The 72,089-nt window shown below is 38.3% G+C and overlaps 1 long non-coding RNA gene across 1 annotated transcript; it reads left to right on the top strand.

The window, feature by feature from the left end:
* Nucleotides 1-31,291: 31,291 nt before the first annotated feature.
* LOC309841463 lies at nucleotides 31,292-51,610 on the top strand. Its single transcript, XR_014299144.1, has 2 exons — nucleotides 31,292-31,474; nucleotides 51,125-51,610. It is a non-coding gene; the product is annotated as an uncharacterized lncRNA (long non-coding RNA).
* Nucleotides 51,611-72,089: the final 20,479 nt, after the last annotated feature.

Raw genomic sequence — 72,089 nt, 5'->3', positions numbered from 1 at the left:
AAAAAGCATCACCTGTCTTTGCCACTTTCATCCCAATCCTCTTTCCAAAAAGACCCTGGTATGTGTTTCACGTATGTCCTATGCCCCTAAACCAATACCTCTCTAATCAGGCCTCATGATGGTATGAAAGCAGTTTGCCAACCAATACAAAGAGAGAAGGGCTCTGGTGGAAACCAAATCTTCAATAGGACTCATTCAGCAACCCCAAGCAATTTTTAGTGACAGACGTGTGCCAGAAGTCTTTGAGAAAATTTCATCTCCCTCAGCATCTGCTAGAGTTTGAGGAGGTTGAGTCAAAACGTGGTGGTTTAAGCTGACTGAGCACTGGAAGCACGAGAAGTAGAAAGGATTCTATTCTATGTGTCCAAAGGACATGGATCTACTCACTGGCAGCTTTCTGACCAGATATAAATCACCTTCATCTATGAGATGACAGCACTGAATTCAAGGAAATAATAGTGTGTATGCATGGCTCTGGATAAGTGTTTCACATTCAGTATATTTCCTCTGCACCACAGTCCCATGTGGTATGCACACTATCTCCATTCTATAGATGAGTCCTAAAATCCCACTTACACTAATATATTTAGACTCTAGATAATTGTGTCATATCCATCTGGATTCTTATTTTCTTTTGCAAAGTTACTTGAATTTATTTTCGAAAGGGTTTATTATTGGCATTTCTAAAATGAAAAGAAGTAATTACCCCCATGGATTCAGGAAATAAGATTGCTAATTTGGATGTTTGAACGGTTTCTGATTATGCTGATGAGCCCTGTAATCTTCCTAAATTCAACAGTAATTCATTTCTCTGCTTTTCTCTTGCTATAGAGACTTGATTCACTGGCACCCTTGACAGAGACCATTTTAGATCTCATTACACTACATTCCACAGATGCATCTCAGGATCATTTCAGACAGGGGAGTTCGCAGTGATGACATCTAAGCAGGAGATGATGGGAAGGGGCTTCTTCCCACCTCTGAAGTCCCACTCAACACAGGTATTTATGTTGGCCTTTCCCAGAATTGTGGAAGGCTTACTTCTGAGTCAAGTGCAGCTGACCGGAATCTTTAATTGGGAGTTGGTCTTGGCTGGCCTGCTCTGATCCTGTGGAATTTCCAATAGGTGTGATGTGGGGAATAAACAGTCTGAACAAAATGAGAAAAGCCCAGGGATGAAATTGTCTTTGCTCAAAGTTTAAGAGATTTATTTTGAAGTACCTGCAGTTTAGAAAAATGAGAAACACTTCAGCCTCAGACTCCTTTCCAGCCCAGGTCAGTAGAAATCCTGGGGATTCCACTTGAAAGGTGATAAAGATTCTCAGAAACTTATCCTTGGGAAAGTCATAGAAAAAAACAACCACAAAACTTCCAGTCATCTCTATCTGTGAGTCCACTGAAAATCCCCAGGTAAGTAAGTATATGACCATTTAACTTCCCAGATTAAACAACAACTATGACAATCTCTACAAGACACTGGGGCAGTGAGGTAAAAGGGGAAAAATAGGGCCAACCAACCCTTTTGTTTTGTCTTTATGATGCCAATAAATGTTTCATTTATCCAAGGTTTGCCTTTGTTTGAGGAACTGAGAGCCTTGACTTCCAGCCACAGCTCTGCCACTTACTAGCTGTTAGATTTGGGGAATATCAATCACCTATTTCTCTGGCTTCAGTTTCTATACCTATAAATAGGTTGAAATCCTAACAGTTGTAGCAAAACCAATTCTATAAAATACACAGTTTGTTGTGTTTGGATTATTTTTGTTTGTTTGCTTGTTTTTTTATCATGGAGATAGCCTGCTGCTCAATTACCCTTAGCAATTTTCCCTAAGGATTTACACTGAGGGCCAGTTTCCCTTCTTCAAATGTTCTGGGAAGAGAATCTGTGTGGGAAATTATAATGCAGTCTGTGGGTTTCAGGGCATCTTCACCTTGGAACATTCTTGGAGCTAAAATCTCAGGTTCTGAAAGCTTGGAGGAGAGCTGAATGAATTGTAAACAAGAGTCACTTAAATTGGTATTCTTTGGACAAAGAAACATGAAATGGTTTCCAGGCATTGACAGTTTTAAGGAAATTAATCTTCAGATTCTCAAGCTACAGATGAATTCTGATCTGTATTCTTTCTGCCTACGAATATACCTACCTTCTGTAATTCTCATTTCTCAACTGTTCATTTTTCCAACCACACTTTTCATCCTTTTAGAAAATCCATGTGCCTCTCACTCATCCTGAAGCTTACTAGGGTGTGTTGCTTGCTAGGTGTGACAATCTCCCGAGCACCACACAGAGACAGTTCTAGAATACATATCTCCTGGAGAGTCCACCAACTCAGAAATAAAGGAAATGTCCTTAGACATTCCTGGAGTTGAGGCATCTTACTTCTTCCAGGCAACAAGGTCAGGCAAAGGCTATTTATGCCTATGTAAGAATCAGACTCATAAGTAAGATGATTGTCATACTGTTGCAGGAAAATTTATTTGAGTTCAAAAATGAAGCCAGAATTTTTCTGACAGAAATAGTCTGATATAGCTATTGCTCTGATGAGGGTTGGCCACAAGGCTATGTGCTGGATATTGTCCACACGGAGCTAAGGCTGTTCAGATAGGAAATTTTGATGAACATATCTTAGAGCACATGATAAAATAATAGCCTACATTAAAAAAATTTGTATTTTCAAAGGTCTATTGAAATTATTAATACTTCCTCTTTTGAATCCTTCTCAGAAAATATATAGGTAAACAAGAAGCCAAAGTGAAAGAGGAACATGAATAACTAATTGACATCCTAAGGAGCCTTGATAATAACCTTTCTGGGATTCTACCCCCAAATTAAAAGGAAAACAAATCCTTTGCAAAGGCAATCAGCTTTCTACTGTGTTGCTATCATCAACATAATACCAAAAGCTTTGATTATAGATCAATATTATTTTTGCAAACAATCCAGATAGAATTCAAAGAATTGAGTGACACTGATACCTAAAACTCTTTCCATTCTTATCTATGCATTTATATGAACAAGATTTCTCAAAACTTACATCTATGATGAAAGCCATATTGGCTTAAAAAAACTTTAAAAACAATTTTTAATTTATGTACTTATTTTTGCTTAGGTATATGATAGGATGGTTTTAAAAGACTTTTAGGCCAAAAAAATATATTTGAATAAAACTACATTGGGAAGTGGAGTAGAAACAAAAGTTCAAGGAGAAAACAGAAGTTTGTAAAATTCCCAACTGTTAAAGAAGAGTTTGTGATATCATGAAAAATCTTAAATGCAAACTTAAAAGTGTGGGATATTTAAAAATTTTACAGATTAAGAATGATCTTCAAAAAATGATCTTAAGAGGGAGGAGTCAAGATGATGGAGAAGTAGCAGGCTGAGACTACTTCAGCTAGCAGGAGATCAGCTAGATAGCTTATCTAAAGATTGCAAACACCTACAAATCCATCGGCAGATCGAAGAGAAGAAGAACAGCAATTCTGGAAACAGAAAAACAACCACTTTCTGAAAGGTAGGACTAGCAGAGAAGTGAATCCAAAGCGACGGGAAGATAGATCCCTGGGGGAGGGGCCAGCTCCCGGCAAACGGCAGAGCAAGGGAGCACAAAATCAGGACTTTTAAAAGTCTGTCCACTGAGGGACATTGTTCCAGAGGCTAAACCGGGGCGAAGCCCACACGGGGTCAGCGTGGCCTCAGGTCCTGCAGGGTCACAGAAGGATCGTGGGTGTCTGAGTGTTGCAGAGCTTACAGGTCTTAGAACAGGGAAGCCAGCTAGAGACAGAACCGACAGTGAGCTCACAGCTCGGTGTTACCTTGAACTGGTCGCAGGCTCGGTGAGCTCAGAGCGCGGCTGGAGGTCAGGCAGATGGGAGTTACTGGGCGCTGTTCTCTGAGGGTACACTGAGGAGTGAGGCCCTGGGCTCTGAGCTCCTCTGGGCCAGAGACCAGGAGGCTGCTATTTTCATTCCCATCCTCTGGAACTCTATGGAAAGTGCTTGGGGAACAAAAGCTCCTGAAAGCAAACCCGAAGGGATTTCTCAGCCCAGCCCCTGGTAAGGGCGGTGCAATTCCTCCTGGGGCAAAGACACTTGAGAATCACTACACCAGGCCCCTCCCCCCAGAAGATCAACAAGAAATCCAGCCAAGACCAAGTTCACCTACCAAGGAGTGCGGTTTCAATACCAAGGAGAGCAGCAGAATTCCAGAGGAGGAGAAAGCAAAGCACAGAACTCATGGCTTTCTCCCTATGATTCTTTAGTCTTGCAGTTAATTTAATTCTTTTTTTCTTTTTCATTTTTTTCTCTTCTTCTGCTAAATTTTTTTTAACTTTCACCCTTTTCTTTTTTAACGTTTTTTAACTAGTTTATCTAATATATATATATTTTTCTTTTTTATACTTTTCTTTATTCGTTTTCTTTTTTTAATTCTTTTCTTTCTTTTTTTTCTTTTTTCTCTTTCATTCTGAACCTCTTTTTATCCCTTTCTCACCCCTCACAATTTGGGATCTCTTCTGATTTGGTTAAAGCATATTTTCCCGGGGTTGTTGCCACCCTTTTAGTATTTTACTTGCCCCTTCATTTACTCTTATCTGGACAAAAGGACAAGATGGAAAAATTAACCACAAAAAAAAGAACAAGAGACAGTACTGAAGGCTAGGGACCTAATCAATACAGACATTGGTAATATGTCAGATCTAGAGTTCAGAATGACAATTCTCATGGTCATAGCCAGGCTCGAAAAAGGCATGGAAGATATTAGAGAAACCCTCTCGGGAGATATAAAAGCCCTTTCTGGGGAAATATAAGAACTAAAATCTAACCAAGTTGAAATCAAAAAGCTATTAATGAGGTGCAATCAAAAATGGAGGCTCTCACTGCTAGGATAAATGAGGCAGAAGAAAGAATTAGTGATATAGAAGAGCAAATGACAGAGAATAAAGAAGCTGAGCAAAAGAGGGACAAACAGCTACTGGACCACGAGGGGAGAATTCGAGAGATAAGTGACACCATAAGACGAAACAACATTAGAATAATTGAGATTCCAGAAGAAGAAGAAAAAGAGGGGAGCAGAAGGTTTACTGGAGAAAATTATTGGGGAGAATTTCCCCAATATGGCAAAGGGAACGAGCATAAAAATTCAGGAGGTGCAGAGAACGCCCCTCAAAATCAATAAGAATAGGCCTACAACCCGTCACCTAATAGTAAAATTTAAAAGTCTTAGTGACAAAGAGAAAATCCTGAAAGCAGCCCGGGAAAAGAAGTCTATAACATACAATGGTAAAAATATTAGATTGGCAGCTGACTTATCCACAGAGACCTGGCAGGCCAGAAAGAGCTGGCATGATATTTTCAGAGCACTAAACGAGAAAAAAATGCAGCCAAGTATACTATATCCAGCTAGACTATCATTAAAAATAGAAGGAAAGATTAAAAGCTTCCAGGACAAACAAAAACTGAAAGAATTTGCAAACACCAAACCAGCTCTACAGGAAATATTGAAAGGGGTCCTCTAAGCAAAGAGAGAGCCTACAAGTGGTAGATCAAAAAGGAACAGAGACCATATACAGTAACAGTCACCTTACAGGCAATACAATGGCACTAAATTCATATCTCTCAATAGTTACCCTGAATGTTAATGGGCTAAATGCCCCAATCAAAACACACAGGGTATCAGAATGGATAAAAAACCAAAACCCATCTATATGTTGCCTCGAAGAAACTCATTTTAAGCCTGAAGACACCTCCAGATTTAAAGTGATGGGGTGGAAAAGAATTTACCATGCTAATGGACATCAGAAGAAAGCAGGAGTGGCAAACCTTATATCAGATTAATTAGATTTTAAGCCAAAGACTATAATAAGAGATGAGGAAGGACACTATATCATACTCAAAGGGTCTGTCCAACAAGAAGATCTAACAATTTTAAATATCTATGCCCCCAACGTAGGGGCAGCCAACTATATAAACCAATTAATAACAAAATCAAAGAAACACATCAACAATAATACAATAATAGTAGGGGACTTTAACACTCCCCTCACTAAAATGGACAGATCTTCCAAGCAAAAGATCAACAAGGAAATAAAGGCCTTAAATGACACACTGGACCAGACAGACATCACAGATATTTTCAGAACATTTCATCCCAAAGCAACAGAATACACATTCTTCTCTAGTGCACATGAAACATTCTCCAGAATAGATCACATCCTCGGTCCTAAATCAGGACTCAACCGGTATCAAAAGATTGGGATCATTCCCTGCATATTTTCAGACCACAATGCTCTGAAGCTAGAACTCAACCACAAGAGGAAGTTTGGAAAGAACCCAAATACATGGAGACTAAACAGCATCCTTCTAAAGAATGAATGGGTCAACCGGGAAATTAAAGGAGAATTGAAAAAAATCATGGAAACAAATGGTAACGAAAACACAATTATTCAAAATCTGTAGGACACAACAAAGGCAGTCCTGAGAAGAAAATATATAGCGGTACAAGCCTTTCTCAAAAAATCAAGAAAGGTCTCAGGTACACAACCTAACCCTCACCTAAAGGAGCTGGAGAAAGAACAAGAAAGAAACCCTAAACCCAGCAGGAGAAGAGAAATCACAAAGATCAGAGCAGAAATCCATGAAATAGAAACCAAAAAAACAATAGAACAAATCAAAGAAACTAGGAGCCGGTTCTTTGAAAGAATTAATAAAATTGATAAACCCCTGGCCCAACTTATCAAAAAGAAAAGAGAAAGGACCCAAATAAATAAAATCCTGAATGAAAGGGGAGAGATCACAACTAACACCAAAGAAATACAAACTATTATAAGAACATACTATGAGCAACTCTACACCAACAAATTTGACAATATGGAAGAAATGGATGCATTCCTAGAAACATATAAACTACCACAACTGAACCAGGAAGAAATAGAAAGCCTGAACAGACCCATAACCAGTAAGGAGATTGAAACAGTCACTAAAAATCTCCAAACAAACAAAAGCCCAGGGCCAGATGGCTTCTCGGGGGAATTCTACCAAACATTTAAAGAAGAACTAATTCTTATTCTCCTGAAACTGTTTCAAAAAATAGAAATGGAAGGAAAACTTCCAAACTCATTTTATGAGACCAGCATCACCTTGATCCCAAAACCAGACAAGGATCCCATCAAAAAAGAGAGCTATAGACCAATATCCTTGATGAACACAGATGTGAAAATTCTCACCAAAATATTAGCCAATAGGATTCAACAGTACAGTAAAAGGATCATTCACCACGACCAAGTGGGATTTATTCCAGGGCTGCAAGGTTGGTTCAACATCCGCAAATCAATGTGATAGAACACATCAATAAAAGAAAGAACAAGAACCATATGATACTCTCAATAGATGCTGAGAAAGCATTTGACAAAGTACAGCATGCCTTCCTGATCAAAATTCTTCAAAGTGTAGGGATAGAGGGCACATACCTCAATATTATCAAAGCCATTTATGAAAAACCCACCGCAAATATCATTCTCAATGGAGAAAAACTGAAAGCTTTTCCGCTAAGGTCAGCAACACGGCGGGATGTCCATTATCACCACTGCTATTCAACACAGTACTAGAAGTCCTAGCCTCAGCAATCAGACAACAAAAGGAAATTAAAGGAATCCAAATCAGCAAAGAAGAACTCTATCACTCTTCGTAGATGATATGATACTATATGTGGAAAACCCAAAAGACTCCACTCCAAAACTGCTAGAACTTGTACAGGAATTCAGTAAAGTGTCAGGATATAAAATCAATGCACAGAAATCAGTTGCATTTCTCTACACCAACAACAAGACAGAAGAAAGAGAAATTAAGGAGTCAATCCCATTTACAATTGCACGTAAAAAATGATCTTAAGTATATGAACTGATATATTTGAAGATCACTCTATTGTTCATCTATTATTGAGTGTTCGTTCAGTCAGTTTGAAAATATAGACTTGTTACTCAAACTGTTAAGTTCCAGATGGGAAAGTTGAATCCCAGAGAAACTATGTGACTTGCCTAAGGACACACAGCAACACCAGCAGGTCCTATCAGGGCGCTCTTCAGACATTCTCTCACGCCAGGGTCTTGAAACATGTTATCCCCATGCCACTACTCATCCTTCAGCTCACTTCTTCGACCCATTCATCTCCATCAGCCCCCAAGACTGGGTGAAATGCTGTCCCAACACGTTCTTACTGTCTGTGCTTCTCCATAGCAAACTCCTCCAACTACCCTGTCATGACATATTTACTTGTTTACAGCCCTCTAGACTGTAAGCCTTATGAAGCAGTGCTTACACACTGCTTACCATTGTGATTGTGTGCCTACTGCAGAGTTGGCCTCTTGAAGCACTCAAAATATTTGTTAAATGAATGAACCAATCAAATCATGGATTTTTTTTTTTTTTTTTTTTTTTTTTTTTTTTTGGTCCAAATGAAGATCTTACCTGAGCCTCCTATGGAGGACAACTGTTTTGGAATTACAAGATTCATTTCCATTATCCAGAGAGGGTAATTACTTTATTCTTGTGATGGTTTCAGATTCTTTCATGAATGCTTCATGAACAGGCCAACAAAGGTTAAGAAAGATGCACAGAAGCTTTAAGGAGGCAACTCTTCTCCTCTCCCAGCAACCCAAGCATGTTTCAGGTTTGTCCTCAGCTGGCCAGACCCTGAGGGCTCTCCTTCCACGAGGAGTCTGCTGGTAAAGCCCATGCCAGAGCACTGGGCCTTCTGGAAGTCACAGAGCACATGTGTCCAAATGGGCCTGTGTCCACAACAGTGGGGCATCCTTACACTCTTTCAGGTAAAAGGTCCCAACAAGTTTTAAGCCTATTTACTCTGAGTCTTACTGGGCTTATGGCCTAAGAAGAATCAGTAGGAATCTGAAAGAGAGGAAAATTCTAGAATTAGAAAAAACAATCAATATCCTTATTATTTGTTTTGCTTTCATTTTAATTGCACTTTTTTTTTTATTAGTTACATTTCCTTCCACACAGGCTCCTAGCTTAAATATCTTCACCCAAGTCACCTCATTGGTGATTTGGCTACATCTTAGAACCCAGGTCTCTTTTTGTATAATTAGCTAACGTCAGAGGCCCTGGAAATGTGATCACATCAGAGAGAAATGCACACCTAGGAATATTAGAATCTCAGAGAGACAGAATCTCCTCCCTTGGCCTGCTGCAGGGCCTTTGCACACATGAATTCCTCTGTTCTGAATGCTCTCCACAACCTGTAACTTATTCTGGTCTCATCTTGGAGAATTCAGCTCATGTTTACTTTGGACCAAGTCAGGTCCCCATTACTTTCTCTCAGAACAGATTCCACTTCTTCCTCAGACCTCAGGATTGTCGTTAAATAGTTAATTAGGTATTTATTCTTGAGGATCTGCCTCCCTCCTTTGGAATGTCAATTCCAGAAAAACAGAGACTACTAATTCTACAGGCTGACCATGGCATCTCAAGCATACTGCTCCATTCTATACATAGTAGATGCTCAAAAAATATTTATGGCATAAATGCAGTTTACTTCCTTTTCAGTTCACCTTTTGAAATATTTTCAAAATCTTATTCTCCCTTTAAGGCCAAAGTCAAATATCATCTCCTCACTAAAGACTTTTTGACACACATTTAAATTAATCACTTGCTCCTTTCTTTTCCTGTAGCATATTATATTTAAGACATAATAGCATTTAATTGAGTCATATGAAATCGCTGTTTTTTAAAAGACCAAAACTGTTGAATATCTGCAATTTCATGTGATTAAGTATGTTTGTGCTTTCAACTCTCTTGCTAATATGTGAATTCCTTGAAAACAAGAATTGTAGTTGCTTACCCCCAATATCTGAAATATCTAACATGGGCCCCAGTACACAGCAGATGCTTAATAAATGTTGGTTATAAGAATGCCTGAGTTACTGACTAATCATTCCTTTGGTTCCATGCTGATTTCCAAACTGACCTTTATGCACTGGACCCTTCTAAATATTGGGCACTCCCTGATGACAAAATGTCTTTATGAACTTTTATTAATTTTTATGAAAAAAATCTTTTTTTTAATCTTTCCAATTGGACACCTTCACTCAGAGTCAAGGAATTCATTCCCTGCTTACAGAAACCACAAGCCATGGAAAGCTGAGATTATTGCTTGTTGAGAGAAATAACATCAAGATGGATGAGATCAGTCTAATGACTCAGGTTATGCCTGCCAAGGGGACTGTGAAATTCCATGAAACACCCCCACCTTCCTCCACCCACCCAAACAGCCAGACCCCTCTAGTTCCCATCCATCCCTTCCATGGACATGTGTTCAAAGGGGAGCTAGAATAATTACACACACTAATGATTTTGCACTGCTTAATTGGTCTTGCCCACCTACCTGTGACGACAGTTAAGGTCTCAACACCTGTTGCTGGCACAGGCTCACTGCAAACAGCTCTAAATCACAGAAGAGATGACAGGTGTTGCTGAACTAGCCCTAGTGTTTTAGTTCTTCAAGAACTTAAAACTAGTTGTCTGGCAACTAAACTTGCCCTAAGGCATTTAACATATTAACCACTCACTGTTGCTCCAAAACTCCAGGAGCCTCTTCCAATCAGTCTCAACTTTATTCTTAAAGTTAAGTAGTTGCATAAAACTTGCAGATAGATGAGAACCACAGAAATAGGGAACTGAAATTGTTCTCTTTGTCAGCCCTTTAGGCTGAGAAAACAACCAACAACAAAAATAAGAGAAGTCTGATTGATTCCCTAAGAACCAGAAGGGGTTCAAGGCTTTTAAGTTCAACCCTTCACTTTTCAGCTTGATTACAATAAAAATCACACACTATGTTAGTTGGAGAGTCAAAACTAATATATTGATCTTTTCATTGTCACTTTATCTCTGCAGCTTGGCTGATGTTTGAAGATGATTCCTTTTGTATTCCTCTCAGAATTCATTGCATTAGTCCTGTGTCTTGGTCTGCTTGACCTGCTATAACAAATTATCACAGACTGGGTGGCTTAAGCAAACAAGACTTCTCATAGTTTTGGAGACTTAACGTCCAAGATCAAGGAGCTGGTTCAGGTCTTGGTGAGAGTTCTATTCCTGACTTGCTGATGACTACCCTCTTGCTGTGTTCTCACATGACAGAGAGAGAAAGAGAGGAAGCTCTCTGGAATCTCTTCTTAAAAGGGTAATAAGCCCATCATAAGGCCCACACCCTCATGATCTAATTACCCCCCCCCCAATATTCCACCTCTAATACCATCACATTGGGAATTAAGGCTTCAGCAAATGAATTTAGACAGGGGATACACAAATATCTACATATGTGTTATAATCGAGATATAATTGAGGTATTATGTGTGTATTGTCCCAAAGTGAGTAATTTCATCCTACATCTTTGGAATTACCCATGGTAGGTATGCATTCATAATCTGAGTGATAATTACCCTATGATTTCAGTCTTCACAAAATTTTCTTCCTAAGGTATCATTTATCATTTTCAGGGAAATTCCAAGAAACACTGATTGAACCTCCCTTCCATCCTCCCAGTCTGTCTCCATCATCATACATAGTAGAAACCATCTAAGATTCAGTGTATACACAGATACTGAAGATGACGAATTACTAAATAGAAGTAAATGAGAATGAGACCCCCGACCAGCCTTCCTGAGTCAGCCTCATTCATCAAGGTCTTAGGCCTTGAGGTTGTTATATCTCCACCCACTTCTCCTAAGACCTACCAGAATTATGTATTTTTAGGCTTAAATTATCATTTTATCATTTAGAATCCTTGAGAGCATAACCTGGCTTCCTTCTTTCCTTCCTTCCTTCCTTCTATCCTTTTCTTATCCCTATCCTTTTATCCTTAATTTCATTTTGATCTATTTTTGCTGATTCTCCCTTGTCCATCAAGGACAAGGGAGAGAGGGAGAGAAACCCTTGACAAATGCATATACTTGCAAGATAAAGTTTGGCTCCTGAGCTTGACATTCAAGGCTCTGCTTCTGTCCCCAAGCTCATTTATGCTCATGTCTGTCTTCTTACTTTGCTTTCCCCTATATTAAGCCCTATAAGAAAATGGCTAAGAACTCAAAGTTCTGCTTATAGGGATTACAGCAAGTTATTTAACATCTCTAACTTCATTTTCCTTGTCTATAAAAAAGAGATAGTAATACCACCTATGTGTTAAAAGAAATGCCATATAAAGACTCAGGATGCTGCCTGGAACATAGTAAGTACCTTATAAATATTAGTGATTATTATCTCACTCAACAGTTAACACCATGAAGGTATGATCTGTGTCTGCTTTATTGTTATTGTTGTTTGGGGGCATGTACAACTTCATTGAGGTGTAGTTGATAGGCAATAAACTGACATATTTAAGGTTGTACAATTTGATGATTTTTGAGATATTTGAAATCATTGCTACAATCAAGATGATAAAAATATTCATCACTTCCAAAAGTTTTCTCATGCTCCTTTTGAACTTCCATACCCACTCCTATCTGAAGACAACCACTGAAGTGCTTTCTGACCCTATAGATACTCTTACATCTTCTAGATTGCTTTATAAAAGAAATTATGCAATAAGATACTCTTTTTACTGACTTCTTTCATTCAATATATTTATTTGAGATTCATCACTTTGCTGTATGTATTAATAGTTCTTCCTTCTTGTTAAATATGACTTCATTATATGGATATACTATAATTTATCGATACCCTTATTAATGATCATTTTGGGGTGTTTCCACTTTGGAGCCATTAGAAATAAAGATGCTATAAGCACCCATGTATAAATCCTTGTATGGACTTAATGCTTTCTTTTTCTTAGGTAAATGGAATGGCTAAGACATGTGAAAAGTGGATGTTTAATTTTTTCACAAATAACCAAACTGTTTCCCAAAAACAAACAAACAAAAAGTGTTAGTCAGACTTCTCTAGAGAAACAGAACCAACAGGATGTGTGTATATGAAGAGGTTTATTTATTTATTTATTTATAATTAATTATTATTTATTTATAAAGAGTAGGCTCACATGATTATTGAAGATAGCAAGTCCAAAATTATCAAGGCAGACCAGAAAACTGAACAGTCAAATTAGAACAAATGTTGTGGTTCAAGTCTCGAGGCCATCTTCTGGCAGAATTCATTTTTGCTCAGGGGAGTTCAGTGTTTTATTCTAGTTAAGTGTCTTTTCTTGGGCTGTTGTAACAAAATACTTAATAAAGAAACAAACATTATTTCTCACAGTTCTAGAAGCCAGCAAGTACCACCATCATGGTAGGGTTCTGGTAAGGACCCTCTTCCTTGCAAATAACCATTTTCTTACTGTATCCCCACTTGTGTGAGACACAAAGTTTTAGGGTCTCTTTTACTTCTTATAAATGCAGTAATCTCATCATGGGATTATTTAAACCTAATTACCTCCCAAAGGCCCCACATCCTAATACCATCACATTGGGGGTTAGAGTTTCAACATATGCATTTTGAGGGCTACAGACATTCAGTGCATAACATCAGGTCTTCATCTAATTGGATGAGGCCCACCACATTATGGAGAGCAATCTATTTTAGTCAAAGTTTACAAACATTCATTTCATCCAGAAACAAACTCATAAAAACATCCATATAACGTTTGACCAAATACTTAGGTACTGTGACCTAGCCAAGTTTACATATAATATTACCCATCACGAGTCCACTCCTTGTCAATTTGACCCTATACACATCTCTTTGAATCATAATTAATGTCCAAATGAAGGCAATAACATGTCATACTTCCATCTAACATGATACAACTAACCTGCAAGCAACTGAAAATGCACTAACCCTTCCCCCAAAATAAGATGCAAAGTTTTGAGGTAATGTTTACTTTTTTTTTTTAATTTAATAAAGTTTAATTTACTAATTTTTTTTTCAGCATAACAGTGTTCATTATTTTTTTTTTTAGATTTTATTTATTTATTTGACAGAGAGAGATCACAAGCAGGCAGAGAGGCAGGTAGAGAGAGCGAGAGAAGGAAGCAGGCTCCCCGCTGAGCAGAGAGCCCCATACGGGACTCGATCCCAGAACCCTGAGATCATGACCTGAGCCAAAGGCAGCGGCTTAACCCACTGAGCCACCCAGGTGCCCCTGTTCATTATTTTTATACCACACCCAGTGCTCCATGCAATCCGTGCCCTCTCTAATACCCACCACCTGGTTCCCTCAACATCCCACCCCCCTGCCACTTCAAACCCCCCAGATTGTTTTTCAGAGTCCATAGTCTCTCCTGGTTCATCTCCCCTTCCAATTTCCCTCAACTCCCTTCTCCTATCCATCTCCCCATATCCTCCATGCTATTTGTTATGCTCCACAAATAAATGAAACCGTATGATAATTGACTCTCTCTGCTTGACTTATTTCACTCAGCATAATCTCTTCCAGTCCCATCCATGTTGATACAAAAGTTGGGTATTCATCCTTTCTGATGGAGGCATAATACTCCATAGTGTATATGGAACACATCTTCCTTATCCATTTGTCTGTTGAAGGGCATCTTGGTTCTTTCCACAGTTTGGTGACCGTCGCCATTGATGCTATAAACATTGGGGTACAGCTGGCCCTTCTTTTCACTACATCTGTATCTTTGGGGTAAATACCCAGTAATGCAATTGCAGGGTCCTAGGGAAGCTCTATTTTTAATTTCTTGAGGGATCTCCACACTGTTCTCCAAACAGGCTGCACCAACTTGCATTCCCACCAACAGTATAAGAGGGTTCCCCTTTCTCCACATCCCCTCAAACACATGTTGTTTCCTGTCTTGCTAATTTTGGCCATTCTAACAGATGTAAGGTGGTATCTCAATGTGGTTTTAATTAGAATCTCCCTGATTGCTAGTGATGATGAACATTTTTTCATGTGTCTGATCACCATTTGTATGTCTTCATTGGAGAAGTGTCTGTTCATATCTTCTACCCATTTTTTTATATGATTATCTGTTTTGTGTGTGTTGAGTTTGAATTCTTTTTAGATCCTGGATATCAACCTTTTGTCTATACTGTCATTTGCAAATATCTTCTCCCATTCTGTGGGTTGCCTCTTTGTTATCTTGACTGTTTCCTTTGCTGTGCAGAAGCTTTTGATTTTAATGAAGTCCCAAAAGTTCATCTTCACTTTTTTTTCCTTTGTCTTTGGAGACATATCTTGAAAAAAGTTGCTGTGGCTGATATCGAAGAGGTTACTGCCTATGTTCTCCTCTAGGATTCTGATGGATTCCTGTCTCACATTGAGGTCTTTTATCCATTTTGAGTTTATCTTTGCTTATTGATATCCTATAGCTTAATCATTATGGTATAACTTTAATAATACTTAAATATTATGACATAGTCAATATATCTTACCATTACATGATAAGAGTACATACAAATACACATGCACATATTCGCAACAAAATAAAGAAGAAATATTCATGACAACTCAATGACTGCAGTTCCCACCAGGAGGTCTGGCCCACAAAGAAAAATGATCACAGAGTCTTTCACAGATGTCAGGATTTCCCTCACAAATTTATTTCTACAGTAGTGGTGAAAGGAGTGTTTTCTAGATCTTCCCAGTGTGGATGAGTAGGTTTTAAATGACAAGTCTTGTCTAACATTCCCATCTACCTAAGCCATTGAATCCTTTCCTCTGCATTAAACTAAGGCAAGTCTAACATTTCCAATTCACTCACTGAGGGTCACCTTTCAATCCATGTTTCAGCCAATCAATCAAACAAACTTAGAGTTCTTCCTAATTCCTTAACATCAAATGCAGAATCTTGGCTTTGTGAACATTCTCCAATGGGAATAATTGAATCCAACTTCCACTATTACTCGACATCCTTAATATCCATTCACATATGTGTCTTATGGATTTCTATCTGTATAAATTAGAAACACGAATAGTTCTTTTGGAATATACTATACCTCCTCATGGGTCATGTGTTGTACCTTCCCTCTAGGAGCCTGCTGGGACTAGTCTAGTTATAGGTCTAGAAGCAAAGAGGGGTGGGAAGGGTGGGCTCTAAGGATAATCAGTATTTTCTTTCATGGCAACTTTTTCAGGGGAGACCACTACAGCTTCCTTATGCAATGCAAGGTTAACCCCCTCAATGGATGTATAGATACTATTACCATGGATAGGAAAACTGCAACCACTGGTAGTGGGAAAACCACTTTCACTGAGGATGGGATGGGACACCACTTCTACTGAGAATGGAGAGACCTCTTTTTTAAGAGCAAAGAAGACTCACCAGAATTTAGGGACTCAATATCTTCAACTTTGTCTGGATCTTCCTATATATCTCCATTTCAACTTACAGGATTCCATTTTTTTCCTAATTAATTCTCTTGCTTTAAGAGTAGCTCTTAGAGGCTGTTCATTTTACTTTCATTGAGAGAAAGACAGGGTTTTTTTAAAATAAGAAATTGTATCACATGATTGTGGAGGCTGAGAAATCCCATGATCTGCAGTCCAAAGACCTGAGAACTAAGAGAGCCAGCAGTATAAGTTCCAGTCCATGTCCAAAGGCAGGAAAAGACTGATGTCCCAGCTCAAGATAGTCAGCAGAGAGAGTGAGTTCTCTTTTGCTATGCTTTTTGCTCTATTAGGCTTTCAGTGGATTCGCTAAAACCCACCCCCACTGGAAAGGCAATCTGCTTTACTCAATCTATCAATTCAAATGTTAATCTCCTCTATAAACACCCTTACAGACACAACCAAAATAATGTTGAACCAAACATCTGGGCATCCCATGACCCAGTCAAGTTGACACATAAAGCTAAACATCACACCAGGGAAGAGCTGATATTGCATTTCAAGTCTGAACCCCATCAGGCTAGAAACCAAGAAAGACACTAAGTTTCAGTTAAGTTTGGAAAGTCATTGGGCTGGAGACCCTAGGAAGGGCTGATGCTGTGGTTCAAGTTCAAAAGCCAACTGCTGTAAGAATTCCTTCTGCTCAAGGGAGGTCAGTCTTTTGTTCTAGTCAGGACTTCTACTAACTGGAAGATCACCTACATTATAGAGGCCAGTCTTTAAATCCACTGATTTAAATGTAATTCATCCAAAATACTCTCACAGAAACATACAGAATAATATTTAAACAAATATCTGTGAACCATGACCCAGCCAAGTTAACAGATAAAACTAAACATTGTACTAACTGTATCATTTGAATTTCCATCAGAAATGTATGTCCGTTCCAATTAATCCATATCTTCACCAGCGCTTGGTGTGATCAATCTTGACTCTTAGCCATTCTAGTGGACATGTATTTCTATTTTATTATGATTATACTTGTATTTTCCTTATGTCTAATGATATTGGGTATATTTTCATTTGCCTATATACCATCTTTTTTGTGAAGTGTCTCTTAAAATTTTTGCCTATATGCTATTGGGTTCTTTGCTTTATTATGTTTTAAGGAATGTTTACATGTTCTAGATACATTGAATATACGTATTGCAAATATTTTCTCCCTGTCTGTGGTTTGCTTTTACGTTCCACATAATGACAGTGTGTTTCAAACAGCAAAAGTTAATTTTCATGAAGACTAATTTTGATAGAAATGTATGGTTATTGTGTTTTATTAAAGAAATCTTTGCTGGGTTCAGAGTTGAGGTGGTAAGGAACAAGATGGCAGAAGAGTAGGAGACCTAAATTTTGTCTGGTCCCAGGAATTCAGCTAGTTATCAAAACTCAAAAGGAGATCAAAGAAGAGAATAGCAACAATTCTATGAACAGAAAAGCAACCACTTTCTGGAAGGTAGGATGTGCAGAGAAGTGAATCTGAGGTGATATTTGCAAAGATAGACCTCGGGGGGAGGGATCCTCTGCCAGCCAGCTACCAACAAGAGATAGAGCAGCAGAGCACAAAATCAGAACTTTTAGAAGTCTGCCCCACTGAGGGACATTGCCCCAGTGGCTAAGTGGAGGTAGGCGGACAGAACCCTCGCTGGCACAGTGCGGTCTCAGGACCTTCGAGGTCACAGAAGCACCAGGGGTGTCTGAGTGTGACAGAACTCCCAGATATTGCAACAGGGAAGCCAGCTGCAAAGACGGAGCTGAGGAGTGGGCTCTCAGCTTGGGGTTGCCATAAACCAAGATCTGAGGCACAGTTGAACCACTATTCTTTGAGCAGGGACCTCACAAGTGGTAGATCCAGGGAGAGCCCCCTTCCTCCACCGGGAGGAGCAGTGCAGGAGCACACTGCAGAAATCTGCTGAGTTTGGAGACTCCAAACAGGGCCATGGGCCAGAGATAGAAATGCTCCGTCACAAGCTGGCTGAGCATGAAGCACAGCCCGAGACCAGGGAGATAGGCATGACTGACTGCTTTTCACTGAGGGCTTGCTGAAGTGGGGGTCCCAGAGCTCTCAGCTCCTCTGGGGCCAGAGATTGGGAGGCTGATATTTTCATTCTAGTCCTTCAAAGCTGTATGGAAGGCTTTCAGGGAACAAAAGCTATTAAGAGAAAATATGAGCAGATCACTTAGCCTGGCCCCTGGTAAGGGTAGTGCAGTTTGGCATCAAGCAAAGACATTTGAGAATCACTGCAAAACTCCCCTTCCCAAGAAGATCAGCAAGAACATCCAGCCCAAAGGGAAGAAAGGGCAAAAGTGAACTATTGGGATTTCATCGAGATCAAAAGCTTTTGCACAGCAAAGGAAACAGTTAACAAAATCAAAAGACAACTGACAGAATGGGAGAAGATATTTGCAAACGACATATCAGATAAAGGGCTAGTGTCCAAAATCTATAAAGAACTTAGCAAACTCACACACAAAGAACAAATAATCCAATCAAGAAATGGGCAGAGGACATGAACAGACATTTCTGCAAAGAAGACATCCAGATGGCCAACAGACACATGAAAAAGTGCTCCATATCACTTGGCATCAGGGAAATACAAATCAAAACCACAATGAGATATCACCTCACACCAGTCAGAAGAAATAAAATTAACAAGTCAGGAAATGACAGATGCTGGCGAGGATGCGAAGAAAGGGGAACCCTCCTACACTGTTGGTGGGAATGCAAGCTGGTGCAACCATTCTGGAAAACAGAATGGAGGTTCCTCAAAATGTTGAAAATAGAACTGCCCTATGACCCAGCAATCACACTACTGGGTATTTACCCTAAAGATACAAACGTAGTGATCTGAAGGGGCACATGCACCCGAATGTTTATAGCAGCAATGTCCACGATAGCCAAACTATGGAAAGAACCTAGATGTCCATCAACAGATGAATGGATAAATAAGAGTGGTATATATACACAATGGAATACTATGCAGCCATCAAAAGAAATGAAATCTTGCCATTCGCAATGACGTGGATGGAACTAGAGGGTATCATGCTTAGCGAAATAAGTCAAGCGGAGAAAGACAACTATCATATGATCTCCCTGATGTGAGGAAGTAGAGATGCAACATGGGGAGTTAAGGGGGTAGGAGAAGAATAAATGAAACAAGATGGGATTGGGAGGGAGACAACCCATAAGTGACTCTTAATCTCACAAAACAAACTGAGGGTTGCTGGGGGGAGTGGGGTTGGGAGAAGGGTGGTTGGACATTGGGAAGGGTATGTGCTATGGTGAGTGCTGTGAAGTGTGTAAACCTGGCGATTCACAGACCTGTACCCCTGGGAATAAAAATATTTTATATGTTTATAAACAATAAAAAATTAAAAATTAAAAAAAAAGTTTAAAAAAAAAATCCAGCCAAGACCAAGTCTACCAATCAATGAGAACTGCAAAACACCAGACCTAGGGGAAAAAAGCAAATAGATTTCATGGCTTTTTTCCCATGATTCTTCAGTCATTCAAAGTTAATTTTTTTAATTTTCTTTCTTTTTTCTTTTTTTTGAATTTTTCTTCCTTTTTAAAAATAATCTCTTTTATCAATTCCTTTTAAAAAATCTTTTCTAATTTTCATTTTTACAGTCATATTCTATCCCTTCATTATACTTACCCTTATTTTGTGTGTGTGTGTATATATATATATTTTTTTTCTTTCTTTAAAATTTGGGATACAGTTTCTTCTAACAGACCAAAATATACCCTAAATCTAGTGTATGGCTTTGTTCTAGTCTCCTGTCTGATCACATTCTCTCCTTTTTAAAACTTTTCTTCTTTCTTTTTTCAACCAATATCTTATCAATTCCTTTTTAAAATTTTCATCTTTACAGTCATATTCCATCCCTTCTATGTATTTACCCTTATTTTTGTATATATATGTAAGGTTTTTTTCCTTTGAAATTTTGGTATGCAATTTCTTCTAACAGACCAAGATACACCCAAATTCTAGTATGTGGCTCTCTTCTATTCACCAGCCTGATAATATTCTTTTTCTTTTTCTTTCTTTCTTTTTCTTCTGGTTTCAGGTCTCTTCTGATTTTTTAGTATTTATTTTTCTGGTCATTGTTACCCTTTTAGCATTTTGCTCTCTCATTCATCTATTCTTCTATGAACAAAATGGCAAAATGGAAAAACTCTCCTCAAAAAAAAAAGAACAGGACGCAGTACCTAATAAATATTGACATTAATAAGATGTCAGAATTAGAGTTCAGAATGATGATTATAAAGACACTAGCTGGGCTTTAAAAAATCATAGATGATTATAGAGAATTCCCTTCTGGAGAAAGAAAGGAAATAAAATCTAACCAAGTTGAAATAAAAAAGGCTATTAATGAGGTGCAATTAAAAATGGAGGCTCTAACATCTAGGATAAATGAGGCAGAAGACAGAATTCATGATATAGAAGACCAAAGGATGGAGAATAAAGAAGCTGAGAAAAGGAGAGATAAACAACTACTGGATCACAAAAGGAGAATTTGAGAGATAACAATATTAGAATATTTGGGAGCCAGGAAGAAGAAGTAAGACAGAAAGGGGCAGAAGGTATATTAGGGCAAATTATAGCAGAGAATTTCCCTATTTTGGAGAAGGAAACAGGCATCAAAACCCAGGAGGCACAGAGAATGCCCCCCACTAAAGATAGGTCAGCATCCTGTCATCTAATAGTAAAACTTAGAAGTCCCAAAGACAAAGAGAAAATTCTGAAACCAGCTCATGACAAGAGGTATGTAACCTACAATGTGAGAAACACTAGACCCACAGCAGACCTATCCACAGAGACCTGGTGGGCCAGAAAGAACTAGTATGATATATTCAGAGCACTAAATGAGAAAAATATGCAGCCAAGAATACTATATCCAGCTAGACTTTCATTGAAAATAGAGGAGAGAAGGTTCCAGGACAAATAAAAACTAGAAGAATTTTTGGAACCAAACCAGCCCTACAGAAAATATTGAAAGGGGTTCTTTAAGCAAAGAGAGGGCCTAAAAGTAACATAGACCAGAAAGGAACAGAGACAATATACAGCAACAATCACCTTACAGGCAATACAATGGCACTAAATTCATATCTTTCTATTCTTACCCTGAATACAAATGGGCTAAATTCCCCAATAAAAAGACACTGGGTATCAGAATGGATAAAAAAAAAATAAGACCCATTGATACACTGTCTGCAAGAGACTCATTTTAGACCCAAAGACACCTCCAGATTTAAAGTGAGGGGATGGAAAACAATTTACCATTCTAATGGATGTCAAAAGAAAGCTGGAGTGGCAACCCTTATATCAAACAAGTTAGATTTTAAACCAGAGACTATAGTAAGAGATAAGAAGGACACTATATCATACTTAAAGAGTCTGCCCAACAAGAAGATCTAACAATTTTAAATATCTATAGCCATAACATGAGAATGGCCAATTATATAAGCCAATTAATAACAAAATCAAAGAAACACATCAAAAATACAGTAATAGTAGGAGACTTTTATATCCCCCTCATTGAAACGGACAGATCATCTAAGCAAAAGATCAACAAAGAAATAAAGGCTTTAAATATCACACTGGACCAGATGGACTTCAAAGATATATTCAGAACATTCCATCCCAAAGCAACAGAGTACACATTCTTCTCTAGTGCACATGGAACATTCTCCAGAATAGATCACATCCTGGGTCACAAATCAGGTCTGAACCAGTATCAAAAGACTAGAATCATTCCCTACATATTTTCATTCTCCACAATGCCATGAAACAAGAACTCAACCACAAGAGGAAATTTAGAAATAACTCAAATACATGGAGGCTAAATAGCATTCTACTAGATAATGAATGGGTCAACCAGGAAATTAAAGAATTTTAAAAGTTCATGGAAACAAGTGAAAATGAAAACACAACTGTTCAAATTCTTGGGGGCATGGCAAAGGAAGTCCCAAGAGGAAAGTATATAGCAATGCAAACCTTTTTCAAGAAACAAGAAAGGTCTCAAATTCACAACCTAACCTTACACCTAAAGGAGCTGGAGAAAGAACAGTAAATAAAGCCTAAGCCAGCAGGAGAAGAGAATAATAAAGATCAGGACAGAAATCAATGAAATAGAAATGAAAAGAACAGTAGAACAGATTAACAAAACTAGGAGCTGGTTCTTTGAAAGAATTAATAAGATTGATAAACCCCTGGCCAGACTTTCCAAAGAGAAAAGAGAAAGGACCCAAATTAATAAAAGCATGAATGAAAGCGGAGAGATCACAAACAACACCAAAGAAATACAAATTATTATAAGAACATATTGTTAGCAACTATATGCCAGCAAATTTGACAATCTGGAAGAAATGGATGCATTTAAGAGACATATTAACTTCCAAAACTGAACCAGGAAGAAATAGAAAACATGAACAGACCCATAACCAGTAAAGAAATTGAAGCAGTAATCAAAAATCCTCCAAAAACAAGAGCCAAGGGCCAGATGGCTTCCCAGGGGAATTCTACCAAACATTTAAGGAAAAATTAATACCTATTCTCCTGAAACTGTTCCAAAAAATAGAAATGGAAGAAAACTTCCAAACTCATTTTATGAGGTCAGCATTACCTTGATCCCAAAATCAGAAAATGACCCCACAAAAAGAAGAATTACAGACCAATATCCCTGATGAACATGGATGCAAAAATTCTCACCAAAATACTAGCCAGTAAGATCTAATAGTATATTAAAAGGGTTATTCCTCATAACCAAGAGGTTATAAGTGTGACTTATTCCTGGTTTGCAAGTTAGTTCAACATACACAAATAAATCAATGTGATACATGCATTAATAAAAGAAAAAACAAGAACCATATGATACTCTCAAGAGATGCTGAAAAAGCATTTTACAAAGTACAGCATTCTTTCTTGATCAGAACTGTTCACAGTGTAGGGATAGGGATACATACCTCAATATCATCAAAGCCATCTATGACAAACCCACAGAGAATGTCATTCTCAATGGGGAAAAAAATGAGAGCTTTTCCCCTAATGTCAGAAACACAGCAGGGATGTCCACTATCACCACTGCTGATCAATAAAGTACTAGAAGTCCTAGCCACAGTAATCAGACAACAAAAAGAACTAAAAGGCATTCAAATTGGCAAAGAAGAAGTCAAACTCTCACTATTTGCAGATGATATGAAACTTTGTGTGGAAAACCCAAAAGACTCCACCCCCAAACTAGTAGAACTCATACAGGAATTCAGTAAAATGTCAGGATATAAAATCAATGCACAGAAATCAGTTGCACTGCTATACACCAACAACAAGACAGAAGAAAAATAAATTAAGAAGTCAAACCTATTTACAACTGCACATAAAACCATAACATATCTAGGAATAAACCTAACAAAGAGTCAAAGAATCTGTACTCAGAAAACTATAGAATACTCATGAAAGAAATTGAGAAAGACACAAAGAAATGGAAAAGTGTTTTATGCCCATGGATTGGAAGAACAAATATTGTGAAAATGTCTATGCTACCTAAAGCAATCTACATATTTAATGCAAGACTTATCAAAATACCATCAACTTTTTCAAAGAAATAAAACAAATAATCCTAAAGTTTCTATGGAACCAGAAAAGACCCCCAAATAGCCAGAGGAATGTTAAAAAAGAAAACCAAAGCTGGTGGCATCACAATTCCGGACTTCAAGCTCTATTACAAATCTGTAATCTTCAAGACAGTATGATACCGGCTCAAAAACAGACACATAGATCAATGGAACAGAATAGAGAGCCCAGAAATGGACCCTTAACTCTGTGGTCAACTAATCTTCAACAAAGCAGGAAAGAATGTCCAATGGAAAAAAAAGACAGTCTCTTCAACAAATGGTGTGGGAAACTTGGACAGCCACATGCAGAAGAATGAAACTGGACTGTTTCCTTACACCACACACAAAAAAGTAGACTCAAAATGGATGAAAGACCTCATCCTCATTCCTGTGAAACAGGAATCCATTGAAGTCCTTGAGGAGAACACAGGCAACAACCTCTTCCACCTCAGTCTCAGCAACTTCTGCCTAGAAACATTGCCAAAGGCAAGGGAAGCAAGGCCAAAAATGAACTATTGGGACTTCATCAAGATAAAAATCTTTTTTACAGCAAAGGAAACAGTCAACAAAAGCAAAAGACAAGTGACAAAATGGGAGAAGATATTTGCAAATGACATATCTGATAAAGGGCTTCATATCCAAAATCTACAAAGAACTTACCAAACGTAACACCCAAAAACAAATAATCCAATCAAGAAATGGGCAGAAGACATGAACAGACATTTCTGCAAAGAAAATATCCAAATGGCCAACAGACAGATGAAAAAGTGCTTAATATCATGCAGCATCAGGAAAGTACAAATCAAAGCCTCAATGAGATACCATCTCACACCAGTCTAAATGGCTAAAATTAAAAAGTCAGAAAATGACAAATGTTGACAAGGATGTGGAGAAAGGGGAACCCTCCTACACTGTTGGTGGGAATGCAAGCTAGTGCAGCCACTCTTGAAAACAGCAATTGCACTACTGGGTATTTACCCCGAAGATACAAATGTAGTGATCCAAAGGGACATATGCACCTCAATGTTTATAACAGCAATGTCCACAATACCCAAACTATGGAATGAATCTAGATGTCCATCACAGATGAATGGATAGAGAAGATGTTGTGTGTGTATATATATATATATATATATATATATATATATATATACACACAATGGAATATTATACATTATATTATATATTATATAATATATAATATATATAAGAAAAATGATATCTTGCCATTTGCAGTGATGCGGCTAGAACTTGAGGGTATTATGCTAAGCAAAAGAAGTCTATCAGGGAAAGACAATTATCATATGATCTCACTGATATGGAGCAATTTGAGAAACAAGACAGAGGGGACGCCTGAGTGGCTCAGTGGTTAAAGCCTCTGCCTTCGGCTCAGGTCATGATCCCAGAGTTCTGGGATCAAGCCCCGCATTAGGCTCTGCTTGGCGGGGAGCCTGCTTCCTCCTCTCTCTCTGCCTGCCTCTCTGCCTACTTGTGATCTCTGTCAAATAAATAAATTTTCAAAATCTAAAAAAAAAAAAGAAAGAAAGAAAGAAACAAACAAACAAGACAGAGGACCATAGGGGAATGGAGGTAAAAATGAAACAAGAGGGAGACAAACCATAAGAGACTCTTAAACTCAGGGAAAAAAAAAAAACTGAGGGTTGCTGGAGTGGAGGGGGCTGGGAAGGAAGGGTGGCTGGGTGACAGACATTGAGGTGGGTCTGTGTTATGGTGAGCACTGCGAATTGTTTAAGAGTGATGACCTGTACCCCTGAAACAAATAATACATTATATTTTAACAATAAAATCTTTACTAACTCCAAAGTCAAATTGTTTCTTTTAGAAGTTTAAAATTTTAGCTTTTCCATTTGGGTCTATGATCCATTTTGAGTTAGTGTTCGCAAACAACATGAGGTTAGGATCAAGGTTCAATTTTTTTGCATCAGTTTAATTGCTGCTATAACAAAATACTATAAACTTCAACATTATTTATTATCTCACAATTTTCATTGGTCAGAGCCTTGGTATAGCTTGGATTAGTTGGTTCTCTGCTTATAAATTCAGAAAGCCAAAATCAAGGACAAGGTTCAAGGGAAGAATCTATTTCCAGGATCATTCAGATTGTTGAAAAAAATTAGTTCCAGTTGTTGTAGGAGTGGAGTCTTTGGGTTGTTTGTTTGTTTTATTTTGTTTTGCTGTTCTTGGTTTCCTGAGGTCACCTGAATGTCCTGAGTCATGGCAGACTTGAAAACATGCAACAGGTGTGCCTGGGTGGTTCAGCCAGTTAAGTGTCTTCCTTCAACTCAGGTCATGATCCCAGAACCCTGGGATTGAGCCTTTCATTGGACCCTCTGCTCAGTGGGGAACCTGCTTCTCCCTGTCCCTTTGCCTGCCACTTTGCCTGCTTGAGTACTTTCTCTTTCTTTCTCTCTCTATGAAAGAGAGAGAAATAAAGAAGGAAGGAAAGAAAGAAAGAAAGAAAGAAAGAAAGAAAGAAAGAAAGAAAGAAAGAAAGAAAGAAAGAAAGAAAGAAGAAAGAAAAGAAAGAGAGAGAGAGAGAAAGAAAGAAAGAGGGAGAGAGAGAGAGAGAGGAAGGAAGGAGGGAAGGAAGGAAGGAAAAGAAAGGAAAGGAAAGGGTGGATGTTGGCAACAGTGCGTGAAGTCCTTCTTACACTCTAAATTTCTTTGACCTCTCATTTCTGCCTTCTTCACCCACCCATCTTTCTTATTCCAGCCAGAGAAATCTCTCTGCTTTTAAGGATTCAACTGACTATATTGGGCCTGTGTGGGCAGTCCTAGATAATCGTCTTCTCTTAAATTCTGTAACCTTAATTATATCTGCAAAATCCTTCAGTAGTTATACCTACACTACTGTTTGAATAATAAGAATACAGAATCTGGGGGATATATCTTTAGAATTTTGCCTACCACAAATGACCATTTCTCCCAGCCCTACCTGTTAAAAATATTAACCTGTCTCCATTGAATTGCCCAGGCCCCTTTGTCAAATATCAATTAACAATATACATATAGGACAATTTTGAACCCTTATAGAAATGAGGATTCCATTAATCTAATTTTCTATTTTTATTCCAATCCTACATTATTTTGATTACTAGGTTTTATAATGACTCTTGATTTCACACAGTATAAGTCTTAAACTTTGCGTGTTTTTTTTAAAGATGTTTTAGTTATACTAGGTTTTCACATTCCCATAAATTTTAGAATCAGCTTGTCAATTTCTAAACAAAGCCTCTAGGATTTTCAATGGGATTACATTGAGCCTATAGTCTATAGATCAAAGTAAGAGGAATTGACATCTTAAAGAGATTGAGTTTTGACCATAAGCACTATATATATAATATATATAGTATATATAATTATAGTATATATAATGTAATTATATATTATATTATATGTAATTATATAATATATAATGTGTATATTATATATACATTGTATATATACATATATTATATATAATATCATATATACTATGTATTAAATATATAAAGAATATATTTATAAACTTAAAAAGAATATATATATATATTTTTTAATTTCCCATAGTGATGTTTTATAGTTTCAATATGCAGACTTGGGCATCTTTGATTATTTTGAAGCTTTTTATATATTTGATGATGATATTTGATATTGTAAATGCTATTGTTTCTTCAACATCAATGTCTGATTGTTTGTTGTCAGCAAGAGGATATAGCATTGACTTTGCATGCTAACCTTGTGTTCAGTCTTGCTTAACTCTCTTAGTAGACCTAGTAGCATTTTGTAAATTCTTTAGGACTTTCTATGTGTATGATCATGTCATCTATGATTAAAGACAAGTTGGCTTCTTCCTAACTTCCCAATATGAATGGCTTTTAATTATTTTTCTTGTTTATTGCACTGGCTAGAACCATCAGTACAATGTTGAACAGTAAGATCAGACATCCTTTCTTCATTATTCATCTTAGGGAGAAAGCGTAGAGTCTTTCATTAATAAGAAATTATGTTGGCTGCAGGCTTTTTGTAGATACCCTTTCTCAGGCTGAGAAAGTTCTATTCTATCCCTCATTTATTATTTCTATTTCTAACTGAAACTTTTCTTTTTTTTTTTTAATTAAGAATAGATGTTGGGTTTTTCATATGATTTTTTGTATATTGTATAGAGATTATCATATGGAGTTTTTTCTGCTTGTTAATATGGCAAATTACATCATCACTTTGAGAAATAAGAAAGAATAAACTATATTGATACATGTAACAACCAAAATGAATCTCAAAGTGAAAGAAACCAATCTCTAAAGGTTACATACTGCATAATTCCATATACATGACATTCTATATGTTTTTAATAGCTTCTGACATCACCAACAGTACAAAACTTGGTGAAAGGATTTGCCCCTGATTCTGAGTGTTGGGGTAGAGAGGTTGAATTTTTTTGCTCGTGCATTTTTCCCTTTTTCATTGTTTATTTATTTTTATATTTTTGCTTTATATTTTTCCCATCTCTGTATATAGGGGTTGGTTCTGTAACACTTTCAGATATTCCCACTGCAGAATCTCCAAGGAGAGTGTGAAAGCATCATTCTTCTAATGCCTTGGATTCTGGCCCCAGTTCTGCCTTGGTAATAGTGGGTGCCTATTCCACATGTTACTAGCAGCTGTGAGGGAGACATCAGTTGAAGAAAACTTGGCATTAGGACATGGAAGACTGGGCATTACCTCTCTGTGCCACCTAGAAAGCTTTACTCATAGGTAAGGAATGTGGCAGTCTGCCCTTTGAGGAAATGTACCACCCAAACATTTTCACGCAGATCATTCAATATATTGCATGGGATTTTCTGAGTATGTCTAAGAAAAACATCTACATTTTCCTGGAAGGCATTAAAATTCTCACATTTGAAATGTAATCATTCAAGAATCTTGAGGGACTCTGATGATGTGTTATAAAACAGGTTACAACATCCAGTGTACATATCATAGTAAAAAGTCTAACCTGGATTCTGGGAAAGATTTTATGTGAAAACTTTCATAGTGCTGAACATCACAAAGAGACCCACATTGGATTTGAAACAGACTTCATCAGTGATGTCACCAGTAGCAAAATAGCTTCTTCAATGATAGATTTTAGTGAACATTAATTGCAGCCTGCCAGTAAGTACTGCTGATAATTTTAAAAAATTAAAGGCTTGGTAGGGTCCCTGGGTGGCTCAATCAGTTAAGCATCTGACTCTTGGTTTCAGCTCAGGTCATGATCTCAGGGTCATGGGATCAAGTCCTACATGGGACTCTGTGCTCATTTCAGAGTCCACTGGAGATTTCCCTTCCTGCTTTCTGCCCCTTCCCCCACCCTCCTTCTTGCACACACATACACATACACATACACACTCCCTTTCTCATAAATAAACAAAATATTTTTTTAAAAAATTTAAAGCCTGGTTTAATTCTTAAACCTGAAAAAGACTCATACTGAGATTTTCAGCAAATTGCCTCCATGTTCCCTTTTCTCCTCTTTATTTGGATACATGGATGAGAAGTGCTGCTACTCAACTGAGGTGCTTTGAGAATTGGAAACACAGAGCCCCAAGGGCTTGGAGTGAAACCTGGAGTGATTGTGGAAGAATCTATCCTGTATCCCTGGATTCAATGACAGGTGTCTCCTTCTCATGTGGAAATATTGAAAGATGAGAGATAGGCTGGTACATCATTATGATGGGAAGACAAAGAGTTGGAATTGCTGAGGGAGCAAGCTGCATTTCCACCAAATAGTGAGGCAATAGGACTAAGTTTTCCCTTTGGCTGAGGGGTAAGCATTGAGATAACAGGGCTCAAGTTAAAGGAAGGCTGTTTGCTGTGGTGAGGTGGCCCCAGTGGAAAGGGTATGTGGGTGGACTGCCATCTCAAGAGAAGGTCAGCATTGGGATAACTCCCCACTCAGAAGATACTAACCCCAAGTATGAACCACACCAGCCATTTGTGCCTAATCACCACCTCTTCTTTTTCCCTTCTACCCAAATTCAGGAGGTGCCCTCAGCAGCAGAAAGAGAAAGCCCCACCCCTCCTGCCACAGGTTTCTGAACCAACTGTGGGGAAGGAGAAAAGCATTGAAATAGATAATAAATTACATTTTGATTTAAATTTCATGGAAAATTAGACTATGGTGGGGCAAGCAAAGAGATTTTCTAAGACTTCCTATAGATTTGGAGAAGGGAAATTGGATAGAGAAGGTTTAATGTACAATGGTATAGATAAAAAATTAAGTTACTCCTGCTGGAAACCTCATGCTGTGCTTCTGTACTCTTGGGCCTGAGCAGGATTTATGAAAGATGTACTGAGATGATAATTTCCTCGGCTCTCAGGACAACTGTGAGGGATCCAGAGAAGGCAAAGCCTCAGGGGGTAACATATCTGGATGTCTTTGGCCATAATACAATTCCTTATATGATGCCATCAACTGAACAATATTGGGAGCCTTGCCTATTGCTCTTTCAACAAACTGGTTACAACTGGCAGCAAGTAATTGATTGGCATTACCTAACACAAAGACATTTCCTATCCATCACCTCAGCAATTATAGAATGAGTAAATAAATCACCTTTCTTGTTTAACCAAATGTTTGACCAAGCCATAAGGAATGAGCCTCATATCCTTTAGGTTGAAATGATGTCTTTTTCCATTTGCTATATGTGAAAATTACAGTATGTGCATAATATGTTTGATTCTGTGAACTGATGTCAGAATTCTGGAAGATTCTTAAGGCCTCCAGAGGAATGAGTCAAAAAAGGGAATTTGAGGAAGTGGGTCATGTTAAAAAAAAAAAAAAAGAACTGAAGCAGAAGAGATTTGATCAGTCATTGAGCAAAGGGACTGTCAATCATTTCTCTTGAGCAAATCTGGTCCCAGCATATTAGCTCACAACAAATTACATACAGGAAAGGAGAACACAATGGGTGGTCCTAAAGGGAACTCACAGTTTGAAAAGAGGTGGTGTAAGGCAGGCTGACCTTGGACAAAGATGTGGCTATCATAGAGGCCAGACCCAACTGCCATGTTAGGATGCTGGATAAAGATCAGAAACTTTAGAGAAGGGTAGAACCAGCATTTATTTCTGGCTGGTATACATGCCTCAGACAAACAAAAACTGCACAGAGAGAGGACAGGCAGAGAGAAAAAACATCAAAATCTAAAGTAGAATCTGGAACCATGGAAGGCTCCAGGAGAGAGGTACAGGGAGAAGCTGGCTCAAAGCCCAGAGATAGACACAAAGCGTTCCACTCACTTAAGGGACCAGAACAGTGTGGGTCTGAGAGACAGGGTCCAGAGGAGATGGATGCCAGCTCTCAGCTGGAAAAGGGCCACAGAGAAGTTTCTGGGAGGAACTGAATTCTTACCCATCTTGTCAGCTGGACCAACCCAAACCTGTTATGTGTTAGAAGTTGTTGACTGTGATTTATCCAGGTTATATCAAGGACAACAATGTAAGGATGGAGTATTTTTTAAATCCTGGTAACCAGTAACTGGTGAGTATACTCTGAGAAAATTGAACTACTTTTGGTCAATTATTTCTCTGTGTGTGTGTGGGTGTGTGTGTGTTTTCCTTTTGCAATGTTAATGGAGGTCTTGGCTAAACTTACATTTATGAAAGATCAAGAGAAGAATCTCTCTACACATTGATATGGATGAGAGAAGAAATCGGGTGCTCTTAGTACTTAGGTAAGGAAAAGCAATATTCTCAACATACCTGCCTGGCCCCTTTCTTGCACACAAAATTGAAATTGCAACTAATTAAAAGTTTGTAAAATTGTTTCTAACAATTTGAAATCTAGAGAAGAGCCAAAGTTCTTAAAGATAAAAATATATAAGACAGGGGGCACCCGGGTGGCTCAGTTGGTTGTGTCTGCCTTCAACTCAGGTCATGATCCTGGAGTCCCAGGATGGAGCCCCAGATCCAGTTCTCTGCTCAGTGGGGAGTCTGCTTCTCCCTCTGCCCTCACTTATGCTCTCTTTCTCTCACTTTCTCTCTCAAATAAATAAATAAAATCTTGAAAAAGAATGAATCAGACTGTTGGCAAAAATTTAATATCCTCATTTTTTCCCTATAGTTTCCAGTTCAATAGTCATTGAAATGATAGTTAACATCTACTCTGTGACTCCCACTCTCCTAAAACCCCTTAAATCAATTACCTCATTAAATTTTCACTTACCCTTCCTCATCCTTGAGGTAGGTACTATTTTGAACTTGTTTTGAAGATGAGGAAACTGAAGCCTAAAGAAGGTAATTTACTCACAGGGAGAGTCCAGAGGCAACAACATTCTTTACTGTCTGTGTAGAAGATACAGATGTGATCTTCAAGTGCTACTGAAGCAGAACCGTTCAGTGTGTGGACAGCAGGGTGATAGTCCACTTGTTTAAGGGGAGTCACTTGTGGTACATATTAAACAACCAATAATTGACATAATTTTATACTTTTCAGTCTATGGAGTATTTTTGGTTTGTTTTTAGAGAGAGAGTGCATACAAGAGCGAGGATGCAGGGGGCAGAGGGAGAGTGGGAGAGAGAATCTTAAGCAGGCTTCTCACTCAGTTTGGAGCCCAATGTGGGGCTCAATCTAATGACCCAGAGATCATGACCTGAACTGACCAAATTAAGAGTCTAATGCTCAACAACTGAGCCACCAATTAGCCTATGGTTTTGTCATCACATGGACAGTTCCTCTCTGAAGAGGAGGAGAGAGGAGTATGGAAAGGCAATGTGCTCACAGGGAAACAGAGTGGGTAGTTTCAGAATTAGTGTGGCCAATAGACAACTCCCTCCATAGGAAACTGTAGTGGCTTTTATTTTTTTATTTAAAAAATTGCAAGGCTGAGTTAAAGGAACTTCGATAATTTCGCTACGGACCAATAAAGCTAACAAATTGTGACAGATTGCCAAAAATAAGGAATCTTTTTCATGTTCTTTCTAAAATAATGTATTTTGGATTTCCCACTTCAAGGAGAGGACTACACAGGATCATATAGTGAATGGAGTACTGACCTAGAAGATGGGAGAACAGATTCAAACTGTCATGAGGGAATAATTTTGAACTCCCTGCCTCAGTTTCTCTTCTGTAAAATAAGCCTGTTGGGTGATCTCTAAAGTCCTTTTGGTGGTAAAATCCTAGGGCTCTCTAACAAATTTGTTGCAATGAACAAATAAAATAAGTACTTTAAAGTAGTAAAAGCTGTATAAAATGACTTTTTTCAAGTTCATCTTTTTGTTGCCTGTGGGTGCTGTCTCCACGTCTCACTAGCTGCTGCTGCCACCTACAGATGCTCCAAGCAGAAACCCACCTTCCCAATTAAGCAGTAAATGGAACAGCTTCCCTTAAACGGAGGCAATGGGTAGCTGTCTAACTAGGAGATGTTCCCTCCCAGCTTTAACAGCTTAAAAGAACATTGGGAGAGTGGCACTTTGATAAGAAAGGAACATTTTGGAGGAATATTTATTGGAAAGCACATCTCCCCCTGCACACGAAGTCTTAACTAGTGCATAAAGGTGTACAGGAATTCCTATATTCTGGCAAGTGGGAAATGCAGCCTAGGTTTTTCTGTTTCCTGTGTTTGTTTCATTGACAGGCCAGTTACCAGATCTGAAAGCTTCAAGATTCTGCCCCATTCCAATCCTGCCTGTCATTTCTATAAACTATTACTCTTTAATGAAACTGAGTCCAACTTGACCCTGGTTATACACTAAGTCCTGAAGTTTACAATACGTTGCTTAGCTTCCTAGGCAAAACGAGGTTCTTTATTTTTCTCACACGTCAGTTGCTTTGGGGGGCTCCCAGGATTGAATGTTTTGTATCTGCCTTTTCTCTGCAGCTTCTCTATTCCCTGCTGTTATCTTTGGCTCTGTTGCTATGGGCGGGAATATTTTTTTGTCCTTGCTTAATAACTGCCTCGCTGCCAGAGGAGCTCATTTCTCATTGTATTGGTGGAGGATTAGCTGAGATGTTTGGGAGATATTTCCTGTATTAAGCAGCAGGGGAGAGCTTGCTGGGCCTGTGCCTTCTTTTGACATAGCGTCATACTTTTTTTTTTTTTTTTTTTTTTTTTTTTTTTTAGCTTTCTCCCTTGGAATGTGCTGAGGCAGTTTTTTGCATCCAGAGCAACAACTCCTCCCTGACACTTTGCAAATCTGCATCCTTTTTCCAGGTGCTCTTGTATAAATACTTCTTGGGGAGGCTGCAGTGAATCGCAGGCAATCATCTCAGTTGAGTTTTTGATATTTGGGGCTCAAGCGTGCACTGCATCAACAACCTACTTTCCAGGCTTAATCCCCTTTAAACATATTTCATACTTCAGATTCTTTGACAATTAACTCAGTGGTCATCTATTGGTGCTACCAGCTCATTGACAATTAATTTGAAGCAGGTACTTGGTGTTGCCTAGAAGCAATAGGATATCCAGTTAACAGTTCTGTCTGGACCTCTAAATCTAACTGCTCATAGATCTTTGATATTCATGTGCCTGCTTGTGACAATTCTCAAAAGACTGAGAAATACTATCCAGAAAAGTTTCCAAAGGAGAACAAAAACCTACAAACTTTTAGTTCTAGATTAGATCAAGATAAAGAATAATTGTTCAAAATCTGACCAGAAGACCTTATTAAAAGTTTGTTGGTGTTGCAGCGGAAATGGTATGGGCTGGCCTCTGAGTGGGAGGCTCTCGGTTTGAAGTCTGAGGTCACTCCTTCAAAGCTCTGGGAACTGCGTGAGTCATCGCATCGCTGTTTTCCACAATTTTCTCATCTGTAATATGGGGATAATTGTGACTCACAAAGTTGTTGTTGAGAATAGTGTGAGAACACCTTATAAACTATACACATAAGATTCTTTTTTCTTTTTTTGGATTCTTTTTTTAAAAATATTTTTTATTATGTTATATTAGTCACCATACAGTATATCATTAGTTTCTGAGGTAGTGTTCAATGATTCATTGTTTGCATATGACACCCAGTGCTCCATGCAATATGTGCCCTCCTTAATACTCATTATCAGGCTCACCCTTCCCCCACCCCCACCCCTCTAAAATGCTCAGTTTGATTCCCAGAGTCCATAGTCTTTCGTGGTTCATCTCTCCCTTTGATTTCCCCCCTTCATTTTCCCCTTCCTTCTCCTAATGTCCTCCATGCTACTCCTTATGTTCCACAAATAAGTGAAACCATATGATAATTCTTTCTCTATTTGACTTATTTCACTTAGGATAATCTCCTCCAGTTCCATTCGTGTTGATGCAAGTGTTGGATATTCATCCTTTCTGATGGCTGAGTAATATTCCATTGTATATATGGACCACATCTTCTTTATCCATTTGTCTTTTGAAGGGCATCTTGGCTTCCTCCACAGTTTGGCTGTTGTGGACATTGCCACTATGAACACTGGGGGACATATGCCCCTTCTTTTCACTACATCTGTATGTTTGGGATAAATACCCAGTAGTGCAATTGCTGGGTCATAGGGTAGATAGCTCTATTTAAAATTTTTGAGGAATCCCCACACTGTTTTCCAAAGCAGCTGTACCAACTTGCATTCCCACCAACAGTATAAGAGGGTTCACCTTTCTCCATAACCTCCCCAACATTTGTTGTTTCTTGCCTTGTGAATTTTTGCCATTCTAACTTGTGTAAGGGGGTATCTCAAAGTGGTTTCGTTTTGAATTTCCCTGATGGCTAATGATGTTAAACATTTTTTCATGTGTCTGTTGGCCATTTGTATGTCTTCGTTAGAGAAGTGTCTGTTCATGTCCTCTGCCTATTTTTTGACTTGATTATTTGTTTTTTGGATGTTGGGTTTGAGAAGTTCTTTATAGATCATAAGATTCTTAGAAATATATGACAATGAATGTGAAAACATTTCCAAACTGCAAAGAACTACATGAGTGTCAATTAACTCTAGAGACTACCATGGAACCCAATAAATCTAAAGACCCAATAAAGATTAAACATTTCCAGGTGTTGGGAGAACATTTTCTCCTTGTAGTGGATATTTATCATTCTTTTTAAATGTAATCTGGATCCCCTTCCTGAACTGGAAGAATCCCCCACAGTAGGAGGCACAGCCCACCTCCCACCAGAGAAGAGCAACCACTAGGGCAGGGACCTAGCACCTGATGACCTAGGCTCAGCCAAATCACATGTTCCTGCCCCACACCTTGCCCTTAAATTCAGTATCTAAAGACAATTCATTCTGGTTTCTGGACACTACAATAGAAGGGAATCCAGAGGTGGCAACTATTTATCACCCTGGTGACTTATGAACCCTGGGTAGTAATCATGATTTCAATTTTGTGGTGGACTTTGTTATTCTTAGTTGCCTTACCTCCCAGCCAGATTTTGTAGACAATTCACAGATTCTCTAAGCTTCCCAGTATCCCTTTATATAAAACTTTATAATGGAAAATTTCAAGCATACAGAAAGTTGAAGGGAATACTGTAATAAACTCCTATGTGTCCATCACCTAGCTTGGCAATTATCAAGATTCTGATTCTGACAGTCATTTCACTTGTTCCTGCTCCTCTCCTCACCTTTTGTTTTATTTTTGGCTTTGGTTGAAGTATTTTAAAGTAGATCCAAGATCTGTCATTTCATCCATAAATATCTCAGTATGCAGTTTTAACTGAGAAGAACTATTTTTTAAACGTGGCCATAATGTCACCTTTCCACCCAACAGAACTAATAGTAATGCTCAGGACATCCTAATATTCATTTCTGCACAGATAAGCAAGAAATGCTTTGTCTTTACTATGAGACAAATACGCTCTCTCCCTCACTTCTACTACCTTGGACCCTGAAAGAGAAACATCACACTCTGAAGGTACTGAGAATAACTTGCTCTCCCTTCCCTACTCTCTCACTCTGCAGGAGTGGCTTACCTGACAGGCTAGTTGGGAATAAGGAGGTGCAATCAGGGGCTCAGTCCTCCAAACATCTGTCTGGAAAACTGTCTGCCCAGGGATCAACTGTGCTCTGCCCAGCTCTGGCATTCATGGGCTGAGCACACATAGTCAGGGACCAGGCACAGCGGCGTGCAGTATATATCTGGAAGTTTGTTTCTTCCTTGAGGTGAGTGAGGCAGTGTCTCTGGGTAAATAGACCTCGTTCCCAGCATGTAGTGTTGGACCCAAGCTCTAAGAACCTGGTTTGACCCACTCGTTGATGCTGCACTCTCTAATTTTATCAACAATAAAGCTGATAGTTTCATCTCCTCCATTTGATTTTAGCATCAGTCTCTGATGTTTCAAATTTAGTGGAGAAGAAATAAAAGATGATATTATTTATAAGCTATCAACACTAACATGCTCAAATTAATTCAACAGTCATTGCTATAAACCAACTCAGCGCTAAAGATCAAGGACAAAGATGAAGAGAACATTCCTGCCCCACAGAACCCATTGGCCACAGAGGTGATGATAGGAAATCCATGGGATCTGAGGCACAGATTCTGAGAAGGGCTTGCAGACATGTGAGCATCTGAACAAATAAGATTTCAGCAGAGAGAACAGGGGAACATAGACATCCAGACAGAAGACTTATGTGCAAAGGCCAAGAGACAGGAAAAGCACAAAGCCTAGGTGACAGGAAGGGGTATAGTGGTGGGAGAGAACCTGGAGCTGATGGAAGAGAGAGACTAGGGTCAGGTTCTTAAGAGATGTAAGAGCACAAATAAGAAACTTGGCCACCATTTTATTTATTTAATTTTTTAAAAGATTTTATTTATTTATTTGACAGACAGAGATCACAAGCAGGCAGAGAGACAGGCAGAGAGAGAGGAGGAAGCAGGCTCCCTGCTGAGCAGAGAGCCTGATGCAGGGCTTGATCCCATGACCTGAGCTGAAGGCAGAGGCTTTAACCCACTGAGCCACCCAGGCACCCCTTGGCCACCATTTTAAAAACAAAGGGGTAACATTGAAGTTTTATAAACAGGAGCAATTTTTAAAACATCTTTTTAGCAGAATTGTGGAGAACGAATATACCCAAATGAGACATAGGTCTAGAAAACACTTAAAAGCCTAATAACAAAATCCAAAAAAAAAAAAAACACAGGAAGATATGAGCAAAGGGGACAGCAGGCAGATTCAAGAGATGTTAAGGGAGATTGATATCTATCTTTTTGTTACAATAAAGAATTTTTATGTGAATATATATGAAATACAGCAAAATTTAAATAAATAGTAGTTGACAACAAAGAGAAGATATGGGTAAGGTAAGAATGTAAAATGAAGGCAAGTGTGAGATTAGCACGTAAAGTGTGTGTGTGTGTGTGTGTGTGTGTGTGTGTGTGTGTGTGTAAAGAGAAGGGAATGATGAGGGATGGATCACAAACTTGGCTCCAGCTATATAGCCATCAACATCAGCAGAGAAAAATCCTTCACACACATTGCACTGTTCCTAAGATAAAAGTAAACCAGTTATTCCGAAGAACAACTATTCCTGAGTGTAAAACCAAAGTGTTTCTCCTGAGAGCTCTCACAAAGAGGATATGTATAATGTTCATTAATAATATCCTCATCAGGATATTCTTATTTTAGAAAGAGTATTCCCAATAATATTAAAGATTTTTTTTAATATCCAACTAAAAGCAATAAACTAAAAATATGTGTTTTTAATGCCTAGCTTCTTTCACTTAACATACGGTTTCAAGGTCATTTGTGCTGTAGCATGTATCAAACCTTTTTTCCCTTTTATTGCCAAATACTATTTCCATAGCAATTAAGAGTATTTGGCCTGCTGTGGTCCGAACATCTCCCTGGGGTAATTCAGTCTTTCAGGTAAAAGTTCCATCTTCCAGGTTTCTTTTTTGTGGCTTTGCCTCTCCCAAGACAGTGTGTAGGTGTACGAGAAGCCTGTGACTGCAGATGCCTGTGGATCAGTGTCCACAGCTCTCACTGCAGGCCCTGGGCTCAGTAGCATTACCTACCTCCCTGCACACTAGGCAACCTGCTGCCTTTCACTGTTGCTCTCTAGTCCACATGCATCTTTTCTGCTCACTTAACTCAGACCCCTGTCTCTATCTGACCAGCCCAGCTTGTGGCCACCTCTGCGCACTCAAGAGTCTCAGCCACACTTTCCATCTTTACAGTCTGCTGACCCCATACTTGCTCAGCATACAGGCATGTATGGGTCACTCCATGTAATCTAAAAGTGTGGGAAGCTCAGGAGCCATACCCGAGGCAAGCCACTATGTTGCAGGGGCATTTTTACTCTGCTACAGCTTCCCCATGCTACCGTCGGACTAGGCTGCTGTCTCCTAGAGCTCAGGAGTGAGGCATGGGTTTGGTGTTTTACATGTTTTCCTACACTTCTCTCCAACACCACGCTCTGGGGCTTCAGCTTGCTAAGGAGAAGTCAGGACACACATCTCTAACCTTTGTCTCAGACCCTCTTTTCCCTCTTACTCCTCACTGGACTGCAAGGGCTGGGCTTTCTCTCCTCTCCTGGAAGGAAGGGACTTCCTGGAGGATATGGATCCTGAAACCTCGCCAGCCTTGGCTTACAGTAAATTCAGTATTTAGCCTTTCAGTGTTGGCTCCTAATAAGCTACTGATATTTTAAGGAATTTGGGAGAAAAAAAATTTCTCTCAGTAAAGTCCTGCTTGAAGACTAATCTGATTTGGAACTCAGAATCCTGTCTTATTATCATATGATCTCTCTGATATGAGCAATCTGAGAAGCAGGGTGGGGGGTTGTGGGAGATAGAGAAGGAAAAAATGAAACAAGATGGGATCGTGAGGGAGACAAACCATAAGAGACTCTTAATTTCAGGATGCAAACAGGGCTGCTGGGAGGTGATGGTGGAAGGGATAGGGTGGCTGGGTTATGGACATTGAGGCAGGTATGTGCTATGATGAATGCTGTGAAATGTGTTAAGTCTGATGATTCACAGACCTGTACTCCTGGGGCAAATAATACATTATATGTTAATAAAAATTATTTTTATAAAAAAGAAATCCTATCCTGATAGACAAATACTGAGTATTGACCTACTTTCCCTAAACCAGAGAGGAAATACAAATAGAGGGTTAGGGGGAAATACTGGGTTCATATCAGAGGATGTTGGAGGTAAGGTACTTACTGGACATCTGGGTGGACGTGCTCAGGTATCGCCTGGAATCATAAAGATGGGCTGGGAATAAAGATTTGAGGCCCAAGGCCAGGCAGGTGGTAATTGATACAGGGAGTGCAGAGTGCCTAAGGAGATGTGTGCAGATTACAATTTAGGCCATGTCAAGGCTCTCGTTGTTTGGAGTTTAAACAAAAGCCTCCCAAATTGCTTTGTTCTAGTAAGAAGATGGTTTAGCAGTGGAAACAAATCCCATCTGATACTGTGTTAGCCTCATTTGTACCCCCAAACATATTTTTTGTTGGATTTCAACACCTCCCCATTACTTTGGACCTACCGAGGTCCCTAAATTCAAGGTCTCTACCACATGATTTTACCACATTTTTGTAACTTTATCTCTCAAGTCTTCCTGCTGTGTACTCTATGATCAAATAATAGGGCTCCTCTGCAGTCCTTGGAGAATCCCATGACCATGCCCTTGCTTTTGATATTCCTCCATTCTGGAACATCTTCTACCCAAAATCTAGTCTCCTAGTCTTGTTCATTTAAAAATGGCATATCTAGATGCCACTTCTTCTATGAATATTTCTCTGACCTTCCGCCAACATCTGTTAAGAACATAATACGAGCAAAGCATTATGCTAGGTACTGGGAGGGAGGCCGATATGGATGGAACACAGTTTCTACCCTCTAAAAGATAAAACCCACATTCTGCGTAACCCACCAGCTCTACTATGAAGTCATCTGCATTTTTAAAAACTAGCCTACCCTTACCCTGCACACTGTTGAAATTCAGATTCCAAGGCCATTCCCCAAATCCACTGAATGAGAATGTCCAATATGAAGCTCAGAAACGTGCATTTTTTAAATAAGTCCCAAAGTAACCTATATGCCATGGGTAGAATATTTGCCTTCCTTCTTCACAGGGTACTTTTAAAGAAAAAGTTAGGACATATATATGTCAATGCTTTGAAAATGGCAGGGCATCATTTCAAAAGACTGCAGTAAGTTTTATTTAACCGAAGTGCATTTTTCATTCTTATTCAAAAATCCTATACCCCCGTTCTTGACCCTAAGTTCATCTCTGCCCCACCCTAGATGTGGCACATGTGATTTTTAGGGGATTCACACTGTCCGGGGGATGGAGACCCACATACAAGTGTCAGGTATTACTCATATCTTTACTGTAAACTCCACCCAGAATCTGAAAGCTTGGTTTTACTCCAGGTCCTACATCACCACCAACTTTGATTAGGAGCCATAAAAAATAGGAAGCATCTGGAGGTCAAAATCAGAGCTGGCCCTGGACAAGATGGTGAAATAGGCAAGTTTTATCTGTAGTGTCTCCTGCCTTTCCTTTTCTGCTTTCCCCTGTTCCTCCTTTCCATCTTGGCCTTTCTAGCCAAGGCACCTTCCTTATCTGGGCCAGAGCTGATGATCTAATTTTTACTAAGATGTTAGTGACTTAATAGTTAACCTTCTCAGGTTTTTTAAAAGGGGATGGACTCTGAGATGGTGTTCAACCCAAAGAATGAATAACTGATGGTGGAATTGTAGAATTGTAGTCAACGATGATAACCAAGTAAGGAATATTTTCAGTTGAAGGAATATTCTATATTCCTTCCTACTTTGATGTCACACAGGTGACATCCCACTACTGCAGATTTTCCTAGGACCAACCCTGGTAGCTGGTCATTCACTCTTTGGCACCAGGAGGACATCACCTGATGGGCAAACTTCCAGAACTCACTAAAATCCAGAGAAAAGAAAGACCATAATACAGTTACTATGAGCACATCTCAGACTGTGGCTAATCCAGGCTTGGGAAACTTTCTGGGCTGGCTTAGGTCCAAGGCCACAGAGCACTGCAGTTAATCCTCCAGGACTCGGATAGTGTCCAGAATCCTCTCCGGTATGGGCTGATCGCCTGTTTCTAGGCCCAGTCAGCCTCCACCCATATCCTGATGGGACACAGTAGGAGAAAGGCCATATGGAAAAGGGAGATAGTTTAGTAAAATAGAAAGAATTTTTAGCTGATACTCAGGGAAACCTGGGATCCAGACCCACCACTGTTGCTATTAAACTGTGTCTTCGTAGGCAGATGACTTCTCTAGTGACAGGTTACATTTTTTCCTCAGAAAAAAAGAATGCCATAGATTAGGTGTCTTAGAATTAAGAATTATGTCAGTTCTGAGAAGCAAGTATCCTACACACCAAAATAAACAGCATAATTTTACAATTGCCCATCACAAAGGGGTATAGATGTTACATGGTCAGAAAGCGAACATTTACTACTCAAATGTTTTGTCCTTGGAATCAACAGCATTAGCCCCCTTCAAGCTGGTGCAGAACCTCAGGCTCCACTCACTGAATCAATCTGCGTACTAACAATATGCCCAAGTGGTTCAATTGCATATGAGAGTTTGAGAAGGACAAAATTAGTGTGTACAGCAGCTGTCTGAGCAATATGGTACCTCAAAACCTTTATTGGCTCCTTATAACCCCAAACTAGCCCAAAGTCCTTAACAGGTTCGATGACCACCACAAACTGGCCTCTGTCTCCATGTCCAGCTTCAGCTCCTAGGCTTCTCCCTTCACTCACTCTCTTCAGTGCAGCCCTGAGGACTTCTTTAGCTATGCTGAGCAGGTGGCATGGCAATCCTATGTGAAATTCCCTTTGTCTGGAATATTCTCCATAGAATCACTCCCTTTTGTTAACTCTTCTGTTATTCCTTCAACAAATATTTAGGGAATATTTCCTATGTCAGGCATCTTCTGGAGACTGTCTTCATGGAGCTTACATTGCAAATGTTCCAAATTTTAGTTTTAAGTCATATCCCTTAGAGAAGTTTAAATCCGTGTGCTCTATTCTCATCATCACATGCATACCCACTTTTGTAACACATTATATTCTCCTCTAGTTGGGGGTTCAAGTCTTCTGTGCCCATTGGACTCTAGTCCCAGAAGGGCAGATCCTGCATGTCCTGTTTGTCCCCTCTAATTCCCAATCCACTAAATGGCAGACAGAAGTGCTCCACAAATATTCACTAAATAGAAGGAAGTGTTCCAAAAGCAAGAAGGAACCTGGCTGAGATATGAAGAAAGAATTAGTACTGTGACAAAAGGATTCTGATGGTTCTTATCACAGACATGAAAAAAACAGCTATTATCTGTGACCCTTATTTCTTTGATCTAAACTTCCAAAGAGATTATCTGTGCCCATAGTATGTACCATTTGGAGAAAGGAAATCTAAATTGGCATCTGTAGTACAATTCCTATCTGCCCAGATCTGACTTGGATCTAGGCCTACCTCTCCCTTCTAATGAGCAAAGTGTGGAAACTGTGGGACGGAATCTGGATGTGACTCCAACAGGGGTCTGGACTGTGCTCTGCTGTCTTCAAGCTTGGTGAGAAGTACTACAGCATGCTTCCAGGTGATGAAAGGGTGAGGATGACCTCAGATGTGTGAGGGACAGGCTATTCCCTCAGGAGGGAAACAGGCAAAGACAGAAGCAGATATGAAAAGATAGAAGTTCAGAGATTTTTAAAATCAAATTTTATTTAGGGATAGTGGAATATAAAAGATTATTCAATATTAATGAACTGAGACAGTCAACAAAAAGAGAATGTTCCTTTTCTCCCTCCTTTCATGGGTGGCTACCATGCAATGAGCCATGGGAACCTAAGGAAATTCGGCCTGATCATCAGGTCAACCTTCAGAGCCTCTTGATTTTATTGCTTAGTATCAAAAGGTAATTGTCAAATAATAAGATTAGTGCTTTTTTTCAACATCTCCTACCCTAATCTCATCTTTTTTCACGAGTTTTCAAAGCAGGTAAGGCAGATGGTGTTGATCTCAGGTTGGCAAAGAATAGTCTAAGCTCTGAGAGCCTAACTGACCTTCTCCAGGTCACACAAGCACTTCTGACTGCCAGCTTACTGTGGTTTCCATTAACTATTCATGCCATGGCATGAAATCTGCAATGAGGTCAGGCAGATAGCTCTGTAAGCTTGAGCTCTGAACAAAATTGGTTATGACGGCAGCTGATGTCCACATCCTGATATGACCCAGCAGTGAAGGCTAACAAAAGGTTACACTGAGTCAGGGCAGACGCAGTGCCTCTACTGTGTTCAGGACACCTTCCGATAAATTCCTTTTTGAGTAACAACTTCCTTTATGTAAAGAAAGCAAACCAAAGTTTCTGCATATTAGCATTGTTTTATATTATTTTAGTTGGTCTTAAGAGTGTTCATGAGTCAGAAGCAATTTCGGGCAATACTACCCATATTACCTGCTGGAATCCAGGTTTCTGTTCTTCAAGAGCCCTCAGATACACGTACATGTGTTGCACATGTACACACACACACACATAAGTTCTCACACATACCTACCCTCGCTAACCCAAAGTGGCACATTCATACATACTCACTCACATACACGTACAAACAAAACTCAAATACACACATACCTTCCCCCACACATTCTCACACACACAAACTCACATCGCACATTCAGTCACAAGCAGATACCCCATGTACACATATAAATGTACATGCATAATCATGTACACACACTCATACAAATATGCACTCTCACATACACACACCACACACATACAAACATTCACACTTGGCTCTTGCCAAGTTTTCTTGATGCTAATATAAGCACGGTGTACTCCACACAAAAGGCACTTGTTGCATGAGAATGAAAACCAGATAATGTCCACTGATTCTTTAGGTATTTCCAAATATCCTCACATTCCGCTTTGTGGACAGCGGAATGTTTGGCTAGAGCAAACTTTTTTCTGCAGCTCCCTCTCTCTGGGGTTGTGCAATTAGTTATTCCTAATCATCCCTTCCCACCAAGGCAGAGCAGTGGAAAAGTGAGTGCAATTAACTATCTCCATTACAGAAAATACAGGTTAGATAACCAATTCAAAGAACCTGGGTACAGAGGGACTTTGCAAAGGGACAACTCAGAAGGAGCCCTCTCTGCAGAAAGAGGAAAAGCCACTGTGCTCCCTCCCCCCACCCTCTTATCTGTCCTCTTTCTCATACCATTTCAACAAAGGTCCGGAAACCCTTCACACTTTCCAACTAGTCCAAAACAGTACATTGCAGGTCATGTCACATTCCCTCAGGGATTTTAAATCCCTGTGGAATCCAGAGAGGCTGGAATACAACGATGGCTCTCTCTCTGGGGGGATAAGGTTCTCTTTTGTAAAATGTGAGAGAATGCACCACTCTCTTGGCATTTATACAAAGCCAATATTTACTCTTATCTATTCGTGTTTGTCCAGTGTTTGTTAATTAGTTGTCTCTACTTCCTTTGGTCATCTATTTGCCTCAGTGTTTCTCCCTCAGATTGTAAACATATAGAAGAGGTAGACTTTCTCTGTGTAATGGTGAGTATAAGATTCCCAGAAACTCAGCCTTCAGTTAGTTTTTGATGATGGTGGTAATGATGGAAAATTGTAACAGTGGGCTTTTATGGTTTATGTATGTACAAAGGTGATTTTATTTCAGAACAAAATGCCATTGATTTGTTTTTGTGCACTTGGTCTCTCAATACAGGTTCAAACACAAGTAACAACGTGACACATCAGTGTGAACAGCACAAGAGGTTTTATTTTTTTTTTATGATACTTTATACCAAATTTAGCACTAAGATGGCTTACTGGCTAAGTAGGAAGAAAAATTACACCCAGCTCTGTTAAAATATCTCCATCTTCTAAGCATGTATGAGTACTAGAAGCAGATGTAAAGTTTTCTGATATTTAATGAAGAGAGCTGTCTCTACCTCAGCATAAGGTTATGGGAGTGAAAAACTGAAAGATGGTTCAATGTGATATTCATTCAGCACTATGTAGACTGCTTAGCCCATATTAGGTCATCAATAAGTGTGTGCGGTTGATGAATGAATCCAACTTTCTCTCTGTTGTTGCTTATGAGTTTAGTCCTTAAATGTGTCTGTATGTCTCGCTTATACATGGTAGCTATGTCTTCCCAGGGATAAGTTCCATAAATAAGTATCATACCCTCACATCTGCTACGATCTACCTATAAAGCTGTGTGATGGAAATCACCTCAGAAAAGAAAGGCCTTCTCCTTTATTACTCCTAAACACCATTCTGCTGACTGCAGTTTTTTATTATGGAGAGTTCCAGAGTTATTCTTATTCCCTCCACAATAGTAACTGAGTTCTTTATACACACTCTATAATCTAGACTGTGTAAACTCCTTAAGACAGAGACCACCTTTTATTTATCTTCTGCCTTTATTGTTCACCACATTGAGGACATTCAATGAACAATTGATTATGAACATATTGTTGAGGAAGTCAAATAGGATTGGAAAGAATTGGGCTTATGTTTAATAAATTCAGTGACATCTATTATAAAACCTCAGGAATTCTGAGGAATAGGCTGACTTTCCTGGAAACAGGCAAGACAGAAAGATTGCCACCAGCAATGTACTCAGTAGATATATGGAAGATGGCTCTCCACTGCCCAATAGACATAATGTGAGGTAGTGGTTAAGAGTAGGGACTTTATGGCCAATTACCTGAGTTTGCATGCTGGTTCCACTCTCATTAGTTCTATAACTTAGAGAGGTTATGTAATCTCAATGTGCCTCAATTTTCTTATCTGTTAAGTGAGGTAATAATCATTGAGAAGAATAAGTTCAAGTGAGTTCTTTTTTTTTTATTTCATTAAGATTTTTATTTATTTATTTGACAGACAGCAATCACAAGTAGGCAGAGAGGCAGGCAGAGAGAGAGGAAGGGAAGCAGGCTCCCAGCTGAGCAGAAAGCCCAACTCAGGATTCAATCCCTGGACCCTGGGATCATGACCTGAGCTGAAGGCAGAGGCTTTAACCCACTGAGCCACCCAGGCACCCTAGTTCAGGTGAGTTCTTATAGGTAACGGGCTTAGACCATTACCTGACACACACTAAGTCTGCAAGATATTCACTAGTGTTCTTTTCATTAGGAGTGGGGCATCAACTACCATAGAAAGAATATTTTCAGTTAAACATTCTGAACCAAATCCCATTTCTGGCTCTTTTCTTTCTTTCTTTCTTTCTTTTCTTTTTTTTTTTTTTTTTTTTTTTTTTAAGATTATTATTTATTTGACAGAGAGACAGCCAGAGAGGAAATACAAGCAGGTGGAGTGGAAGAGTGAGAAACAGGCTTCCCCGGAGAGCAGGGAGCCCAACATGGGGCCCGATCCCAGGACCTTGGGATCATGACCTGAACTGAAGGGAGATGCCTAATGACTGAGCCACCCAGGCACCCCGCATTTCTGGCTCTTTTCAATTCTCTAGCAACTCTCCCTTCCTCCAGCGTTGGCCTCCCCAGTACATGCTCCACAGAGTTTCCAGGGCTATCTTTCATTTTTTTTTAATTATGTTATGTTAGTCACCATACAGTACATCATTAGTTTTTGATGTAGTGTTCCATGATTCATTGTTTGTGTCAGGATTATATTTCTAAATACAGATCTGACATATTTTCTTCAAGGACTCTTCAGGGTTCTTCACAAGAACATCTTTCAGCTCCTCACACATCACTCAGTGCCCTGCCTAGTTTGATCCCTGCCATAGCTCCACTTTATCCTCCCTCAATCCCATCTCTCCCTCATAATAGGCTCAAGGGACACTTGGTTTTTTGAGCTACCCCACACAGGGGCTATCTCATGCCTCATGCCTACACTGCTCCTACTATCTCTAATGCCTCCTTTTCCACCCCAACTTCATCCTCATCCTGCTCATGTGACCATCAAGTTCCTATTACTCCTCCGGAGCCCAGTTGAGGGGTCACCTCATTGGTGAAGCTCCCTTAAATGCTGTCAGGGGCTGAATTTAATTCCCAAATTTCATATTTTGAAATCCTAACCCCTAGCACCTCAGAATATGGCTCTATTTAGAGAAAGGGCCTCTAAAAAGTTAAGTTTTTGCCTCAAGTTTTGATTAAGTTGAGATGAGGTCATTAAGGTGGGCCCTTATCCAATCTGACTGGTGTCCTTATAAGAAAAAAGAAATTTGGACACACCATGAATGTGTGCGCACACGGAGGAAAGACCACATGAGGACACAGAGAGAAGGGGCTGTCGGCAAGCCAAAGAGAGAGACCTCAGGAAAAACTAAACCTGCTGACATCTTAATCTTAGACTTCTAGCCCCCAGAACTCAAAGAAAATGAGTTTTCATTGTTTAAGGCACACAGTCTATGGCATTTAGTTATGGCAACTAGAGTAAACTAATAGAATAACCTTGGTTTGGTTTTTCAACATAACACATGTGCCATCTATTACACAGGCAGCTCCTGATAGGAGCTTAGAGACAGGGCTGAGAGACACTCTTTATTCTTCCCCCCCAAATCCCACATGGCTACTAAAAACATATGTTAATAGACATTGTAGTCAAGAACTTCTCTGTTTTCTACCAAAAGACCTGCTGGAGGCACATGAGCATATGTTTATCATTGGTGCCTAGGGATATATTCTCCTCCAAAACTGTATTATTTTTAAATCTATGTAAATGGTGTCTTCTACTCTATTAAATGATTTACTATAAAAATGTTTTAAATTTTAAATTGCTGAGTAAAATTACTTAACTGGTTAAAATTTTTACTTGAGTCAAACTGGTTCTCTAAGGACGTGTGACCTGGTCAGCTCTTAGTGCTTCCCATTCGAGGACATGCATTTGAGAGTTTAAGGACAAGTAGTCCCAGTGGGCAGGAAGAATGGAGAGAGGGATATTCCAGGAACTGTTTTGGTTTTGGTTATGGTTTTTCGATGTCTATTTTGTTTGTTTGTTTTTGGTTTTTTGAACCAAGAACTGTTTATGGACAAATTTGAGTGGAGGGAATCCAAGAACACCTGGAAACTGGGACTGATACACTATACTGAGAAGTTAGGAAACCTGTTGTTGGTAGATACTATGCCTGGGGATGGTTACCAGAAAATGAAACAGGGTCTTTTAGAAAAGTGACAGGGACGTGTCATGATACCTAGAGATCTGGGACATATAAGCAATGTGACCAGGCAAAACTAGAGATGTTGACCACTTAGAGAAAATGAGTGACATTGCTAATCTGTAAAATGTGAAAATTAATATTTATAGGATTCTCTTAGAGTTAATTCTCTTAGAGTTAATTGAAAATGCATGTAAAAGAACTTAGCACTTAGCACTAAATACAAAATAAGTAGAAATGATTAATACAAACATCATCATTATTATCCTGTGAATATTCATCCTTATTAACCCCACAAATACTCAGAAGGGAATTGCCCTACTAAAAGTTACTGTGTTGGGGAATCTGGGTGGCTCAGTGGGTTAAAGCCTCTGCCTTCAGCTCAGGTTATGATGCTAGGGCCCTGGGATCGAGCCCCACGTTGGGTTCTCTGCTCAGCGGGGAGCCTGCTTTCCCCTCTCACTCTCTGCCTGCCTCTCTGCCTACTTGTGATCTCTGTCTGTCAAATAAATAAATAAAATCTTTTTTTTAAAATAAATAAACAAAATAAAATAAAAGTTGCTGTGTTCACATATAAAGAACATAGTCTCTTTGGAAAAAAGAGTTTAGTATACTGAGCACTAAATAACATGAATGACAAATTTCCACCTTGAACAGAAATGATTTAGAGAAGAGTGAAAGGGAAGAAAAATGGTTTGAGATTGCCATTTGTGAAATGGCTTAAAAATTCCCAACACTAAGTTTCATAAATGGAAAAAAAAAAAAACCCATGCAATAACTATGGTTTTATGGGCACTTCGTATTTGTCAGGCACTTTGTAAACATTTTCTTGTTCAATCATAAAACCCTATGAGGTAGGCATTACTATCCAAGAACTGTTCAGATCCCATCAGAATCACTGCCCTTATCAACCTCAGTGTTCATTCAGACTCCACCTTAGCAACTGGAGTTGGGCCCCAAACTTAACAGTGGAGCTCCAAACCATCAACAACCCAATAATTTCCACTGCAGTTTAGAGCAAAGAACTTCAGGTGGCCCACTTCCTCATCCTACCTTCTGTCACAGTCCACAGAGCAATTTAGCAGGGGATGGCTTAAATGACCAGACTTTGGGTCAGACTCAGGTTGGGGTCCAGTGGCACTCTGCCATTTTGAAACAGCACCGCTTAGAAAGTATACTTCATCTCTAGAAGCCTTGGTTTTCTCACAGCTAAATAAAGAAGATAATAACAGTAACTTCACAAGAAATTTGCTTTTTCCATAATGACATCAGACATCAGCTTTTTCTATAATGACATCAGACTATATGGTTGGCACATAATAAGCATTAAAAAGTTTTTTACGATTTTATTTATTTGACAGATCACAAGTAGACAGAGAGTCAGGCAGGGGGGCTGGGGGAAGCAGGTTCCCTGCTAAGCAAAGAACCCGATGTGGGGCTTGATCCCAGGACCCCGGGATCATGACCTGAGCTGAAGGCAGAGCCTTTAACCCACTGAGCCAACCAGGCGCCCCATAAGCATTAAAAATTTTTAAGGTTAATTATTATTATAACCTGTGTGTATCCAGAACAACTTCTTCAGCATCTAGCCCCACAATGAACTCTCAGATCCAATGAAACCACGTAGCAAAACATCTTTGTGACTGCATGACTGTCGCCAAAAGTGAGTCAGAGCTCGTTTCTAGGTGGCTCCAGCTAACACCTATTTTAATTGCCTTTGGAGTAGATACCTCCCAGGTTAAAAGAGTTGCCTGAGATCTTACTCGGAGTCCAGGGCCAGATATTGTTATGAAAGCCAGGTGGTCAGTTACACAATTATTTTAAAATCTTGCTCACACTCTCTTCTCCCATGGCAATGATGAAGCTGGAAATATCAGGCAAGAGAACAGAAGATATTAACAAGAAGGTGTGAATCTCATGGTGACATTTCCTGTTTGTTTCTAAATTGGGGATTAAAAGCCATGCATCCATTACAGGCTTTCAGAAATGGAGAAATCCCCCTGGATATTCCTGACACTAGTACATAGCTCAATCCCCCTTGCTCCCATCATTTACCATGTTATTTCTGGGCAACTTTCTGTGTTTGTTTCCCCAGGTGCCATCCATGCAGTCAGTACACATGTGGTATCTTCAGAGGAAAGCAAGGCAAACAAAGAAAGAGAGGATGGGTCCAGGGAACAAAAGTGACCTGTGCAAAAAGAAAGCCAAAAAGAGACATATGGAGTTCATCACGGAAGAAGCAAAACTTCCCAAGCCATGTAAATGTGTGTGAATGCTGAGGGCACATCTGAAGCAACTGTTTTTCTATGTGCCTTGCAAATTATTTTGTGGTTTCTGCAGACTTCCTTTTGGGTAATGGTGTTTAAGCACCACCTAAGCCCATCCCAGTTTAGCTCTTAGAAATTGATGTGTATGTGAAGAACATCATTTTATACCAGTTTCATCCAAGAAATGAATACAGGGACTATTCTCCTATGCAGATTAATCCCTGCGTATTTCAATTCAGTCTCCACTGCATGGATCAGCTGAAAATTTCAGGGGAAAGAAACCATTCTAATGATTGACAATATATAGACAAAAGAGTTGATGCAGTTAATGTTTCTCTTTTTAACATCATGTAAATGAAGGTATAGTCAAAAGATTTCCTTAAGTTACTTCAAGTCACATAATACTGTGCCATTTTGCCCTCAAGGAAGAGGCTGTCATGAAGGAGTCCTAAGTTAAGCACAGGTTCACCACATGAAGAGGGAGCGATCGCACAGTAATTACAAGCGTGTGTTGGGGGGTGATACAGGGGGTTGACTGCTGGGCACCTTCCGTCTCCTTCCGTATGTATGAATCCATCAAAAGTAATAAGAGAGGGAACACTGGCCAGTGAATGCACCAACGCTCAACATTTTTCCTTTGAAGCCAGAACTCCTCTGACCTCAGGAGTCATTGATTTGCTGTCAAGCTGCAGAGGTGTCACACAAGGGTCAGCAGAGACAAGTCCAGGGGAATGTTTTCTTACTTGATAAATTTATAAAGACCGGGAAGCTAAAACAATCCTGGATCTCCCCATGATCTTATGCTTTCCCCTTTCACCTGCTTCCCCTTTGAAAGTAAATCTATAGCAGACATTAAATAGGTCAGTGGGTTGGGGGAGGGTAAGCCTGGGTTTCATCTATTGGAACAGGCTTTAAGGACTTCCTTGCTAATACAAAGGCTAAATTAGGAACCATATCCAATGTAACTATAACAGGTTCCATCAGGGTTTTGAAGCTAGTTTAGAGGTTCAGGTTGGGATACAGGTGAATATAGTCCAGCAAAATTTGGCCAGGAAACACACACACACACACACACACACACACACACACACACACGTAAGTTGAAAGTGATCACATGATGGATTCCCAAAAGAATAGCAGGTGAGGCAAGAATACCAAGGTGTGTGCTAAGCAGGAACTGTGTCACAGGAAAATGTGTGAGGAGTTGACTAGGAAATCTCTATGAATCCCGAACTGAAGTGTCTAAGGAAACTCTGCAGAAGGTCTGGTGCTCTGACTAGGTGTTTCCAAACCTCAGATCATAAATTATTGTACATAGAAAATTCAAGACATGAAAAATAAGTCAGGAATGACCCAGACCAAGAGCTACACACTCACTCTGTTCCCAGACCATATATAAAATTAAGCCCCATGGATTCCATTTAGTAAATCTAGAATCAAGTGCCTAGCACATGCACAAACCTGTTACTGTGGGGAACAATGGAAGAGAAGGTCTCTGACTCTCAGCTGTTTAAAATCATATCTGCATCAGATTTCCTAAGTGGCCATCTTGGAATAATGGATCCTGATGGAAAAGTGTTGAACAGGATTAACCTTCTAGTCTCAGAGCATCATTAAATTATTTTTGTAGCCCTAAGGTTTTAACCTTCAATATGAGAAAGTTATTTTTTAAAGGCAATAATTCTTCCTCTCCATCCTACTTTAAGATGTAATGTCAAATTTCTAGTATATGGGCTGCCAACCCAGCTCTGAACTGGCATGGACCACTCATCCATTTAACTGAACGGAGGCCATGATCCCCAAGGATTGTTAATTTCCCAGCTTGAAGGGGGGATGCTGCAAATTGAAGGAGTCATGTAAAGCAAAATTTCCCAAATGTGCTTCACAGATAATTTGCAAAATTAACATTCCATTATCAAATTTGGGAAACATGGAGTTAAATGGAGTTAAAAGTCTTCTTAAGCATATATTCTGAGTCGTTAATGGATACTGTTAATCTCCAAACAGAGAAAGTAACATTTTTCAATCTTTTTTAACCATGGAAATTTCTCCTCATAAAAATGATTTCCAAGGTCAAGTGCTCCATGAAACACATTTTAGGGAATACTGTGTTAGGGGTGCATATCCCAGAATATGCTCTCCTGCCGACTTTGTGCATACATACTAAGGGTGGGCTTCAAAATGATTCCAGATGAGCCAGGCCTCTGACAATCGTGTGCTACCATAAGAAGTTTTCCTTATTATAAAAACGTCCATGACTAATATCCATTATGTTTTCTCCAAATACTGTTTCTTGCAGTCACAAGATTTACTTTCTACCCAGACCTCTTGTTTGGGTGTGATGAGGAAGCAGAGTTTGGTCTCCTGGGATCTGTCCCCAGTTCAATGCAGGCATGTTACTTTATGTCACGTTTAGCTGAGCAGCCCACTGGGAACAATTCTTCCTTTTCCTCTGAGGGGGTGATGGGTCTTGGGATGCAGATTTAGTCCTTGGAAGGGTCATTATGCACTGAGAAAAGCATGGTCCCATGCCCCAGACTGCAAACCCCCAGTTTTAAAGAGGAGTATGGGCTCCAAGGGAAAGACCACTGGTGACTCAGTCCCTCCTATCACCACCCCTGGAACAACTCCAAGGGCATATTCCAGACAGTGGTTCAGCATCTTCCGCGCAGGAGACAGCACATGAGACTTACTCAACCTCCATCCTAAGTCTTCCTGCTGCAATGACAATGGCAATGGGAGGCAGGCACGCTTCTGGCAGGGAGCTGTGGCTCCTTCCCAGTTGGCAGCTGTTGTACTTCCATCTTCAGCAAGGACTTTGCCAATATAAGAAATGCAGAATCAGGTCCCAAAGAGTCAGATGGGTTGACTCCTGGTTTCTATCATGTTCTTGGAAATGTGAAGGCTGAAAACCACAACCCATCTGTTTTTAAGTTTTCTTGTTTAAAACAATACCTTTTCCAAAAATTAAGTGAGAAGAAAAGACAACAACATGAATACTCTATAAGCCGGATATCTGCAAGTGGCTTGAACTTGAGCACAGATGTCCACCTGGAGGCCCGAAAGGGTGATCCATAGGTAAGAGAGGCCACTCCCACTGGGGCTGGGGCAGCTGCATAAACACCCTGAGCTTCTCCACAGAGCTCACAGAGCCTGGTAAAAGTAAATGCATGAAGTCATGCTGGCAAGCCTTGTGTCACCCTCAAGTAATTAGGACCCTTGCCCAGTCACCAACCAGACCCAGCCTAGCACACCCACAGGTGTGTTGTCCTTCTCCAGCTGGCATAACAAGGCCATGCCAGCTCTGAGGCCAAAACAGCCCAGGGCCATCCAAGAGTAATATGGCCAGGCCATAGAAGCCAAACCAGGAAGAGGAGGGTAGGCTCTCCTCTGCAAAATGAAAATAAATTGCAAAATGGCATTGTGTGTGTGGTTGCCCTGGAGAAGAAGGATCTGAAGAGAAGTAAAATTAGAAAGCTGTCAGAGCTCTTCAGTGAGGTTTCTTTCCACAAAGCCAGGTGGTCCCAAGGCACAGGACTAGTGTTAATTGCCACTGGGCTGGGATAAACAAGAGAAAGAACCAGCTGCAAAGCTTGCCCAAGACCCAGAACTTCTGTGAACTTCCAGGATGCTGGGGAGATGCATCCTTCAGCAGTTTTGATGCTTTTTCCTTTTATTTTAGGTAGAATTTATCAACTCTACTTTTTAGATATGGAAACTCAAGCCTGAGAAAGTATGAATTTCATGTTTGCTCCATCCATCACTGGGAGAGCCAGGATTCAAGTTCCTGCTTCTCCTACTACATCATTTGTGTTTTGTTCATCCCTTGATGGCCCATGCCACAAAGCCTTCAGTTGAGGAATCTGTCCTTTCATGTTTGCAGGGGCCAGTTGGAGGAGGGCAAAAATATTTCTCCCAAAACCTGCTTAGGAGATTGCATCTTTTGACTCATTCTGTTCTTATCCCAACCCTTCATCAGTTTAGGATCAAGGAGGGTAAGCAATATTTGATGGTGCAGGAGGTCTGGTGTAGGGCAAGGAAGGGTTGCGCAGTAAAGTGGGAGCAAATAGACTGATTTCATCTCCACTTGCTTCTGTCCCACCCACCCCCTGCATGCCCTGCCCCAGGGAATCTACAAGTCATGTTCCTCCCAACTCCCAAGAACAGGTTTGTGGGTGCACCTTGATAGAGCCAACCAGAACATAAGTATTTGTACTGCTAAACTATACATGGTCAAACCTCTGTATTAAGATCCTTCTGGATGGCTAAATGTACTGGTGCTAATCATTGCATGCTTGAAATATTTTTTGTGACTTTTTGTAAGAGAAAAGCTGTATTTGTCTCTGTGTCCCATCTTGTGCCTTCAGTAGCACCTAGCTGAGATACTGCAGAACTTGCCAACAATATACACACTGACAACTGGTATTTGGTGGCAGTAAGAGCTATTAATATACAACACAGCAATTACCTTTTGTTCCCTTGGTACACAGCTCCCATTTATGTTCTATGTGGCTGATATGCCTCATTTCATGAATTGAAATCTGCCACTCCCTGCTCTAACTGTCCCTTGTAACTACCTCTTCTCTTTATCTCCTGAACCCCTTGCCCTTGCCCTTGTTCTTTTGAATCCTTTTCTTCTGTCTTTTCCTTTCCATTCTTCTCCACTTCTGTCATGTTTACTTTCGTTTTGATACAGATGCTGTTCCATTATTATTATCGACAACTAATCACAGTTAATTTCAGACTACACGGAAAAGAGACCAATCATGGTGCACTAATAGAAGGCGTTAGGGTCCTCAGCTTTCAATAGCAAACAGCTCATTCAGCAGAAGTTTATTGTCCACCAGCCACTGATTGCTTGTGAAGGAAAGAAGATAAATAAGACACAAATCCCTGCTACAAAATGTTTGAGCATCTAATGGCAGAGAGGAATCCAGTCTCCCATTATTGTTTCCCCATCCCAAGAAGGCTTAATCTTTGCATAGCATACTCATAGTAGGTGCTCAATACCTGCTTGAATGAAATAAACTTTCTGCCTCCACTAATACTAATTTTAAACCCTGAACATTTCTTGAAAGATGGGATTATAAAAAGACATATTGATTGAACATAGAGAATGTGACAAGGGCCTTTAAATGAAAGTAGTTATAAACTTTGGACAAAAATGTTACAGTATTCCCACTTTCTCCAGTCCCTCAGATTTAGTCTATCTGGCTGAGGCTGGAAAGGGAGACATCTTGCCAAGAGAGGGGCAGGGTCGCCTTATGAACTAAACCCTAGCCAGACACTCGGACTGCCTTTCACTCAGTATGTGTATGGAATGAACTCATGTGTGGGGGATTAGAGAAAGGCAAAGTTCATTCAGCTCCTTAAGCCACACACTCCATCCCTATTAGACATACCAGATGTCAAGAAAAGGAGACACTAGAGCCCACAATTGCTCTTTATGAGCCTGGTTTGGAACCTGGGACTCAAATCTTATTTTGCGCGGCCTCTGACCTCTTGACTATAGACCTTGACATTTGTTCACCTGTTGCCATCATTGACTCCTCATGCATTTGACACATGGAACCAATACCACCCCAGCCCCACAATGACCTTGCATCATTCATATCAACAACTCTGGCATTTCACACTCTCTCTGATTAATATTCCTCACAGCTCAACTCTGTTTCCTAAAGCCCACCTAGTTTAGTGCTCTCTCTGAAAATAATACTCTTTCTTCTCCCCTCAGTGACCCAAATAAAACCATCCAAGGACATCTATGTGGGCATGGGCAAGGCATTTTGTGCATAGACAGCCTCCCACACTTTAATCAATGGGAGCTATGATAACAGGTGTAAGCTGCCCAGGCTTTTATACTCTCCTTGCATTTTGGTTCAGTCTTAGAACAACCTGAGACTGTTGGAGGTCAGTTGTGTAAAAGAAAGATGATCAGGAATGCGGAGAAAGATACCCAAAGGTGAGAAAGGAGAGAAAATGAATAGACTGGGTGGAGATAAGCCATAGAAATGCAAAGTAGTCAAGCCTTGGGTGTAGCCAAGGACAGCCAGCTGAGAGAAAGAGAAGAAAGAATAATATGGAGCAATTAAGGGAATTAAGAGATAGCAATTGGGGATGTGATATCCCCTAGTTCTACTGCCTCTCCTAGGTATCTATTTCAGGAACATCTACACCTAGAAAAGTGGATATTTTTAAAAAGAAATTTAAATGGAAAACCAGAGACCCATGGGACTGGAGAGAACTATTCAGAGATATTTCTTTCAGGTCACCTGGCACAGGAGAAAGAAAAGTTTCCCTCTGAGACACAATAAGGAACCTTGTATTTTGTGCAACTTTGCTCCTTCTTAGACCTCAGAAATTTAAAAGACCCAAATGGGAAAAAAACAAAATACAAAAAACAATATAACCATGGTCTCCAAAGGCCTTGTTGGATCCTAGAAAGAAATCTGTTCCTATGATAGATAGATAGGTATATTCACGTGAAGCTCAAAGTATAGAAACAAGGATTAACCTGAGCCATCTATAACGTGGGTTTTCATTCTAAGCCTGAACGTTGTGCCATCTGGCAAGCTGTCCCCCATGAGCTTCCTGAGACACCTCTTAGGAGACAGCTATGTTGCTAGATGCAGAAGATTCAAGGTTGAACAAAATACTCTTTTAAACAGGAGTAAACAAGAGATCTTTTGGAGCACAGGATATATTTGGAAGGCAGGCAGATAATACATCTTAACAGTAACCAAAGTAAACCAAAGGCAGGCCTGTCGAGGAATTGAACTGACAAGACTCATCAATTTTCAAACCCATATCAGAGGTCTGCAAAGGTGAAAATAGTGATTTTTTAAATCTTAGTCTTCGTGGTTAAAGAACATGTAAATGTAGAAGACTGAGAATAAAGACAGACAAAATCACTAAGATCCAGAAAGAGAGGTGGTTAGAATAGAAATGAAGAGAACTGACTTTGTCTTCCAGGAGGCCTGGGTTTGAATACGGCTCTGCTATATATCTGACATGTTAAATGTTTATGTAGACAACTTAAGAACTTTCTGAGCCTTATTTTCCTTAATAATATTCCATAGGATTGTCATGAATATTAAATGAAACCATGTATATAAAATGCTTGCCCAGTGCCTCACAAGTAGATAGAACCTCAACACATGGTGATGATTATCTACAAGATCTTTGCTTAATAAAGCATTTTACAATGTATTATATGCATTTATATACATGCATATATATGAAATTCATTTAAATGTATTTAAAATTTTATAAAAAAACCTTTAACAAAAAGGTACCAACACTGAACCAATAAAGTCTAGGATCTGTTCAAATTCATAATCTGTTTCTAATTTATATTAATGGCTTTTCTAAACAGTGAATACAATTTTTTATATACATGTTTATAGCTGTAACTTTCCCTTTAAGCACTTCTTTAGCTGCATCCCATAAATTTTTATTTGTTGTTTTTTCACTTTCATTCAGCTCAAAATATTTTTTAATTTCCCTTGTGATTTCTTCTTTGATCTGGATTACTTAGAAATGTGTCGTTTAATTTTCAGATATTTGGGGATTTTTCAAATTTCTGTTGTTGCTTTCTAATTTAATTTTATTGTGGTTGGAGAACATACTTTGAGTAACTTCAATCTTTTTACAATTATGGAAATTTATTTTAAGGCCTATCATATGGTCTATTCTAGAGAATGTTCCACATGCACTTGAAAGAATGTATTTGCTATTGTTGGATAAAGTATTCTATAAATGTCAGTTAGATCATGTTGATTAACAGTGTTTTTCAGAACTTTATTAATTTTTCGTAAACTTGCTCTATCAATGTCAAGGGTCTCGAAATTGTGAACTATAATTATTATACATTTCCTTTAAATTTTCTCAGTTTTTTTGCTTTTTGTATTTTAGGGTCCCATTGTTAGGTGCATACACATTTAAAATCATTATATCTTCCTGTTGTATTGATTCTTTTATCATTATGAAATTTCCATGTTTATCTCTACCAATATGTATTTTCTAAAGGTCTATTTTGTTTAATACTAAATAAATATACTTACTCCAGCTCTTTTTGTTATACTGTTTGTATATGTCTTTCTTATTCTTCTACTCTCAATCTGGTTGTATATTTAAACTTGAAGTGGGTCTCTTGTAGTTAACACATAGTGGAATCTTTCTTTTTATTCAATCTGATAATTTCAATGTTTTCAGTGAAATAGTCTGTTTATAATGGACTACTTAAGGTCATTATTGATATGACTGGATCTTGTCTGTCATTTTGTTGTTGTTGTCAAAATAGCTCATGTCTTTCTGTTCCTCTGTTCTTCCTCTAATGTTGTATTTTGGGTTAATTCTTCTTGGTATATCATTTTAATTCCTCCATTGATATTCAGATTTTATTTTATTTTATTTTATTAGCATTTGCTCTAGAGATTAAAAGATACATCTTAATTTATCAATTTAACTCAAGTTAATTTAATACTAAATTTCAGCAAGATATAGCACCTTTGTTCCTATATAGCTCCATTTTCTCCCCTTTTTGTGCCATTATTGTCATATATATATAATCTATATTAATGTTATAAATTCAGTAATACAGTGTTAATTGTTACTTTATACAATCTGATGATTTTTTAATCAAGAGAAGAAAAAGGAAAATATATATTTATACATTCTTTTATGCTTACCCACACAGTTACCTATTCCAGTGTTCTTCATTTCTTCCTGTGGACTGGCTTTATGGTGTTATTTTCTTCCATTTCCTATTTCTTATAAGTCTAAGAATAAATTGCTAAGAATAAATTCTCTTAGTCTTTATCTTGGAAACGTTCTTTTTCTTGCAGGTTGGTATTAGTAAGAAAAAATATATTAATGAACAAAAATATGTGTAAAAAATTTAAATTTTATCAAATGCTTTAAACACACACATCTAAATTCATTACAGAATCTTTGAACATTCCCATTTTTTACCTCAACATAATGTGTAAAGGGGTTTCTAGATAAAGCATTACATGTTAATAAAGAAGATCTGTAGTCTTATACATGTACACACACACACACACACACACACACACACACACACACAAATCTATTACTTAAGAAGAACAAAAATACATGGTACCCCTGGGGATAAAAATATATGTTTATAAAAAATAAAAAATTAAAAAAAAAATACATGGTAAGAGTGTGATTTGGATCAGACTGGTTTTCTTATAAAGCTTATATAAAAGGACACTACATGAATCTTTGTTTTACCATAGCTTTTAATTTTCTTTTTTTTAAATTTTTTATTTTTTATAAACATATATTTTTATCCCCAGGGGTACAGGTCTGTGAATCACCAGGTTTACACACTTCACAGCACTCACCAAAGCACATACCCTCCCCATTGTCCATAATCCCACCCCTTCTCCCAACCCCCCTCCCCGCTTTTAAAAGATAGTTTACTGGAGATAGAATTAATGATTGACTATTTTATCTCATCACTCTGCCTTCTGGTCTCCATTGTTTCAGATAAGAATTGCCCCATTAATTGGATTATTATTCTTTATTTCTCTTTGGATTGGAGAGTTTCTATTTGTCCTTAATGTTCAGTAATTTTACTATTTGTGTAGATGGAGATTTTTATATTATCTTACTTAGGGTTTGTTGATCTTTATGGATGTGTAGATTACATTTTACATCAATTTTATGAAATCTTCAGTCATCCTTCTGGGATTCTTATTGCATGTTAGTATATTTAATCTTGCCTCACGGGTCTCTGAGTTTCTGTTTTAATTTCTTCAATCTCTTTTCATCTCTATTCTTCAGATTGGATTGTTCCTATTGACCTATCTTCAAATTCACTGATTCTTTCTTCTGCCATCTCAAATCTACCATTTTGGTTACGTTTTTTTATTTCACCTACTGTGTTTTTAAATTCTAGAATTTTCATTGGTTCCTTTTTTATTTTTCTGGTTCTACATTTAGAATTCCTATTTGAGGATAATTGTCATGATACTTTCACTTAACATTTTAAATATATTGTAAGCTCCACTTCAAAGTCTTTGTGTGGTAAATATAATATCTGAGTCTACTTAGTTTCAGCTTCTATGGATCTTTTTCCCTGAGTAGAAGTCACATTTTCCTGTTTCTTTGAATATATCATGATTCTTGGTGTTTTTTTGTTTGTTTGTTTTCTTTTGTTGTTTGTTTGGTTTTTTGTTTTTGTTTTTTTTAAGACTAACATTTTAGAACATATATCGTAGCACCCCTGGATCATTTTTTCCCACTTAAGTAAGTAGCTGTTGTTTTTAGGAATTTACTTGGACTTAATCTGCAGAATCTTTCTCCCTGTAATGTGCAGCCACTGATGTCTCTTCTATTTTGTTTGTTTGTTTGTTTAATTGTTTTATTTTTCTACTTGGCTTCCTATGGTTTGGCCCTGGTCTGCATGGCTTACTAGCAAGCCAGTGATTCATAAGAGATTGTGCTCAAGAACTTTGAGCCTATAAATCTCTCACCCTCTGCTGATAGATCTGTGTGTACATTGAGGTAAGCAAGTTCAGGCAGTTTTAAAGTGTCCCTAGGCTTTTACTTTACTTAAGACCTTCCAGGGTATCCTGTAAACGTGTGCATAGCTTCTCATTAAGCCAGGGAGATATGAAGACATTATCTAGCCCTTCTATGATTCTCTCATTTCCATCATCTCCTTGTAAATTTATTGGCCAGTCTATCATTTGCCATAACTGGGGCTCCAAACTCAGTTTAACAAAGCTATGGTAATTCCCCATTCACTTCCTCTCACATATGCTACTTTTACTTTTGCTGCCAACAGTGGATTTTGGTTCTCCTGTCCAAATCAAGTTAGGCCCTTTTAATGGTGAAGTTACTGGTTTTCACAAGTGTCATGCCATGATAAGGCTACTTTATTGACCAAGTTTTTGGAGGAGGTACGTGGGAAGAAGAGTTCCAGGCAAGAAGACTGTAGATTCTCTTTAGACTCCCACTTTTCTCACCCAAATTTCTAGCAGTTTTTCATGAATAAACATTTCTCGGTTTCTTGTTTTTCTCTGGTTGATTTGCAGAGCTCTGTTTTTGATCAGTTTTTATTTTTCCCATTTTATACTCATTTTTGGGGGGAAAAAGATTTGTTGAACTCCCCATTTTCTATAATGGAGTCCTGTCTCTGAATAAAATATTTAAACAAATTGTTCCAACATGTATCAACAGTGGGTTTTTTTTTCTATTCACCCTGTTTACTTTTCCTCAACAAATTTTCAACATTTTTTGCCAAAAAATATTTTTATGCTTATTTTGCTTTTTCACAGTTTTACTCTAATGATGAAAAAAAATCTTAAAGATTATTATGAAAATATCATGACTTGTGTTTCTTTTGTCTCTTTCTCAGATTTTTCCTTATATCTTCATATTCACATAAAATATACAATGGTACTAGGATGTCTGGAACTCAAGAGTGTGAACCATTTGTTGTTTAACTATTTCTTCCATCTAAAAAATCATGAATATAAATGACTATTGTATGCCAAATTTCAGTTTCATACTTTGACATGTGATTTCTTCATTATTATAAAATATTCTATTAATTAAACCTTTTTGTATACCAAAATAAATTTCACATAATTTGAAAACAAACTAAAAAAATAGAGATATGAATATTTTCATATTATTAATCACTCTAGAAATATAAATACCACAGTGAGATGTTTCTGTATACCTGCTAGAGTGCAAATCTGTGAAGCAGCTGAATTCTCACACAGATCTAGTAGTAATTTAAAATGATATGACCAGGTGCCTGGGTGGCTCAGTGGGTTAAAGGCTCTGCCTTCAGCTCAGGTCATGATCTCAGGGTCCTGGGACTGAGCCCTGCATCGGGCTCTCCACTCAGTAGGGAGCCTTCTTCCCCTGCTCTCTCTCTCTGCGTACTTATGATATCTGTCAAACAAATAAATAAAATCTTAAAAAAATAAATTAATTAAATAAAATGATATGGCCACTTTCGAAAATAGCTTGGCAGTTTCTTACAGTTAAACATATATTTACCATATAACCCACTCTTAGATATTTGCCTAAGAGAAGTAAAAGCATATGTCCACACAAAGACTTCTACAGCAATTTTTATAACATGTTTATTCATAATAATCTCAAACTGATAGCAATCCAAAAAAATCTATCAATCAGAGAACAGATAAACAAATTATGATATATCTATACAATGGAATATTACCTAACAATGAAAATAACTATTGTGCAGTTATATGGAGAAACCTAAAAAACAAAATGCTAAGCAAAAAAAGCCAGACACAAAAGACTATATACTGTGAGATTTTAATTATAAGAAATTCTAGAATAATAATAATAATAAATCTATAGTGACAAAAAGGATAGCAAGTGTACCTGGGCATGAAGTGAGGAGCATAAAGGAAATTTGAGGGGTGAAGAGGACGGAAATTTTCTGTACCTTGATTATGGTAGTGGTTATAGAGGTCTATATATTTGTCAGTACTCATTGAACTATCCCTTTAATGTGTTTTTTTTAGGGCGCCTGGGTGGCTCAGTGGGTTAAAGCCTGTGTCTTTGGCTCAGGTCATGGTCCCAGGGTCCTGGGACTCTCTGCTCTCTGCTTGGCAGGGAGCCTGCTTCCTCCTCTCTCTCTGCCTGCCTCTCTGCCTACTTGTGATCTCTCTCTCTCTGTGACAAATAAATAAATAAAATCTTAAAAAAAAAAAATATATATATATATATATATTTTAGTATATGTGAACTGTACCTCCATAAGTATGTACATAAAGTACTCAGTGTAGGTGCTAGCACATGGAAAGCACTTCACAAATGTACTGATGTTAGTAATGGAATAACATTAGGATGTTAGAATTCATTCTTTTTCCTGCCTGAAAAACTGGAACTGCAAACTCTCCAGTGTTTTCCCAGCCCCTTGAATATGAAGAACCGGTATAAGGGCACTTGTTCCACAAGGAAATGACAGGCAGGTAGAGGCTTAACGAGGATTACATTATGGGGTATTTTTGTTGTTGCTGTTGCTGCTGCTGCTATTGTATTTTTTTTAATTTTTTAATTTTTTTATTTAAATTCAATCTAGTTAACATATAGTGTACCACCAATTTTAGGAGTAGAATTTAGGGATTCATCAGTTGCATATAACACCCAGTGTTCATTACATCAAATGCCCTCCTTAATGCCCACACCCAATTACCCAGTACCCCCACCCATCTCCCTTCCAGCAACCCTCAGTTTATTCCCTGTAGTTAAGAGTCTCTTATGGTTTGATTTCCTTCTGGTTTTGTCTTTATTTTTCCTTCCCTTCTTCTATGTTTATTTGTTTTTTTCCTTAAATTCCACATATGAGTGAAATCATATGGTACTTGTCTTTCTCTGACTTATTTCACTTAGCATAATAACCTCTAGTTCCATCCATGTCATTGCAAATGGCAAGATTTCAATCTTTTTGGCGGCTGAGTGGTATTCCATTTTAGGTATATATATATATATACATATATATATATATATATATATATATATATCTCCATTCATCTGTAAATGGACATCTGGGCTCTTTCCATATTTTGGCTATTGTGGACATTGGTGCTATAAACATTGGGATGTATATGTCCATTTGAATCACTATTTTTGTATATTTTGGATAAATACCTAGTAGAGCAATTGTTGGGTCATTGGGTAGATATGTTTTTAACTTTCTGAGGAACCTCCTTCTGTTTTCCATTGTGGCTGCACCAGTTTGCATTCCCACCAACACTGTAAGAGCTTTCCCCTTTCTCTACATCCTCACCAATGTCTATTGTTTCCTGAGTTGTTAATTTTAGTCATTCTGTCTGGTATAAGGTGTTATCTCATTGTGGTTTTGATTTGTATTTCCCTGATGCCAAGTGATGTTGAGCACATTTTCATGTGCTTTTATTTGTTTGATACTACCCTTGTGTTTTTGCTAAATTGGTGAAGTTTCTTAGATATGTCTTCAGAAAGGAGACACTGTGGTCAATTAAAGTTTGAAAGCTTGCGTTCTAGACTGTTTCTAGAATTCTGCCCAAATTCATTAACTTTGGGTTACAGTTTCGAAAAAAATGGATTGAGTCTTATGACCCCTAAGATCTCTTCAGATTTAAAACTTCCAAGTTTCTATGAACATACACATATATATTGCAAATAATATCTGCAAAAGTAATTCGACTTCCACATTTCTGAATCTCTTTCTTTTAGTGCATGCAATTCTGGACTCTCTATGTTGTACTTATTTTGTCTACAACTAAAACTTTAATCATGTCCCATTTCCTCAGAGTGTTGCTAGACAATAGGAAAGAATATTACTTTGTGTAGCAATAGTGTTGCTAGACAATAGAAAAGAATATTACTCTATTACTACCTTAAAAACCACCTCAAAACTTAATTACTAAAAAAAACAACATTTATTTTGCTCATAAATCTACAATTTTAGGGCTCAGCAGGGACAGCTCATCTCTGTCTCACTTGGCAGCAGCTGGGGTAGTTTAAAGGCTGGAATCCTCTGCAAGATCCTCATTCACATGCCTGATGCCTGGACAAGTCTCAGACAGCTGAAGGCTGTGATAGCTAGAGCCCCAAACATCTTTATGTCCATGTTTTTTCTCCACATGGTAGCTTCAGAATAGCTGAATTTCTTACATGTTGGCTCAGGATTCCAGATATGCATACAGAGAGAGAGAGAGAGAGAGAGAATGAGCTCTGGGCAAAAGCTGTGTTGCCTTTCCTACCCTTGTTTGAAAAGCCACACAGAGTCAGTTCTGCCTAATTGTATTCATTAGAAGTGAGTCACTAAACCTGTCCTGTATTCAGGGAAGGGGAATTAGATTCCACTGTTTGACTATAAGAGCGTCAAGGAATTTAAGGACAGGTTTTTAAATTATGGCCACCTAGTGTGAATTAAGATGTTTATGAATGATAAATAGCTGAAGGGATTTTCCTTTTCATCTTCCATTGGCCTGTCAAGATCTCTACTGTACTACTTCAGAGGGATGGTGCTTTAGACATTATGATGGCCCGTGGTGGAAGGGAGAACACTTGGAACCCCTAATTCAGAACAGAAAACTATTCCTAGTGTACCACTCAGAACTCAACTGGGAGGAATGGTTTGGTAATCTCAGTTCTGCTTACAGCTGGAAAGGAAAGGCAAGCTGTTGACTATGTTTTACCTCAGTGGAGGGTCAAAGAAACACATATTTCATCCAAACTCTATTAACAAAATATATTCTGAGGAGCAGATAAAGAGTTTTGAGTGTAGCACCTCATACAGGGTAAAAACTGCTCGTTCTGTGACTGAAACCAAATTAATAGAGCAGATGTCTGGGTAGACACAGCACATTTATGGCATAGATCCAACAGCAATGGCAGATCTTAAAGAAAGAGAATGACTTCAAACTCCTTGTCCCATGCTCAGTGAGTCTGAACTTTTCTGCCAGAGTAGCAGAGAAAAAATCTTCATCCCGCAGCATATGAGACAGTTGTCATAATGTTTTTCTCCAAGGAAATTATTCTTAATTTTTATTTCTAACTTAAAATATTAATAAAAAATTATATTAAAATATATATATATATTAATGTGTTATTCACATTCTATGACATAATTTATGTTTATTTTAAAATAAATTAAATATGATTTTACCCAAAATTGCATAGGTAAAATTGTTGCTTGATAAGATGAGCCATGTTCATAGTCTGAGAGTATTTCCTAACCCGCATTCAGATACTGAAAGCTCCATCTGGAAATATAATTTTAGTGTTTGAGAGAATACTTTTTTATACATTCTGGCCTCAATTGACCATATAAATTGTAAATCCTCACACTTTGTTTACATTCACCAAATTGAAATCAAACACTACATTAAATTATAAGGTTATTAGAACTGTAGATCTCAAAGATCTAAAGAATTCCTTACATCATCTGAATAACCTTTTTGTCTGTCAGATAAATATCTGAGCCTGAACATATATAGTAACCTGCTTAAGTTATGCAGCTATCAAACCACAAATAATAAATTATTCTTGGCCTATGTAAATTGTTGTTTTAGTTTTCATTTGATTCTTCTATTTTACATACCACTGTTTAAGGTTACCTTTATTTTCCCCCCTTTTATATATTTTAAGAATATATTTTATATAATATACAGGTGTGGGGGGCGGTTCTAGTTCCAACAATGGTGGAGCCTAATATATTGGACTAATCTCCTTGCCAAAGGCAATGATAAACTATACACAATTTCTGAAAACCAGTTGTTTTCAGGCCCTGGAGAATGACTGATGCAGGCAGGAGTGGCCCTGATACTACTTTGGAAGTAAGGGAAACTAATTAGATGAGATACACACTTAACTTTCACTTAAGAGCTTCTTTTTGAGCTCCTTCCTTCTTGAAGGATGGGAGATAGAGAGCAAGAAAAGAAACTTTTGCAGGACTTGGAGGGTGGGGAACTGAGTATATTTTTAACATGAGATGAATGCATATAATTTCTAGCCAGAGTGTGGACTATGGCAGATTAAATATGATCCCATCCTGATCAAGAGGCAGGGTGTCTCTCCCTTCCCTTTGAATCTGGGTGAGTTCTGTGTTGCTTTGACCAAGAAAATACAAAGGAAGTGATGATAACTCAGTTTCCTTAAAACCTTACTTCTCCTCTCTTTCATTTCTCTTCTTTTGGATACTTGCACTTAGAAGTCAGTCACTCTTCCATAGAGACAAATTCATATGAAAAGGAGCCAAGGCCTCAAAATGATAGCCTCAGCTGATAATTCCAACTTACCAAACCTGTAGCTGACACATTTTGGGGTAAATATTCCAGTCAAGCTGCCCAAACTGATGTCACATGGAGCAGAAATTAGGTATTCAAAGTGAGTTCTGCTCAAATTAAAGATTTTTTAAACAGAATTTTTAAAACTGCTGTTCAAGCCACTAAGTTATGGGGTTATTTTTGTTATACTGAATACATAACAGAATGAGAAGAGAACTTGAGCAGATACTTACCCCACAAAAATATATATAAACAAGAAAAAGACTAACAGAATTAGTCATTAGGAACAGAAAACCACAAAATATATTACTACATATCCATTAGTGTGTCTAAAATTTAAACACATTAATTCATACCAGCTGCTGATGATATGGAGGAACTGGAACTCTCATACTTTGCTTAAAGCAAATGGTACAACCAGTTTCAAAAATAGGCAAAATTTTTATAGACTTAAACATTCCCTATGACCCAACAAGTTCACTTCTAAATATTTACCCAAGAAAAATGAAAATGTATGTGTATCAAAAATTTGTACAAAATATTCTTAAATGTTTTTATCAGGATAGCCCAACTGGATATAACCCAAATATCTATCAATTGGAGAATGGACTAACAAAATGTGGTATTATTATAGAATAATAAATAAAACTGAATATAATACAAAGGAATAAGTTGTTGATACAAACAATAACATCAATGAACCTTAAAAATATGACACTGGGGGAAAGAGATCAGACACATTGGGATACTTACTCTCTAAATCCACTTATAAGATGTTCAAGGCTAAGCAAAACAAATTTAATAAGTATTAGAGCCATAACTCTGTCCCAAGCAGACTGGTTTCTAGAGCCTCTAACCTAAACATGATGGCATATTTGTAATTTCATAAAGTTTTTGAAGAAGATATAGGAAAAGTTTAACTAGTTACATGAGTGATGAGATTCTGGGGAAGAGATAATAATTAAGGGACAATTGAGGCAGGATAAAACAGTACTTTTAGTTTTGCTCTTATGAATTCATGTTATATGTGAAGAAAAATAGATAAATAAAAATAAATAAAGAGGGAATAAGTATAAAGAAAGTCTTGTGAAAGAATATCATAATGAAATTGCTAAAACCCAAAACTAAAAAGAAAAAATTTAAAGCAGCAAGAGATAAAAGGTATGTTACATACAGAGTAATAAAGGCAGACAGGACAGCAGACTTCTTATGGTAAAATGTGCAAACCAAAAGAAAATGGAGCAACATCTTAAACTACTGAAAGAAGGGAACTACTATCATAGGATTGTACTCCCAAGAAAGTTCTCTTTCAGAAGTGAAGACAAAGTAAAGAACAAACTAAAAATAGAGAAATGTTTGGGGTACCTGGGTGGCTCAGTCAGTTAAGTGTCTGCCTTTGGCTCAGGTCATGATCCCAGAGTCCTGGGATTGAGCCCAACATTGGGCTCCCTACTCAGCAGAGAGCTTGCTTCTCCCTCTCCCTCTGCCTGCTGCTCTACCTACTTGTGCTCTATCTCTCTGTTAAATACAAAATAGAATCTTTAAAAATAAATAAATAAAATTAGAGAAATGTTTCTCATATGTAAAAACTCAAGGAATTCATTAACAGACCTACAGTACAAGAAATATTAAAGAGAACTTTTCACACTCTAATTAAAAATCAGAGTTTGTCAGATTGGATTTTAAAAAGCAATACACACCTACATTCTGCCTACAAGAAACTGTCCTTATATATAAAGGTATGGAAAAATTAGAACTAAAGGATGGAAAAAGAATATCATGCAAAAACTAATCAAAATAAATCTGTAGTGGTGATAATAATATCAGAGTTAGAAGACTTTAAAGCAAGGAATATGATCTGGGATAAAGAAGGACATGATAAAGGGGTCAATTTATCATAAGGGCATAACAATACTAAATGTACATACATATATATCTAACAACTTTGAGATAAATAAAACAAAACAACTAGACAACTAGAAAACAGAAGGACAGATCAATCCACAGCAACAGTTGGAAGTTTTGAGATTCTTTTTCTCAGTAACTTATGTACAAATAGACAGAAAATTAAAAAGGGTATAGATCACGTGAACAAAACCATCAACCATCTTGACCTAATTGACAGTTATAGAATATTTCATCCTGCAACAACAGAATAGAAATTCTTTTCAAATGCACATATAACACTCACAAACAAAAACTATGCTCTGGGTCTCGGTAAATTTAAGGTAATTTAAATCATACAAAGTATATTTTCTAATCATAACAGAATTAAAATAGAAATCAACACCAGAGCAACTTCTTGAAAATCCCCATTTTGAAAATAAAGAACACACGAATCTAAACTTAATCACTAAGGAAATTAGAGAATAGTTTGAATCAAAACAAAAATATATAAACATATAGGCAAAAAAAAAAAAAAAGTTAACTTATAAAAATGTCTGGGATGCAGCCAAAGCAGTACTTAGAGTGAAATTTATAATTCTAAATGCTTATATTTGAAAAAGAAAGGTCTCAAGTCAATCATAATTTTTTACTTAAGAAAATACAAAAGAAAGACCAAACTGATATGAAAATTATACCTCAATAAGTCTGATAACAAATTACATGATCCCTTGTCCATTTTGGTCTAATAATTTATATTAAATTGTTCTTTTCTGTTGCTTTTCCTTTTATCAAAACTATAGATTTTTGTTATAAATATTAGACTTGTTGAAGGAAGTATATAAATATATACAAGAGCATATATAAGGAATTTCTGAATTTTTATGGTACAATTTGAGTCAATGAATGACCATATTTCAAGCCCCTACCATCTGCCAACCCTTGCACATATGCTGTTTCATTTAATAAAAGGCTACAGTGGATCCTCAGGGGATTTTGATGGTTTAATTTATGATCACCAGAAGCTGCAACTTAAATATCCACATCCTGCAGCATTGGTGTATTTCGTTTATTTTTTCTGTAATGTGTGAATATTAGTTTCCATCACACAAGAACCATGGTGAAAAAAGCCTCTAATAACACTTGGTTTGTATGAGATCAACTTGCTTTCATGAATTATGACATCAAGCAGAATTGATTTAGAAAATAGCAAACACATTTAGAGAAGTGGTAAGATATAGAGCAGGGTCAGAATTTATGTCAATCTGTTACTTTCCACAAAACTCAAACTCAGTCCTTACATGATATCACAACAAGTGAAAGAGGAGAAACAAAAAGTGTGAAAAGCAAAGGCAAGGGACTATTGCTCCTCTGTTGTCAGGAGTCAACATTTCTCGCTATCAGTCCCAAGATAATGTATCTCCTCACCTCATGCTTATTTATGTTCATCTGTGGTGAATTTTCTTAGTTTTAGACTCTAGTTTCCCTTTCTTTGGTTCTATTTAGTGCACTGTGGCCTGGCTGCAACAGTGACTCTTAGAGTGTAGGTACAGTGCTCACCTAACATTAATAAGTGTCACAGATTAACATTTGTTTACCGATGAACTGATCAGAACTAGTTTAATGATGAACTAATCAGAAGATGCCACACACCCAGAGCTCTTCCCTAAATTAAAGCTAGGTTTAAGAATTATTTTTTCAAAGGTCCATTTTGAATTATGGAGCTGTAATTCCATCTTGAAGGCTATTTGTGGGTCACGCTTCACTTCTTGTGGTTTATGACTTCAACCTAGGCCCTCGATGGAGTTATAACCCAACAGTCACAGAGACTGCTATATATCATCTGTTTATTTTACATCCAAGCACCTAGTATATTTTGGTTTTATGTTCAACAAGATCATAAGAGGAGAGAAGGTGATAGAAGAAGAGGAACAGAAAAAAAAAAAATTGAACCAAACTACAGCCATGTCTACCTGACTTTTAAAAATTGAAGTCAAACTGAAAGTTGGGGCAGTTCAAGATGGCAGCATAGGAAGATACTGAACTTACATCTACCCATGAGCACACCAAATCCATAACTACTCCTGGACAAATTCCCTTGGAAAAAGACCTG

This window comes from Mustela nivalis, assembly GCF_964662115.1.
Source record: "Mustela nivalis genome assembly, chromosome: 9".
NCBI lineage: Eukaryota > Metazoa > Chordata > Mammalia > Carnivora > Mustelidae > Mustela > Mustela nivalis.
Note: the sequence above shows the minus strand (reverse complement) of the source record. Positions and strands in the feature narration are given on the sequence as shown.